Source organism: Benincasa hispida, chromosome 5 (assembly GCF_027475165.1).
Source record: "Benincasa hispida cultivar pf3 chromosome 5, pf3_genome.v1.1, whole genome shotgun sequence".
NCBI lineage: Eukaryota > Viridiplantae > Streptophyta > Magnoliopsida > Cucurbitales > Cucurbitaceae > Benincasa > Benincasa hispida.
In genome coordinates, this window is record NC_143482.1 from 33,671,238 (window position 1) to 33,733,601 (window position 62,364).

Consider the following 62,364-nt stretch of genomic DNA (forward strand, 5'->3'; position numbering starts at 1 on the left):
TGTGTTTTAACTAGATTGTACATTAATCGTTGAGTATGTGTTAATAGCTAAAGATGACCTTTTTGAATTTTACTATTTACCATTCTGGTAAGTTTTAAAGGAAAATTTTGATTTTAGAAATTTGTGATATTTTGTGAAATTTTATGCTTTAATTTGAATTCTGGTTTGTATTTTGTTGTGAGAAAATCGAGGTAAGAATTGGATAAATAGGAGAAAAATGAGAGTATTTATATGATAAAAAAATATGATACCTATATAATTTGTTTTAAAATCGATTCTTTTCGAACTTAAGAAAACTTTAAACAAATTGATCATTATACTAACAATAGAAGTATTTTTAAACTTTCTTTTATAAGGTCAAGAGTATCAATGCAAATTTTGAAAGTTCAAGGATAATTTTTAAATTAATATGAACTGTTTTTGTTCATCAACTAATAGTAAGTGTACTTTTGAAGTTTTTTTATGTTTAAAGGTATTTTTGAAACCTTTGAACATTTAAATATATTTTTTAAACAAAACGCTAATAATTTTCATTCAAAATAATGGTAAGGATATTGTTTAACTATTTTTGAAAGCTTAAAGGCTTTTTTGAAACTCTCGAAAGTTCAAAGATATTTTTGACACAAAATGCAAAGTTTAGAGGTATTTTGTATAATTTAGCCTTTATATTTAAATTAAATATTTCAATTCATATTCTCACATCCTACCTTATATTTCAACAATTTGATGTCCGGAAGACAATTGCCTTCCCTTTCTTTTCACCACTAGTACAAAATTTGGAGTAGACCATGATAATTATGACAATGAACATATTGTTTCGACCAGGATTTTAGGATCATAATTTATTCTAGTATAATCAAGGTTACCAATTTTAGGATCATAAATTATTCTAGGATCACAATTTTAGCGGGGGACATTTTATAAAACAATATGTGGGACAGGTAATGAATATCATGTGGGATAAGATGAAGAACAAGGTTACCAATAGCCAAGAACACACTTAAAAAATATAGCCAACATCAAAGCTCTAACAGGAAGTTTGGTTGTTATCTATTCTTCCATGGTATATATGGTTGATTGGAGATTTTGATCAATTCCTTAAGGCCACCTCTTCCCGAGCCTTGAACCAATATCCAAAACATGACAAAGAAAGACTTTGGGAATGACATAAAGAACTCGGTCAAGAGCTTGCAAGACCCTTGGGTGTTTGGCGCGCAGGTTTAGAATTTTAAGTTTGTGAATGTTAAGTATGTGGATTAGGCTGAGAGGTTTAAGTAGCCCGGGTTTAAGAAAATTGAAATGCAAGTTTTTGAAGTCTAGATTTAAGAAGCCTGTGTTTGGGTTGCAGACTTAAATCTAGGAATGAAGTGCAGACTTATAAATCTTTAGTTTATGAAATATTTTCTTGTATTTAATCATTGATTAGATTTTAGACTAGTTTAAATTTGTCATAATATTTTTTTAAAAAAAAATTGAAATAGAGATTTTGGCTAAAATTATAATTTTATTTAATCTATTATTTTAATAATTTGATATTTTAATTTTACTAGATTTTGAAATAAAATTTCATAGACTTTTGTCACTTTAACTAATTTAAAAAATGGTCTTTTTTAATATCATTTTCATTTTTTTTTTACCATAATACGCTAATTGAAATAAACTAGTATTTTAATATCAAATTTATTTTTTTTATCAAATTACATTTGAAGAATAAAAAATCATAAAGTTTTAGTTTTAGTTTTTATTTGATCACAAAGTTGTTTTAAATATTTTAAACCTTTATGTTTAGAAAATGATTCTAAGTCTTCAAGTTAGTTAAATTAACTGACAAGAAAATGAAAATGATATTAAATTAAATTAGGGTTTTCTACATATATAGCCTAAATAAATATATCTATTCAATTTTAGTCTAATAACGTGTTTGGAATGATTTAGAAAAAAATAATCTTTCAAAAATTTATTTTTATTTAAATGCTTTTGATTTAAAAAAATAAAAATAAAAAACAACTCCTTAGAAAAAACATGTATTGTAATTCTTCTTTTAAACAAATTTGTCTAGTTTGTTATATACTAAAAGTGTTTTTATTAATGTTTTTCAAGATTGGTCGATGGTGGTTGGAGTTGCCGATGGATGCCGAAGGTTGGTCGATAACGGTCACCGAGGTGATGGCTAGAGGTTGGCTGACGACGGTTACCGAGGTGGCGGTCGAAGTTGGTCGTTCGTCGGAGGTGGCGACCAGAGTTAGTCGGCAACATTCACTGGAGATGGTTACAAAAGTTGGTTGGCAATGTTCGTCGGAAGATGGTAGTCATAGTTAGTCAGTGGCGATCGCGAAAGGTGGTGTCTGTAGATTGGCCGACATACTTCCTAGATTAAATTAGAGGAGAAAAAAAAGAGGGGATAACTCGTGGGTTTGAATAGTAGTATTTACTATTCAAACCGTATTTACTATTCAAACCCATGGAAAAAAATTGTAAAAAGCCAAGGCTCCCTATATCCATGTCTCAAGCAAGAATTAGACTTAGAATACCTAACCATCCAATACCAATCCTCGAAACAAATACCCTAAAAGACTTGAATGTGAAATTGCATACAGATGACCCATTCAATTTCACATGCACACAAAGAAGCAAGTTCTTGAAAGTCTTTCATAGTATATGGTTGATTGGAGATTTATCAAGGGCTTTCTATACATGGTCTAATTACATAATTATCTAAACTTTCATAGGCTATTATTTTACACCAATATTATATAGCATTTATATTTCAGCCCTCAAACTATTTAAACATTTACAAAAGAAAACAAGAAAAATCATAAAGGAAAACTAAACTTTCATCTATTATAAATTTAACAAAAGAAAATTGAATTTTACTTGACCCTAAACCCTCTTACCCCAAATTTTTCTCTCCCTCACCCACCACCTATGGTACCTTCCCCATCTTCTCTCCCCTTCTCCATTTTTCTTTTCCCACTACCAGCGATGACCCCTTACCAGCAGTGCCCTCAAAACGATATGCTTCAAGCGCAACGAATCTAAGGTGAAGCACCAACGGACGGCGCCAGATCTAAGGTCAGAACCGCGGCCTGAGGTTGCAAAGCTCCACAAACGGGCGTTCACGATAGATATGGGTTGATTGACGCCTAAACTAGGCTGGGCCATGCTAGATCTAGTGGGCGGAAGGTTGCAGAGCTCTACTGATGGACGACAAATGTGGGCAGAGCACGATTCCACGGTGCTGGTGGTGTTGCTTCTAAGCTGGAGATCGTCATTGCTCCCAAGCGACATAAGACTACTGCAACTACGAGAGGGAATGTCTCCAAGTGCAAGTCTAGGGCAGAAAGAGGAATCACACGACGTTTATTATGACGAATTCGGCGAAGTTTCGGCAGAAGGTACATCAAGCCACTGTAGTTAGATTTGGTAACTTGCAAATCCAGATTACGCAGGTTCTTAAGCCGAAATCTCAAAGGCCTACTGCTAGCTTCGTCGGTTGGACGGTTTCACACACTATCGTCAGATTCAATTTGATAATCACCCGCGCACATGAAAGTCACGTGTGCTATACTAAAAATTTCCATCAACGAAAGATCTAAATCCATTAGAAAATAAAAAGATATGGATGCTTGATGAAATAGTTCCTTTTTTAATTTAACTTTTAGAATCTATTTCCTACTTCAGGATCCCTCCTACTAACTAGAATCAAAGAATTAGAAGATCTGTTTCACCCAAAATATGATTCCTTATGAATTATAATCAAATTTCTTTGGGTTGTTTACCAATATTAGTAGTTGATGATTATTCAATTAGAACCATTTTTGAATTCACCTCAAATTTAAGTCTAAAATAAGTAAGTTTGTTGATTAAAGAGTAATTGGCCTGTTACAGGGAATCTTTAGATACCAGTTCCAAGGAGCATCGAACGCGAAAGTAAAGTTGCATGCTTACTCCCATCCCCTTTTACTTATGTATTTCCAAGAAAATCATGATCACTATCTCGATCAATTTCACATTGATCAAGGTGGATATTCGAATCTCCAAACGACTTTCTTCAACTGCCCCCGATCCAATAGTCAAAGATAATCAAAGTTTAGGTTCTTCCTCTTTCTCAGCCAATTCTTGACCACTTTATCACCTTAATATCAAGGAAGGCCACCCCAGTATCATGAACACAGAGAGCCGATTGTAACAACTTTGATGCTGTCATGTACAAGTCCTCACATTTCTTTGGATTATTTGTCTCTCACATTCTTCATTCAGATAAGTAAGAGTAGAAGTAACCCCTAAAACGATATGAAATCTTTGCTTCCATGAACTGGAGTTTCTGTATAGAATATTGCCAAAGCTTCCATTGGGCGTCCTCCATTAGGGTTTCGAGCTCAAGGGAAGGAAGAGTTTTCAGGTGAAAAAAAAGTGATATATGGTCTCATATATATCTCTCCTTGGCTCCTTGGGCTTGGTTTGAGACATGAAGGCTTCAAGCTTTAGACTTTTCGACCAAATGTTTCACTGAAGCAAATCGATATATTTGATAGCCTTAGATACATTCGTTAAGCAATTATCGGGCTTTATGCAGAAAACGAGTAAGTACCTCGATTCAATGGAGTAGGTTCGTTGGGTATTCATTCTGGGTAGAAAGAAGAATAAAATTAAAATATGGAGTATATATTATATAACAACCTTAAATCTATACTTGTTCTAAATGCATTTGAAATAACCTCATATATAACTTAAATAAATTCCGTATATATACATTAAAAAAAACACAAATGAAAACAATGATTTGTAATCATAATTTTGCATTAAATGTAGTCAACCAAAATTGGGAACTCTAAATTTTAAATCAAAATCCGAAATTTATAAGTATATATATATATATATTAGCAAAATTGTATATATATGTCAAAGTATATGTAATATATATATATCAATAGAAACGTGGCTAAAATTAAAATATGGAGTATATATTATATAACAACCTTAAATTTTTACTTCTTCTAAAGGCATTTGAACTAACTCCATATTTGAACTTACATTTATGTATTTGAAATAAACAAAGTTAGAAGACAAATCTTGAATATCCATAAATAATACAAGGAAGAACCTACCATCGAACACAAAAAAAAATGGAATTCTAACCATAAATCGAAGGAAGCTCAAGCATAATTAGCATATCATATTAGGATATACCATATTAAGTAATAAATAAAATAAGAAATCATTAATGAGAACTCATAATTAATTATGACATATATACACTATAATGATTATTCAAACATAAAAGCTCTAAATAATTAATATTAAATACGGTTTGAATTTTTTAAATATTTTAACTATAAAATAATACAAATTTTTCATATGAGAGGGGATGTATCACAAGATTAAAATTATCCCAAAGAAAAAAATTACACAGAAATATACTTATAAAATATAATTAAAGTTGAGATATTCATAAATCTTTTATTTATCAATTCCTTGAATGCCTCTTAAGCCCTTTTGGTGAAGGTTTTAGCCCTTTTGGTAAAGGTTTTAGACCTTTTGGTGGAGGTTTTTCATACTATCGACTCATTTTAAAGGGTTCTAATCACCCTAACCCAATTTTAAAAGTACTATTTTTAAATATAGAAAAATGAAACAAAATATTTATAAAATATAGCAAAATTTTAAAACTATCAGTGATAGATGCTAATAGAATTAATAGTCACTCTGATACCATTTGAGGTGTGGATCAAATATGGAAGAAGCGGACATGTGGTGTGTGTGGCAAGAAGAATGTGGAGTAAATTGTTTTGGTGGAAGTATGCATGGATGACACGTGACAAATATGGAAATTGAAAATGATTATTATGGAATGGAATGAATGAGTATGTTGGTATGGAATGATGCAAAGTTTAATTTAATATGTGATTAAAATGATGATGAAGTTGGTGTAAATTGCAAGTTAATAAAACAAAACTAAATTAATTATTGGAATTGATAAACAAAGATTAATATAAGAAATAAAGAAAGATTGATGAACTTGAAATCGATGAACAAAATTGATGTAGGAAATATAAACTTACTTGAAATGTTTAGGAGAAACGAAGAACTTTTGGGAGGAGAAAATGAAGAACTTCTTTATTTTTCAACAAAAGGTACAAAGTTCTCTCCCTTTTCTCTCAAGGCAAAAACTTGTAAAAACATAACATAACCTGCCCCCCTCGATTCATACTAAACTTCCTTTATAGTGTTAGGAAGCTTACCATGAATTACATTCCGTGGACATGTTCTAAGACACATGTCACATAAAATCTAAAAACCGAACATTTGTACAAGACACATAACACGTACAAGCTAAAAACTAAACATTTGTACAATACATCGACACTTAAGTTTGACACGTGTTGTCTTCAATTGGAGTTTGTCGTCTACTTATTTGATTGAGCTGACATGTGGATGTGACTCATAAAGTTTGCAAATTCGTTGTCATCCTCTTCTTTTTGAATGTTTGATGTATTTTCTTCTTGGCTAGTAATGGATGAGGATGAAATTTGTTGAATTATAATCTTGAGGTCTTCTTCATTGGATACTTGTGCCATTGCGGCCATCAGTCTTGATTTTTGAGTAAAAAATTGTTGTTCTTTTGTACGTTTGGCTTCATATTGTCGGGATAGATGGAAAACCATCTGTCCATCACATTTTTTGCAGCGATGGCTGTGTTGAATTTGTCCCACCACTTGATTCGATATGAACGAGATAGGCGGGAGATGCAATTTGATTCTAAAACTGAATAATTCCAGCAAAAGATCCATGCTAGATGAAATTAATTTGAAAAACGTAAAGTTAAGTCAAAAGAATTTGAGAAAACATTATTTGAAAAGTATATAAAACCTTCAAGGATTGGATATGGGAAGATAGCCTCATTAAGGCCAAATATGTCCCACCAATCATTAAACCATAATGGAAAATTTTGAATACATGTTTTGTCAAACATTATGAACTAAGAATGATTAAAATTGTTTAGCCAAAACATATTGTACCAAGCATTTTGATAATCAATGTATGAATAGGTTTATGGAGAAAATTGATGAGAAAATCTTTTTTCAGTATAAACGCTTTGATTCCATTTTGTTGGAGTTAGAACACGAAGAATTCTAACTTTTGAAAAGACAATTTTATTTGGGTCATCTTGATTCTTATTATGGGTGATTTCAATTGAGTCGGTATCAACAAGAATAAATTCATAGAATAAACGAGTTTTTTAAGGACGAGTTGGAATATAATGGAAATTTGACAGAAATGTTTTTTGAATTGTTTCATTCATAGATTTACCTATGAATTCTGGTTCAAGAATTGTAATGTATGAGGTTTGGGTTTTATTATGGTAAGAAGTAGATGAAGTTGATTGGTAATTAAAAGTTTTATTTGAGGGTATAATTTTTAAATTTTGAGAGTTTGTAATGGCTTGGATATAGGTGGTTGGAGGAGTAGATGATTCCTCAATTTTGATAGGGGAAGAGTTGATGGTTAAGGCAGAAGGCCTTGAAGGGATGGAAGATCCCAAAATTTGAAATTTATTTGATAATGGTAATGCTTGAGGAGCTTTTTTCTTTTCGATCCTCCATTATCGGTGATGATTCGCCTTTGATAAATTGATACGCTTGAGAATATGATGCTTTGGTTTGAGGAAGTGTTGATCGTTGTTGTTGTTCTTGATCTTGATCATACTTTTCTTCTTTCTTGCAAGTGGACTTCATTTGCTTTTTCTTTCTCTCTTTCACTCTCTTCGCTCTTTTCTTTCTCTCTTTCACTCTCCTCTTTAGTTTTTCCTTGAAGGAATTCTCGAGTGAGGTAATCAGGAAGGGAATTTGCACTTCCTTTTATAGCTTAAATTTAATTTGAAATCAAAACAAGAAAGTATTGTTTGCCATTTGGCAAAAAAATTTCGAGAAACCAAGTTTTTAACATCCTCTTGTAAAACATCTGTATCTGCTTTGCAATACACACGTATTAAAATGTTTTGTTGATCAAATCACTTTGGAATTTTTTGGTACATAAAACAATTGATAAAATCTCTTTTTTTATGGTTGAATAATTTTTTTGAGATCCTAGCCAGATACCAAAATGATATCTAACTAGTTGCTCATGACCATTGATAGACTGTTTGAGAATGCCTCCATATCCTATATCTGTTGTATCTGTTTCTATAATGAGTGATGCATGTGGATTAATGATGGCTATGGAAGACTTTTGACTAGACCTTTGATGGTTTTAATGATGCATGTATGTTGATGATTCCATGCAGATGGATTTTTTCTGAGTCTTTGGTATAAAGGTTCACATGTTTGTCCTAAATTGGAATAAAGTCTGATATATAATTTAAGCAACCTAAGAATCTTTGTAATTGATTTTTATTGGTGATTAAATCTTAAAATTTGTTAGCAAATTCTATTGATCTTTGAATTGGTTTTATTTTTCCTTGGAAAATATCGTATCTTAAAATCTTATGTTTTGTTGAAATAATTTTATTTTGGGTAAAGAAACAACTAAACCATTTTGTTTAATTATTTTGTGAAATATTTTTAAATGTTTAAAGTGTTGTTCTATGGATTGTGAAAAGATTAAAACATCATCAATATAGACAATAGTGAATTCTTGATATGGATTAAAAATATCATTCATAATATTTTGAAATTCAAAAGGGCATTTTTTAGTCCGAATAGCAGTACATTCCATTCGTATTATCCAAATGGAACATTGAATATCGTTTTATATTTATCTTTCTCAGCAATTTGTATTTGCCAAAATCCAGACTTCATATCAAATTTTGAGAAGATTAAGGCATTTTGTATGTGGTTAATTAGATCTTTTTTGTTTGGTATGGGGGTAACGTATCCATTCTAGAACAGAGTTTAAGGTTTGTAATTGATGACCAAACGATGTACTCCTCGTTCAATTTCTGCTTGATTGTTTACATAAAAAGCAGCACAACTCCAGGGTGATTTGCTAGGTCGTATAAGTCCCTTTTCTAGAAGTTCTTGAATTTCTTTATGGCAATGTTTTAATAATTCAGCATTCATTTGTATGGGTCTTGCTTTTGTAGAAATTTTTTATTCATGAAAATTTTTTATATATGATAGGTTAACGATGTGTTGCTTTCTTTCCCAAAAGGCATTAGGAACTGTAGCACATATGTCTTTTTCAATTAATTCTTTAAAGTGGTTAATTTGATTTTGAATATAGGAGTCATGTAATTGTTTTTCGATTCTTTTATGACCTATTTATTCTTTTAAAAATTGGATTTGTTGTGTAACAACCCAGATTTGTACGCATACACTACAGGAAATTAAATATTGAAATTTATTGGATGATAAATATAAATACCTTAACCTTAATTTAGGAAACAGAGAAACAATTAAAAAATAATATTAATAATATTAATAATAATAAATAAAAATAAAAATAAAAGAAAATTGGAAAGAACGAAGATGGAGAGAGCGAGACTCTAATTTAATGATAAATAAATAAATAAAAGAAAATTGGAGAGAGAGAAAGATGGAGAGAGCGAGATTGGAGAGAAAATTGGAGAAAGCAAGAATGGAGAGAACGAGATTCCTGGAGAGAGCGAGATTAAAGAGAAAATTGGAGAAAGCGAGAGTAGAGAGAGCAAGATTCCTGGAGAGAGCGAGATTGAAGGAAAATTGGAGAGAGCGAGAATTATAGCGAGAAAGCTGGAGAGAGCGAGATTGAAGAGAAAATTGGAGAAAGCGAGATTTGCAGCGAGAAAGTAGGAGAGAGCGGGAGCCACTCGGCGAGAAAGCTGAAGAGAGCAAGATTGAAGAGAAAATTGGAGAAAGCAAGATTTCCAGCGAGAAAGTGGGAGAGAGCGAGAGCCACACCAGCGAGAAAGTTGGAGAGAGCAAGATTGAAGAGAAAATTGGAGAGAGCGAGATTCTGAGAAGAAAGCTGCGAGATCGAAGAGAGAATTGGAGAGCGAGAAACCCCAGCAAGCGATGCTAGCGAGATTGAGGCTGGCGAGAGTAGAGAAAGCGAGATTGAAGGAAAAATTGGAGAGAGCGAGAATTGTAACGAGAAAGTTGGAGAGAGCGAGATTCTGAAAACAGAGAGAGCAAGATTAAAAAGAATTGGAGAGCAAGATTCCTAGCGAGAAAGCTGGAGAGAGCGAGATTCAGAGGTCAGGGAGAGCGAGATTTGGACGGAGCAAGATTTGGACAGAGCGAGAGTGGAGAAAGCGAATTCCTAGCGAGAAAACTGGAGAGAGCGAGATTCTGAGAGTAGAGTGAGCGAGATTTGGACAGAAGCGCAAATTATGCGTTGAATTTGGCCACGATCTTATAGATTATACATGGAAAAACCCTAAAATTGAATACAAACAAAGAATGATGATATAAGGGCAAACGTTAGCCAAGATTAGGTATCTTATTGAGAGAAATCCCTAAACCCTAAGTAATTTTAAAGAAGCCACCTGTAGGATGATTTGTCACACTGAGAAGAGCTGAAAACTACTATAAATAGGACTCTTTGCCTGAAGATTTAACCCATTCTCAAACAAATCTCAGTAACAAAGAATCGTGTGAAAGAGTAAGTGTGAGGAGGAAGTTCTGTGAGGTTAAAAGAGAAAAGCTCGGGTAAGGTGCTGCCCAAATTTCCTTCTAGTTTAAAAAGGAAAAGCTCTACTGATCAAATCATAAAGAATAATAAGGAATAACTAGATCACAGTAAGTAGTTTATCTCACCCTCTCTTTAAGTGTTCTATGATAGTGTACCTTTATTATGTTGTATGATTATGTTATTGTTATGTTGCATTACATGTTTAGAACAAATTTCTCTACAAGGGACCCCATGCATTATGTTTGTTCACAATCATGTTAAAATCAAGTTTTAATTAGGTGTAGATTATGCTTCCAGGGCTGGTAGGGTATGTATGGTTGCACCCTCTAGTCCAATCTTACATTAATGTTAATGGTTGATGTTGGATGCGACATTGGCCCTACTGACTGCATGACCCACTAATCATCAGATGGGTTAGTTTCCGCTTAAGTCCTCATATTCCTATCAGGGCGGAGAAATTTATGCTTCCAGGGCTGGTAGGGCATGTATGGTTGCACCCCTCCAAGCCTAATCTTACGTTATGTTTATGCTAGGGACTAGCAGGGTATGTATAGTTGCACCCCTCTAGTCCAATATTACGTTTATGCTAATGGTTGATGTTGGATGCGACTCTGGCCCTACTGACTGCATGACCCGCTAATCATCAGATGGGTTAGTTTTCGCTTAGGTCCTTATCTTCCTATCAGGGTGGAGAGATTTATGTTGGAAGCATAACCGACCACCACATGTTATTATATGTTTTCGGTCCCAACCATATGTTTTCATGACATGTTACTTATGATTGTGCATTTGGTCACTACCCTACGTGAGAACTACTTACTGGGTATATTATATACTCATCCTATATTTTACAGACTTTGTAGGTAAGGACACAGCGTAGATGGCAGAATTGGACGTCGCTCAAATGGCCAACCATCAAACTCACTATTATAGGCGCATGCATTTTGTACCACCACGCTAATGTTTTATGGATCCTGGTGTTTTGATAAATAAACTTTTTATATAGTTTTTCTATTTAATTAATAAAATTTAGATATGTTCTTTTAAATTTTCACCAAAACTCATCTCATGATAGAAAAGTCTAAGTATGCATATCGTAACGGTCGGATCGTAATGTGTAAGGATCCGGTCTTTACATGTTGGTATCAGAGCGTTTGGGCCAAATAGACTCTATTGCATTAGAAGAGTCGTGTGTTTGATGGTTCAGCCTGTTAAGTAATGCCCATAGATATGCCAAATACGCTGGTAACTGAAATTTTCGAATAAGTAATTTAGTAAATAATTTAGTAAACATAGGTATGAGTTAAAAAAAATGATTTGAGAATACAGGACGTTCAATCCTTCAATATTTGACGAATCATTCGTGCATCCAACTATAACATTGAATTGGATAGAAATAGAATTATTTTCCACCACATGAACATCCCAGAAGAATAGAAAGTAAATTTTGCCACCTTCATGTTAAAAGACGATATAAAGTTCTGGTGGGAAAATTGTAAGTTGTTAGTATCAGGACATAAACTAGGAGTGACCCTTATCATCCTAGACATAAGTAATTTTGACATAATACTAGGTATGGACTGGTTAGCAGCAAACTATGCAAGCATAGATTGCCATAATAAAGAGGTCATATTCATCTTTCCAATAGGAACCAAGTTTAAGTTTAAGAGTTCTAATATACCATCAGCCCCAAGAATAATTTCAGCCTTAAAAACTAAACATTTTCCCAACCATGGGGCTTGGGCATATTTAGCAAGCGTAGTAGATTTATGAAACCAAAAGGATGAAATTAAGGTCATTCCTGTAATAAGAGAATTTGAAGATGTATTCCCAAAAGAGCTACCGGGTTTACCACCGAATCGAGAAATAAAATTTTGTATAGATCTAATTCCCGGAGCTGAACCAATATCTAAAGCACCATATAGAATGGCATCTGCGGAATTAAAAGAACTAAAAATACATGTACAAGAATTGCTGGATAAGGGATTTATATGCCCTAGCATGTCTCCATGGGGAGCACCTGTTTTATTTGTTAAGAAAAAGGATGGATCAATGCGTTTATGTATAGATTATCGGGAGTTGAATAAGTTTACAATAAAGAATAAGTATCCACTCCCACGCATTGATGACCTATTTGACCAATTACAAGGAGCCTCAGTATTTTCCAAAATAGACTTACGATCTGGATATCATCAACTACGAATCAAGGAGTCGAATATACCCAAGACTGCTTTCCGAACAAGATATAGGCATTATGAATTTACAATGATGCCCTTTGGATTAACGAATGCCCTCGCAGCCTTCATGGACTTGATGAATCGAATTTTTAAGGACCATCTTGATAACTTTGTGATCGTATTTATAGATGATATTTTGGTCTATTCCAAGTCAGAGGCAGAACATGAAAAAACATCTTAGGGACGTTCTTTTCATATAAAGAAATGAAAAGTTGTATGTCGAATTCTCCAAGTGTGAGTTTTGGGTGCGACAAGTTGCCTACCTAGGGCATATTGTAAAGCAAGAAGGAATCTCAGTGGATCCTGCTAAGATTGAAACGGTTATCAACTGGCCTCGCCCAACAACAAGTCAGCGAGGTGCAAAGCTTCCTTGGATTAGCAGGATATTATAGACGATTTGTGAAGAACTTCTCAAGTATAGCATTACCCTTAACTAACCTCACTAAGAAGAATAATCCTTTTGTCTGGAACCAAGCATGTGAGTAAAGCGTCTAGGAACTAAAAGAAAAGTTGACCACAGCCCCTATTCTCACTATACCTGATGGATCAGGGGGTTTAACTGTGTACAGTGACGCATCGAAGAAAGTGCTTGGTTGTGTATTAATGCAACACGGGAAGGTAATAGCGTATGCTTCAAGACAACTAAAACCTTATGAACAAAACTATCCGGTTCATGACTTGGAATTAGCTGCCGTAATCTTTGCATTAAAGATATGGAGACATTACTTATATGGGGAAAAGATCCAAATTTATACATATCATAAAAGTCTTAAGTACTTCTTTACCCAGAAAGAATTAAATATGAGACAACGAAGATGGTTAGAATTAGTCAAAGACTATGACTGTGAGATCCTTTACCATCCAGGAAAAGCTAACATTGTTGCTGATGCTTTTAGCAGAAATCAGCTCATACAGCAGCTCTAAGTACCATCTCCAAACACATAATGGATGACCTGGAAAGCGCTGAGATCTCACTAATACCAGATACCTTCACAACTCGAAAAGCACAGTTAATTGCAAGACCTGCATTAAGGCAAAGGATAATTGATGCATAACAAATAGATAAATACCTAAACAAACAACTACAGTCAGAGAATGGAGAAATCAATCAATTCTCTACAACCCCAGACTCTGCACTCCTCTATCGTGGGCATCTATGTGTACCAGATGATGAAGAAATCAAGAAAGAACTACCAGATTAATGGATTTTTAATCTTTGACCATTAGCACCATGTAATTTTTCGGAGGATTTTTCAAAGTATTTGGTAGGTATTAATCCTTTTCATATACAGTTTTAATCAGCTCCTAAGTCAATTAAAACCTTAGAGGTTAAATGGTATTCCTTATTTATGACAAGATGAATAATAGGGTACCATTTTTGTATTTGAACTTTATTAATAAGATTGACAAATGATTCAGGTGGAATTTTATCTGCTTCGTTATCATTTTCTATGTTTTCAGGATTTTGTGGAAGGTTGATCAATTATTTGTTGAGTTTGAAGTGATAAGAGTTCGAATTTTATTTGAGAATTTTCTTTTTTAATGTTAGAAATTTCTTCCTTTATTGTATTTATTTCTCTTTGAAGGTCGGGAATTGTTATTGGTTTTATTTTTGGTTCGAAGCAAGACATTATCTCTTTAAGATTGTAATGCTGGAAATTCTGTTGTTGAGGTTCTTCTATGATAAGATCTTTAAGTTTTTCAAAATATTCTCTTTTAATTTCGGGGACTTCAATTTGGCGAATTGCTTCAAAAAGAATTTCTTGGTCTCTTGAAATAACATTTATAGTTTACTTGCATGCACATGTCTCGATTTGATTATCACAAGAGGATATTGGTATTTCAGATTCAGAATTATCAATATTGTCTTGAATTTCAAATTTGTTCATAGGAGGATTCTTCATTGTCATCAGATGAGGAGGGGGAGTCTAAATGTGTTAATAAATTTAATAATTGAATTTTTAAATCTTCATCTATTTCTAAATTATTAATTTTTCCTTTCATAAGACAATTTGGAGCTATGTGTCCCTTTTGCCTACATTTATAACAAGTAATTTCTTTTCTTTTAGTAGTTTTGTAGTTTTTAAATCTTCTTTTTGGTTTATAGGTTTGTATGTTTTGGTTATTTTGTAAGTCAACAGAATTATCTTGTATGTTAGAATGATTTTGACAAGAAGTTTCATTTATAGTATTAATTTTTTATGTTGATGTATTAAATTCTTTTGTGGTATTTAAATTCATGTTTTGTAATTGAAGGTTAATTTTGTCTAAACTATTATTAGTTTCTTTACTTGAAAAATTAATTAATTTTAAATCTTTATCTGATATTTCAAAAGGTTTAAACAATGTTGAGATTCAAGTTTGGATTCTATTCTTTCAACTTTGTTGGATATTGTATGTAAAATTTTATTATAATAATCATTCTGTAATTGTATAATTTTTATATCTTTTAATGTTGGTACTTTTGTTCCAATTTTAGGTACATTTATCATCTTGAAAGGTGAAGCAATCACTTCTTGATCATTATTATTTTGAAATTTAATTTCTTCTAAAGGAGGATGTGGAGAAGTTACACATCTTTTAGGGTTTGTAGTCTCCCATGTGGGAGAAGAGATATTAGTATTAATAGTTTGATATGAAGGAGATGTAAGGTTTTGATAATAGGTTCTATATTTCATCCCATTGAAGAAATATATATTTAATTTAAGTTTTTCCATCATTTCATAATATTCATCATTAATCTTACTTTGTTCAGTTTTGGTAAAGGATTCAAAAAATTTATTTCTTAAAAGTTTATTTTTGTCAGACCAAAATTCTTTATCTAATTCTATTTTGTTGATTGTAAAGGGTTTGGAAATAACGTTTAACTAGTTAATATTTTATATATGAGGATGAGTTGGGGATAAGGTTGATTCCTTATCTTTTGTATAAAAAGGTTGTGGTATTGTATTATCAAACCGTACTCCTTGAAGATTTGTAGAAGTATTTGGTTGAGGAGGTTCATATATTGTAGAAAATCTAGGAGGTTCATATCTTGAAGATTGAAACTGTATTTCTACACTTCCATCTTCATTTTCAATAATACATTTTAATTTTGAATCTTCAATTGATGGTTTAAAGGCGTCTTCTAAATTCCATCTAGGATTATGAGTAATTTGATTCAAAGATAGCATTTTTGGAGTAAAAGTATTTGAGTGTTCCGTATTGGCTTCCATTAAAAGGGTTTGGTCTTTGGGAGAAGTCTTAAGAGCTTTGGGAGATAAATTTGTATGGATTAGTTTATAATGTATTCGAAATATTCCTACAATAGATTCAGTTTGTGAATCCCAATCCATGTTTTGAATTTTAATATCAAGCATTAAAGATTTAAGTATATTTGGATCATTTAATGATACTATAAAGTTTGGATAACAATTAAAATAGACTGGTCCTCGTTCTAAATTTGATTCGATTATAGAAAGTATGAGTTTGAAAAGTTTCTATGTCTTTTATCACGTAATAGTACAAGAATTGGAGTATTTAATCCTATTCTATAAAGTGGTTTTATGGCAATTTGAACTAATCCTATATGAAGAAATTTATATTTTTCTTCGTATTGAATAATTGATGGTCTTGAAAATAAACAAAGAGTTTCTGAGAGTTTATTGATTGGAACTAATTGTTCAGTGGTTTTGATTCTATAATCTTGAAGAAAATCAAATTTTTCTATTTGATAGATTGTTTTAATATCTACTTTTGGTATATTCCAATTATGGAGGTTTTTCTCTATTTTTGCTATTTGAAGTTCTTGACTATTTACTATGGAGGGTTAGAATGATTTGAATAATCTTCAATTAAATTTGAGTTTTTTGTAATATGGGCTTTAGAGAGCATTTTTTCAATTATCTTAGACATTAAAAAAATTTTAAGGCTTAAAGTCATACTAAAATTCGAATTATCTATTATGACAAATAATCAGGATACTGAAAATTCTACAACACTAGGACACCGAGCTTACCAACAGTCTTACGCTATGCTCTGTCGGGAACACAAGGCTTACCAAAGCGCTATTCAGCAGAATTAACTAGAAAACTTGATTATTACCACAAAAAATAACTTGAATATTATTAAGACAAAGTCTTAATGACAATTCAATGTTAATGCAATTGGACTAGCACACTCTACCGCTAAAAAACTAGGCTCTGATACCATTTGGGTTATAGATCAAATATGGAAGAAGTGGACATGTGGTGTGTGTGTGGCATGAAGAATGTGGAGTAAATTGTTTTAGTGGAAATGTGCATGGATGATACGTGGCAAAGATGGAAATGGAAAATGGAAAATTATGGAATGGAAAAGAAATGCAAAATGAAAATTAATTATGATATTCTAATGAAATGGAAATTATGATGTTCATTAACTGTCCACTTCTTCCATATTTTCCATGCATCCTTCCACGATCCTAGCCACAACCCAAATATGGTATTAATGAACATCAAATTGCCATAAAACCACTTTATAGAATAGGATTAGATACTCCAATTCTTTTACTATTACGTGATAAAAGACATAGAAACTTTTCAAACTCAATACTATCTATAGTCGAATCAAATTTAGAACGAGGACCAGTCTATTTTAATTGTTATCCAAACTTTTCAGTTTCATTAACTGATCCAAATATACTTAAATCTTTAATGCTTGATATTAAAATTCAAAACATGGATTGGGAACCACAAATTGAATCTTTTGTAGGAATATTTCGAATACATTATAAACTAATGCATACAAATTTATCCCCCAAAGCTCTTAAGACTTCTCCCAAAGACCAAACCCTCCTAATGGAAGCCAATACGGAACATTCAAATACTTTTACTCCAAAAATGCTATCTCGAAATCAAATTATTCATAATCTTAGGTGGAATTTAGAAGACGCTTTTAAACCTTCAATTGAAGATCTAAAATTAAAATGCATTATTGAAAATTAAGATGGAAGTATAGAAATACAGTTTCAATCTTCGAGATATGAACCTCCTAGATTTTCTACTACGGATGAACCTCCTCAACCAAATACTTCTACAAATCTTCAAGGAGTACGGTTTGATAATACAATGCCACAACCTTTTTATACAAAAGATAAGGAATCAACCTTATCCCCAAATCATTCTGATATGCAAAACATTAACCAGTTAAATGTTATTTTCAAACCATTTACAATTAACAAAATAGAATTAGATAAAGAATTTTGGTCTGACAAAAATAAACTTTTAAGAAATAAGTTTTTTGAATCCTTTACCAAAACTGAACAAAGTGAGATTCGTGATGAATATTACAAAACAATAGAAAAACTTAAATTAAATTATATTTCTTCCATTGGATGAAATATAGAACTTATTATCAAAACCTTACATCTCTTTCATATCAAACAATTAATACTAATACCTCTTCTCCCACATGGGAAACTATAAATCCTAAAAGATATGTAACTTCTCCACATCCTCCCTGAGAAGAAATTAAATTTCAAAATAATAATGTTCAAGAAGTGATAGCTTCACTTTTCAAGATGATAAATGTACCTGAAATTGAAACAAAAATACCAACATTAAAAGATATCAAAAATATACAATTACAGAATAATTATTCTAATAAAATTTTACATACAATATCCAACCAAGTTGAAAGAATAGAATCCAAACTTGAATCTCAACATCACCCTATAAAATCACAACCTCAACCAATCGATAAAACAAAATCATTGTTTAAACCTTTTGAAATATCAGATAAAGATTTAAAATTAATTAATTTTTCAAGTAAAGAATCTAATAATATTTTAGACAAAATTAACCTTCAATTACAAAACATGAATTTAAATTCCACAAAAGAATTTAATACATCAACATCAAAAATTAATACTATAAATGAAACTTTTGGTTAAAATCATTCTGACATACAAGATAATCCTGTTAACTTATAAAATAACCTGGAAGAACAATTTCATAACCTCACTATTCCAAAGATACAAATTCTAGGTATCTAAAATTTAGAAACTATTATTCCAAACCATCTCTCCCTAACATGCAATACGAAGAGAGATATCAATTAACCCAAGCTCAATATATAGGAAATGGCATCTATGAATGGAATATAGATGACATGACTTAACATTAAATTCTCAATTTAATGCATGAAATATCCTTAGCAGCCACTGCTTACAAAATACACTAAAATACAGACCACCAAATTGCACAAATGCTAATTTCTAGTTTCACCGGCACTTTAAAAGGATGGTGGGATAATTGTGTCAAATGACAAAACAAAAATACTAACTGCCATTAAAGTTGAACCAAGTGGTTCAGGAATAAGTCAAACACAAGACACCGTTGCAACTTTGATTTACACTATTACCAAAAACTTTTTAGGAGAACTCGTTCAATTCCAAGAACGAAGTTCTAAAATTCTTTCCAACCTTACCTATCCAAAACTTCAAGATTTCAGATGGTATAAAGATGTTTTCTTAAGCAAAGTCTACACCCGCATAGATTGCAATAATTTTGGAAAGAAAGATTCCTCTCAAGATTGCCAAAATTATTTGCTGAAAAAGTATGCCAAACAATAAGACAAACTTATCACGGTACAATTCCTTTTGATAATTTAACCTATGGTGAATTAATTAACTTTATCAACAATGAAGATTTAGCTTGATGCACAGACCTTAAATTAAGAGCAAAAATGAAAAATGAATTTCATAAGCAAAAACAAGAATTTGGATCTTTTTGTGCTCAATATGGTTATGAGAAACTACAAGTTCCCTCACCAAGAAAACAACCCAAGCAATTAAAAAAGAAATTTTACAGAAAACCTTATAGAACCCAAGAATATTTTCAAAATAACCAAAACAAACAAACTTATAAACCAAAAAGAAAATTACAAAATTACAAAATTACTAAAAGAGAAATTACTTGTTATAAATGCGGGCAAAAGGGACACATAGCTCCAAATTGTCTTATGAAAGGAAAAAATAGTAATTTAGAAATAGATGAAGATTTAAAAATTCAATTATTAAATTTATTAACACATTCAGACTCCTCCTCCTCATCTGATGACAATGAAGAATCCTCCTATGAACAAATTTTTGAAATTCAAGACAATATTGATAATTCTGAATCTGAAATATCAATATCCTCTAGTGATAATCAAATCGAGACATGTGCATGCAAGCAAACTATAAATGTTATTTCAAGAGACCAAGAAATTCTTTTTGAAGCACTTTGCCAAATTGAAGACCCCGAAATTAAAAGAGAATATTTTGAAAAACTTAAAGATCTTATCATAGAAGAACCTCAACAACAATATTTCCAGCATTACAATCTTAAAGAGATAATGTCTTGCTTCGAACCAAAAACAAAACCAATAACAATTCCCGACCTTCAAAGAGAAATAAATACAATAAAGGAAGAAATTTCTAACATTAAAAAAGAAAATTCTCAAATAAAATTCGAACTCTTATCACTTCAAACTCAACAAATAATTGATCGACCTTCCACAAAATCCTGAAAACATAGAAAATGATAACGAAGCAGATAAAATTCCACCTGAATCGTTTATCAATCTTATTAATAAAGTTCAAATACAAAAATGGTACTCTATTATTGATTTTGTCATAAATAAGGAATACCATTTAACCTCTAAGGTTTTAATTGACTCAGGAGCCGATCAAAACTGTATACGAGAAGGATTAATACCTACCAAATACTTTGAAAAATCCTCCGAAAAATTACATGGTGCTAATGTTCAAAGATTAAAAATTCATTACAAACTTTCAAATGCCCATATATGCAATCAAAGATATTGTTTAAAAAATACATTCATATTAGTTAAAGACTTAGATGAAGAAATAATATTAGGAACCTCATTTCTATCTCAATTTTATCCATTCTCAGTAAATGAGAAAGGAATAAATTCAAAAATCTTAAATCAAAATATTATTTTCAAATTTATAAATCCAACATCTACTAAATTAATAAATTCAATTCAAAATTCCTCAATATTTCAAACCATTAATTCCATTAAAAGAAAGACCCAACAAATCCAATTTTTAAAAGAATAAATAGGTCATAAAAGAATCGAAAAACAATTACATGACCCCTATATTCAAAATCAAATTAACCACTTTAAAGAATTAATTGAAAAAGACATATGTGCTACAGTTCCTAATGCCTTTTGGGAAAAAAAAGCAACACATCGTTAGCCTATCATATATAAAAACTTTTCATGAATAAAAAATTCCTACAAAAGCAAGACCCATACAAATGAATGCTGAATTATTAAAACATTGTCATAGAGAAATTCATGAACTTCTAGAAAAAGGACTCATACGACCTAGCAAATCACCCTAGAGTTGTGCTGCTTTTTATGTAAACAATCAAGCAGAAATTGAACGAGGAGTATATCGTCTGGTCATCAATTACAAACCTTAAACTCTGTTCTAGAATGGATACGTTACCCATACCAAACAAAAAAGATCTAATTAAACGCATACAAAATGCCTTAATCTTCTCAAAATTTGATATGAAATCTGGATTTTGGCAAATATAAATTGCTGAGAAAGATAAATATGAAACGGCATTCAATGTTCCATTTGGATAATACGAATGGAATGTACTGCCATTCGGACTAAAAAATGCCCTTTTGAATTTCAAAATATTATGAATGATATTTTTAATCCATATCAAGAATTCACAATTGTCTATATTGATGATGTTTTAATCTTTTCACAATCCATAGAACAACACTTTAAACATTTAAAAATATTTCACAAAATAATTAAACAAAATGGTTTAGTTGTTTCTTTACCCTAAATAAAATTATTTCAACAAAACATAAGATTTTAGGATACAATATTTTTCAAGGAAAAATAAAAACAATTCAAAGATCAATAGAATTTGCTAACAAATTTTCAGATGAAATCACCAATAAAAATCAATTACAAAGATTTTTAGGTTGCTTAAATTATATATCAAACTTTATTCCAATTTAAGACAAACATGTGAACCTTTATATCAAAGACACAGAAAGAATCCACCTCCATGGAATCATCAACATACATGCATCATTAAAACCATCAAAAGTCTAGTCAAAAGTCTTCCATGTCTATCCATGATTAATCCACATGCATCACTCATATTTGCATTAGATATAGGATATGGAGGCATTCTCGAATAGTCCATCAATGGTCATGAGCAACTAGTTAGATATCATTCTGGTATCTGGCTAGAATCTCAAAAAAATTATTCAACCATAAAAAAAAGAGATTTTATCAATTGTTTTATGTACCAACAAATTCCAAAGTGATTTGATCAACAAAACTTTTTTAATACGCGTGGATTGCAAAGCAGCTACAGATGTTTTACAAAAGGATGTTAAAAACCTGATTTCTTTACAAATTTTTGCTAGATGGCAAACAATACTTTCTTGTTTTAATTTCAAATTAAATTGAAGCTATAAAAGGAAGTGCAAACTCCCTTTCTGATTACCTCACTCGAGAATTCCTTCAAGGAAAAACTAAAGAGGAGAGTGAAAGAGAGAAAGAAAAGAGCAAAGAGAGTGAAAGAGAGAAAGAAAAAGCAAATGAAGTCCAGTTGCAAGAAAGAAGAAAAGTATGATCAAGATCAAGAACAAGAACAAAGATCAACACTTCCTCAAACCAAAGCATCATATTTTCAAGCGTATCAATTTATCAAAGGCGAATCATCACTGATAATGGAGGATCGAAAAGGAAAAGCTCCTCAAGCATTGTCATTATCAAATAAATTTCAAATTTTGGAATCTTCCATCTCTTCAAGGCCTTCTGCCTTAACCATCAACTCTTCCCCTATCAAAATTGAGGAGTCATCTACTCCTCCAACCACCTATATCCAAGCCCTTACAAACTCTCAAAATTCAAAAATTATATCCTCAAATAAAACTTTTAATTACCGATCAACTTTATCTACTTCTTACCATAGTAAAACCCAAACCTCATACATTACAACTCTTAAACTAGAATTCATAGGTAAATCTATGAATGAAACAATTCAAAAAATAGTTCCGTCAAATTTCCATTATATTCCAACCCATCCTCAAAAAACTCGTTTATTCTACGAATTTATTCTTATTGATACCGACTCAATTGAAATCACCCATAACAAGAATCAAGATGACCCAAATAAAATTGCCTTTTCAAAAGTTAGAATTCTTCGTGTTCTAACTCCAACAAAATGGAATCAAAGCGTTTATACTGAAAAAAGATTTTCTCATCAATTTTCTCCAAAAACTTATTCATACATTGATTATCAAAATGCTTGGTACAATATGTTTTGGTTAAACAATTTTAATCATTCTTGGTTCATAATGTTTGACAAAACATGTATTCAAAATTTTCCATTATGGTTTAATGATTGGTGGGACATATTTGGCCTTAATGAGGCTATCCTACCATATACAATCCTTGAAAGTTTCAAATACTTTTCAAATAATGTTTTCTCAAATTCTTTTGACTTAATTTTACGTTTTTCAAATTACTTCCATCTAGCATGGATCTTTTGCTGGAATTATTCTGTTTCAGAATCAAATTGCATCTCCCGCCTATCTCGTTCATATCGAATCAAGTGGTGGGACAAATTCAACACAGCTGTTGCTGCAAAAAATGTGGTGGAAAAATGGTTTTCCATCTATCCCCATAATATGAAGCCAAACCTACAAAAGAATCAACAATTTTTTACTCAAAAATCAAGACTGATGGCTGCAATGGCACAAGTATCCAATGAAGAAGACCTCAAGATTATAATTCAACAAATTTTGTCCTCATCCACTACTAAAGAAGAAAATACATCAAACATTCAAGAAGAAGAGGATGACAACGAATTTACAAACTTTATGCATCATATCCACATGCCAGCTCAATCAAATAAGTAGACGACAAACTCCAATTGAAGACAAAACGTGTCAAACTTAAGTTCGATGTATTGTACAAATGTTTAGTTTTTAGCTTTTACGTGTCATGTGTCTTGTACTAGTCATGTGTCTTGTACAAATGTTCAGTTTTTAGATTTTATGTGACATGTGTCTTAGAACGTGTCCACCGAATGTAATTCATGGTAAGTTTTCTAACACTATAAAGGAAGTTTAGTATGAATCGAGGAGGGCATGTTATGTTTTTACAAGTTTTTGCCTTGAGAGAAAAGGGAGAGAACTTTGTACCTTTTGTTGAAAAATAAAGTTCTTCATTTTCTCCTCCCAAAAGTTCTTCATTTCTCCTAAACATTTCAAGTAAGTTTATACTTCCTACATCAATCTTTCTTTATCAATTTTAAGTTTATATTTCCTTTATCAATTTTGTTCATCGATTTCAAGTTCATCAATCTTTCTTTATTTCTTACATTAATCTTTGTTTATCAATTCCAACAATTAATTTATTTTTGTTTTATTAACTTGCAATTTACACCAACTTCATCATCATTTTAATCACATATTAAATTAAACTTTGCATCATTCCATACCAACATACTCATTCATTCCATTTCATAATAATCATTTTCCATTTCCATATTTGCCACGTGTCATCCATGCACACTTCCACCAAAACAATTTACTCCACATTCTTCATGCCACACACACGTCATATGTCCACTTCTTCTTCCCTACGTCTATCGTTGAAAGTTCTAAAATTTTGCTATATCTTGTAAATATTTTCAAGAGTTTTACCATTTGAAATAAAAGTATATTTTTTTTTACATTTTGTTTGAGTATGCAAATTGAGATCTCGCTTTTGCTCTTCACTCTTTAGATCGTTCCATTCCTCTCCATCTCGGATCTTTCCATTCCTCTTGATGTCTTGGTCTCTATTTTCTCTTATAACTTGAGTCCCGCTCTCTGTTCTTGACTCGACTCTCTTCTTTTTATGAAAAGAAAACAAATAATGAGTTGCAAGATTTAAAGCAAGAGAGCAAAAGAGTTCTGCCGATGATAGCGAGAGGGGAAAAAAACAACTTGATTTTTAAAATTATTTTGGGTCAGCGGCACAATTATCTCTTTTCGTGGTTCACTCATCTTCTTCTCGAAAGGAATGGGAAAATGTCTTTTAGTTTTGAACCTTTGGCATAATGTACCAATTTCACATGGCCACGAAGAACCAATATCCAAAGCACGACAAAAGAAAGACTTTGGAAATAACATAAAGACCTCAGTCGAGAGCTTGCAAGACCGGAAAACTTATCCAGACAACCTTTATGGATAAGGACCTAAAATTCCACTACTACGAATAAAATAGCTAATAATACCAATTACTGCTTTATTTAAACCATAAGGTTCGCTGAGTTCATGATTAACAGTGGAGGATCTCAATTTTCAGCCATTCATCTAACTACATGCGGATTTTGGATCTTATTTCCTCAAGAAAACAAAAAAATATAGCAGCTCTAAGCATCAATCTTTATGAACAAAACTACTAAAATGTGTTTGGATCAGATGTTGAGCACCTTCAACCAGCCTCCTTACCACTTCTCCTGCAGGTAGAATCTCCTTGATTAGTCCAACTCCTTGCCCTGCATACATTGCCATGCTCTCGATGTCGCCTTTTGTTGTTTCATTTGGCACGGTACCCGCAAAGCGTCGTATATCTACGTCCTGTTCCAAGCATGAATGTATTGAATGAAGGATGCTTGAAAGTAGCGCAAAACAACATTATATCCTCAACTTCTTCATTGTCAACCTAAATATTTAATTTTTTGATGATCCAACATATAAACTAATTGCAGAATTTCATCAGGCATAACAATAAAAGACAGCAACATTTTTTTTATGCATGTTATGGAAGATAAATATCCCTTCTATGCACCTGGTTAAGTAGAAAAGAGATAAGGGAAAGCTCACCAAGCCATTAATTGTTGAGCGGCCAATGACAGGCTGGTTGCTTTCATTTTCATTGGCAGGAAGTGACTTCCAATCATCGTAAAAGGGTGTCTGTAGAACGCGCTGTGGTGCACCGGGCCATCTTGCACGGCCAAAAATATTTGTATAATCAGTTGCTTCCAGTTCTACCAACTTCCTCTTGTATGTAGGGTGAGCACGGCTTTCTTCAGTAGCGACAAACCTGCAATGTTCCTTTGAGTTCTTGTGCACACAAATTTGAAATAACTATCGTAACAAACTTTGATGCAAAAGATCAATCATGATACTGCCTAAAATTTATGAGATATGTTTTGTTATTAGATTATATAATCGTTCAAATACAATAATATAGCAAGGATAAAGGCAACTTTTGAATTACACCAAAGAAAAATAGGTTTTCTGCCTCTGAACTATTTATGACGTGGATTATGATGTGACCAATCAACCTCGATAGAACTTCCTCGCACACCATTCTCATGGCTATATTTTCATGCCTCGGATAAATGAAAATTAGACATATGTATAAGAATATATGTTAGGGACCATTAATGAAATTTCTACACTGACATTAATACTATCGTACTTAGTGTCACAGGGCTAATCGAGGTCCTAACACTTATATGTTCTCTCTGAACAGAACCTGACTGAACTGGATGTGAGGCAATATTCTATTCTTAATACTGGAAATTGTTTCTAATTGAGCGCCATTTTGTACCATGGATCTACCAGCTTTTTAAAATAAGTTTTCTAAGTTGTGATCTATCACAGTTGAGGTTTTCTAACCTAGTTCCAAGGCAGACACCACGAGCACCAAGGGCCAGGGCAGCAACATAACCACGGGAATCTGAAATACCGCCAGCCGCAATTACTGGTATATCTTCATTCCCAACAATATCAACTACCCTTGGTAAGATGGAAATCAAACCTTCCTGTCAAGAACCAAGTCAAACTTCTATAGACTATTTTCATTTTTCTGATAATGAAACTTCTATAGACTATGTATTTGAGAAAAGTTATGAGATAGATGTACAATGTGAAGAGAAGTGAAGAATGGGAATAATAAAAACATGAACCAAAGTATTATCACTGACTGAAACCAACAAATAAAAATACTAGCAGTTCTTACTTCAAGTGAAATTTGAAGAAGAAAAGTAGGCAATTACCTAAAATGTATGTGCATGATTGATGTCAAAAAGGAAAAATGTTCAAATACTTTAATGATAAGTTCAATATTAAAAAATCCGGTTCCCTCCAAAGCTGATTTCGAACTGAATACAGTCTTCTAACATAACCATTGACTCAACAAAACCAACGTTGTATATTCTTCAAAACATGAACTTGGAGCAGGGTAAGTAGGTTGGTGTCTGAACTAAGACAACAGTCTCTTAATGAATTGAGACACAGATGTTTGATGAATCAACTTTCTTATCTAAGTCAAATTACTTTTCTTGTTAATTCCTTTCTTTTTCTTGTAATTTACAGACACTTTATAAAGGAGAAGAACCGTTAAAAAACATATAGCCCCCAAGTGATTTAGAGGATGGAAAAAAAACTATAATGGAAGAAGTCGAAACAAATACAATAGCATCACGTGTTAATTAAATTTTATGGGAAGAAGAAAATCTATACTTGACCAATAACATGCCCTCCCGCTTCCCGACCTTGCACAATTATTGCATCAACACCAGCATCAACTGCTTTACTCGCTTCCTCAACACTCCCAACCTGCAGAAAGTAGTTTTAAAAATTGTAACATGCCACAATATGAGTAGATGACCGATAATGTCCTAGAACAGAATAATGAAGCCTGAAGTGATGGACCAGAACACAAGAGAAGCATGTGATTTAATAAGATGACTGATTTTTCAAGAAAATTAGGCCTCCACAACCGTGCATAAAAAGTTTAATGATAAGATAAAGCAATCAACTTGATTTGGATCTTGTGGACATGCATTGTTAATGTGATTTGCAAGAGAACACTCACTTGTGGAATAATTTTCACCCCAGCAGAATGAACTTGATCCACAAGATCCTTTGAACATTCTCCCCAGTACACTTGCACAACTGCTACTTTCTCGTCTAATATGGCCTTTAGATTTTGCTCGTGAGGAAATGCTAAAATGACACCTACTCCAAATGTTTTATCCGTTAACGCTCGGGTCTTCCTTATCAAACCTCGTACAAAATCAGGTGACTCCTGGTACACAAAAAATTTAAGCGTTCAAGCTCCTTGCTACTCAATTAGAGTGAACAGGAGAACAGGAAATGGTACGAATAAATAGTTGGGATAAATGGGAAGATATACACCTTTTGACTTTATAATTAAAAGACTGTCTGATAATCATTTTACCATATGTTGTCAATTTAAGAATATAACCTTGCTCAATCCTTAATACAAGCCTATATTTTTAAAATATTTTTGAGATCATAGTAAGATTCACAAACCTACATGTAGCTCTCAAAAAATAATTGATCGGCCAAAATCACAAGACAATTGCAGAAAATATAAACTAAAGCTAATTATATCGAGCTCTTAGACAACAAAAGACAGAATAGTTATGAAACCGATAATCCTCCAACTAATTTCCTAACTAATAGAAGAACAAATGAAGAAATAGCTGTAAGAAGTTTGCATTAAATTTGTTAAATCATCCATCAATCTTAAATTATAATTTTAATCATATCAACAAATGGAGATCAACATTAACGGGAGAGAAGATGTGTCTGTTAAATCACCGATCTACCGAAAAGCTTAAGTTGATAGGTAAGGTACGTTTAATTATATCAATACTTAAAAATAAAAAAAAATAAAAAATAAAAAAAACTTTACATTCATGCCATATACAAACTGCTCAAACTGCTCACAACAGATTGACAAAATCAATAATTCTTCTGTTCATTCACATTATCAATTCCCCCGACTAAGACCCCAGTTAAGCTAACACTCCATAATTTCATAACTAATCATTACCCAATCGTCCGAATTCCTATAAAACCATGCAACAAACAGTTGCAAAAATCGGAAAACGGCAATTATTCAAATTGATCAACAATTAAAAGTTTCAAAATCCGAACACGTATGATCAAACAATCGATCACTGAAATCCGTTACGAAAGGAGAAACTCCGGTTCCACTCACGTATCGCACATCAGAGATGCTTTTCCACAACACATGACATTCATTTCCGACATAGGTAAAGGAAAAACAAGGAAGCATAGAGAGTAAAATACCCAATCCGGGGCTCTGAGAAGACCAAGTCCGCCGGCATTGGCGACGGCAGCAACAAGCTCAGGACCGGAGATATCAGGTCCAAGCGGAGCCTGAACTATGCCGTACTGGAAACCAAGTATTCCTCGAAAATCCATCTGATTCTGTGTCGTCGGTGGGAAATAATGGATTGATCGGAAGAAAAGTGACTTTGAATATATTGGAAGGAAGTAGCAGTGGCAGCCATGGGAGGCGGCTTTGAAGGTTATGTGAGAGCTGCCGGATTCAACACGTAAGCAAATACGCCGCGCACTCAGTATAATCTGTCGAATAATGTGAAACGACGACGTAATTGAAGACGTGTACAATTTTTCCTTTTTCCCTTTTTATTTTGTTTATTAGTTTGAATAATGCTTTTGTTATTATAATGTCCTCCACTATTTGAGTGGGAAATAAAATATAAATAAATAAATAAATAATAAAATAAAGATCAATATTTGTGAATCACTGAATTTGAATCAATGTTTATGAGTTAGGTGAATATTTGTATTAAATAAAGAGATTGTTTTCAAGTTTGTTTTTGGATTTTTTTATTAAATATAAATATGGGTTGATTTTATTTTAGTTTAACTAAGTTTAGTTGGTGCTTTTTTGTAATTGAATGTTGGAAATATATTAAATTGGGGAAGTTTCAAAGTAAACTTTTGAAAAGTTTTATTTTTTATTTTTTATTTTCAAATTTTGAAATTTGTTCTAACAAATAATCTTATCAACCTATCTATAAAGATTAAAAAGTGTATGAATAACATAAAGATTATAGAGATTGTTGTTATCATTTATTTTGTCTCAAAAAGATATCCTTAGATTATTTTATATTTTTGTATTTTTTTTTCTCATTATTTCAATTTGTAAACTTTATGTCATCGACTTTGTTAGTTGACCCTTGCAATTGCTCGAGATCAATAATGATCGATGGTTTAAATCCTAGAGTTGAAGCTTTTCCTAATCCTCGTGGCGGTATGAGAAGGCGTAAATGCCTCAAATCTAATTAAAAATGTAATCCTAAAATGGAGCATTTTGGATTATGTATGGCTAAATAAAATAGTTATATAATAATATTAAAAAAATTGTCAATTACCAAATTAACAAATATTCTAAAAAGATGTCACTGTTATTAAGAATAGAATTGACTTAGACGATATACTCTTAAAGTCACAAAAGTAGTGATAGTTCAAATGGTTACATCTCAAAAAGCTTTTATTATTACCATTATAGAAACTCAACAGTAAACATTACATATTATTTTTACCACATTTCTACTGCATTTTATGTTTCACTCAACGCCATTTTAAGCATTTTATGTTTCACTCAACACCATTTTAGGCCTTTCGGCTCAACATAGCAATGCTAGGTGTTACACAACTCAAAGTATATAAATAAACTCCAAACTCGTTTTAGCTTTATACATCATCAACCTGAAATGACAAATCGAAGCCCATTGTCGGTACAGAAGATGAATTGCCTGAGGTTTTTATAGTTAGACCGATCCCAAAGCCTGTCCTGCTACGAGTCGTCTTCTTCTCAACCGCTCGGCAATGATGAAGGCAAGCTCTAGAGACTGAGAAGCATTGAGCCTAGGGTCGCAGTGAGTATGGTACCGTGAGCTCAAATCATTATACGTTATAGTTCGTGAGCCTCCAACGCATTCGGTAACATTCTGCCCTGTCATCTCCAAATGAACTCCTCCAGGGTAGCTTCCCTCTTGATCATGTACATCGAAAAATGCTCTCACCTCAGCCTGCAATCGACAAATTGACAAATACACCAATGATTAATGAGTTAAGTGAAAAAGAAGTACAACTCCAATGATATCCGACTAAGCATTAATTCACGTCTGAAGTTGAGTAAAACTCAACTAAATGCATAAAAAGATTGTTCTAAATGGAAGATCTATAGAGTAATTAACGAGATTAAGGCTTAAAACCATAATCCAAGAAGGTCAAAAGCATCCAATCAAATTAAGGAAGGATGATCAATGCATTTATGTATAGGTATTGATGTAACAAGTTAATAGTACTTGCAATAGAAAACACTAAACCTGGAAAAGAAGGCAAGGAACAAACCAGTGTAATGAGTCATGACCAAACCAAACATATTTAAATTGGAAAGAGAGATGTACCCTAATAGCATCGAACGAACGTGTTTTTAGTCCACAGGGAGCTTTGATTGTATTCCCGTGCATGGGATCGCTGACCCAAGTGACGATTTGACCAGCTCGGCGTACTTCCCTGATTAAATGTGGAAGTTTCACTCTCATGTTCTCAGCTCCCATTCTTACTATCACTACAATTCTTCCAGGCTTGTTTGTGGGATTTAGAATGTCAATAAGCTTGACCAATTCTTTTGGATCCATCTTATCACTTGCCTGTATCAAAATGCTACAATTTATCAGTTGTCAAATTTCTACTACATTCATCAGAGGAACAATTCAAGAACCATTATATATCACCCAGAGAAAAATAAGATGTAGAAGTGTTTAGCAGGTCAAAGAATGAGACATTTCACAAGTAAATGGCAAAGATCATCGAGCAAAAATTGAGAAATGAAAAACAATATACAAAATCATCCATAAATTTCATCTCCAAACTATTAAGTCAATTTTATTGTAATCTTAAGCCATTATATTTTTTTCAATTTTATTTGTAAATTGCAAATTGGTTCTAATATGTGGTAGTTTCAAACGGAATATTAATTTGATCATCCTCCATGGCATGCAGCAAAAGTGCAATGACAAGTTGATTGCATACATTATGACATGGTTTAAACAAAAATGATCAAAATAAAACGAAAGTGCAGTTCCGGGACAAAATGGGAAAGGGTGGGATGATGGTCAAAAGATAATCATAATTTAATGAAACATCACCATCTAAAAATTGGACAGAGGTACCTTAATGCCAAGAGGATTAGCAACACCTCTCAAAAACTCAACATGTGCACCATCGAGTTGTCGAGTCCGTTCTCCCACCCAAAGCATGTGAGCCGAGCAGTCATAGTAAATCCCAGAAGTGGAATCCTCCCTCGTAAGTGCTTGCTCATAAGGGAGGAGCAAACACTCATGAGATGTCCAGAACTCGGTCGAGGTCATGATAGGGTGTTCCACAGTGAGTCCAGAAGCAGCCATGAATCCAAGGGCCTCATCAACTCTATGGGCTAGTTCTCGGTATCTGTTGGCACAGGTGCAACAAAAATATATAACCAAACTATGCCACTACAACCAAAAGTTATCAAAACAAATGGCTCATGGGTCACTTTATCAACATGGTTGACTGGTATTCATTGTAAATTCTACAAGGTTCATGGTTCATGGTTGAGTAGAATGAAACCAAATGCCAATACAAAAGGTACATAAAAGAATAAAGTACTTGAGAGTCAAACCTGTCACCCTGCTCGCTATGCTCGGTGAAATCAAGATTCCATTGCGTAACTCTCTGCATTGCGGCATAACCTCCCGTAGCAAAGGCCCTCAGGAGGTTTAATGTTGCTACTGACTGGCAGTAAGCTCTATTCATTCGATCTGGGTCTGGAATTCTAGATTTCTCATCAAATGAATCGCCATTTATATTGTCTCCTCTATAGCTTGGGAGTTTCACTCCATCCTTCTCCTCATATGGGTCTGATCTTGGCTTTGCAAACTGACCTGCCATTCTTCCTACCTACACCATACATAAGTCCTATTACAAACCCATCAAATGTAATTCCAGATAACAACTCTGGAATCATTCAGCAGTCTTTCAGGAGAGAATAATGCATTGTTAGAAAACTTTAGCTCCAATCTCTAGTGTAGGGAAATTCGCCCTATTTAATAAATAAGTAAAGAGTAAGGAAAACTGCAGTGATACACATGTTAAGAAAATGTTCAGAAGAATAAGAACCACTTGTGTGACTAAATTTCTGGGGATAGGGGCCCTCTAACTAGAGTTTTCATGTTCAAACCCCATATGGTGTGTTCAGAAGTGTTTTTAAACTACGTCATTTTAACAAAAATTATAAGTACAAATACTTTATCGTAAAACATCATAAATGCTCTTGCACTTTTCCAAAACAAATTATCGATCACTTCTAATTTGGAATGGACAGTATTTTTGGTACAACAATAGCGTCTTTGGAGGCCAAAGTCACTCCCAAACATACCTGTAATAGCATTTTCTCAACCGTCAATATAGATGATCAGTTGTGAGGTCTAGTACTAATTTCTAAGGCCTATTTATTCAAACTTTTGGGTTTAGTTGTAACATATCAAATCAATTACAAACATGCTATCAAACGATAATATCACAGAAGTAAAAGTCAAAACATGGAGAATTATTCGAGGAGGCCACCAAAATGTGGCTAACAGTATCACTCTAAACTTATATCAGTGGTCATGAAGGGCATGTAGATTTTCGAATACACATCCAACTGTTATTAATTTGGCTAGCTTGAATAAGTTTTCCAACCCATGTCACTTACTAGGAAAGACAAAATACAATCAAGCATTCAACAAAACTTATCAAAATCAATCAAAACCATCCCACAATGCAAACATAATAATAATAAAACAAAAACCAAACATATGCAATAGTAATCAACCTTGATAACAGGCATTTGACCTCCAAACATAAGAACAACGCTCATCTGCAGCAGAACACGGAAGGTATCACGAATGTTATTGGCATTAAACTCCTTAAAGCTCTCAGCACAATCCCCACCCTGGAGAAGAAAAGCCTTCCCCACAGCCGCCTGCGCCAGCCGGTCCTCAAGCGACCTAGCCTCTCCGGCAAAGACGATCGGAGGGAACGATTCAAGGGTCCTGAGGACGGATTCAAGCGCCGCCTGATCGGGATATTCGGGGAGTTGCAAAGCCCTCTTCGACTTCCAGCTATCGAGGGTCCATTTCGTCGGGACCTGGATAGATGATTTCGAAGACCTTGATGGGTCGGCGGCGTGAATGGCGGAGATGGGTTTGGGTGATCGGACGGAAGGGGGAAGACGGCGGTGGTGGGAGGTTTTGGAGGTGATCGGAAAGAAGGGATGGGGGAGAGATTTTGGGAGAGAAGTAGTGGTTGGGAGAGCCATTTTTGGGGTTAGCTCAGAGAGGGAAACAGAGTGAAAGGAAGATGATGGTGGTGATGGAGATCGGAAAAATCTCAACTCAAAAAAGCGAAGATGTAGACTGAATTCGGTTGTGTGTTTATTCCGTTATTCGAAATCAAAGATTCGAAGGCAGCCACCAGAGGGTCAAATCCGTAAAAAGTGGTAACTTTTTGCCACCTTTTCTTCTTTTCTGTTTTTGTCCAAAATAAGAATAAAATTGTTTTGCAAAAAAAAAAAAAAAACATGTTTTAATCCATTTTTACCCTCAAATTTCACCATATTTTGCAAATAAATATAAATAGATATGTTTGATATGTCATGTCATTTGATGTTTTTTTAATATTAAAAAAACTTAAACCAAGCAAGTTTGAATCGTCTAAAAAGATGTTTTTCAAAAAATTATTTTCAATAGAATTTTTATAAAGTGTTAAAAATTAAATTTAAAAAACACTCGTGTTTATTACCATAAGTGTGCTATGGTAAAATAAGTCATTTTGAAAAAATATTAAAATACTTATCAACCACTTAAAATAGGCAACACTTTCAAAATATATTTTAAACAATTTTTATCAAAAATGTTTAAATAAAAATGATTTTTTTGAAAAATATTTTTTTTAATAGTCAATCTAAATAAGTCCTTAGTGTTTCTGTTAATGTCAAATTGCTACAAAAACAACTATTATACATTATAAACTAATCATTTCAATTTTATATTTAAAAATACTTTTATTGGCTGAATTGTTTTGTTTTTTGTTTTCTTCTAGTATATGACTAGTTGAGGTGGTGGTCAGAGTTAATCGTTGGACATGATCGTGAAATAGGTGGTAGGAGTTATTCACCATAAGTGATCATTGAAGTTGGTCGGCCATTATAGGTAGTTGTTGAAGTTTTGGCATCAAATGTAGTCGCCATAATCGATTGCCACAAGTGGTCTTTTGTCAGATGCATAGACCATCAAACGTAGTTGTCAAAGCATGTCGTCAGAGACTTTTGTTGTAGTACGGCAACTATAGTTGTCAAAGTCGGTTCTCAATAGCGGTCAATGGGTGGAGTCATTGAAAACGTAAAAGAGACAGTGAGAGAGAGAAATGAAGTTCCTCAATAAATATGTAAACTTCAACAATAAACACTGTTTCAATCTTATTGATAGTATCAACAATGTCATCTCCATGATCAAGGGGTCAAGAGTAGAACAAGGTAGTTGTGACAAAGATTCTGACATAGCATGTGATAGTCACACCATCACCATGCATCAAGCTGCAAATTTGGAGAACTCCCTTCAAATTGAAAAGCTTTGTACTATGAAATCTCAGTTTTAATAGAGAAGAAGGGTTAATTGATTTTGCTTATTTGCTTAGATTTACTTTTATTTTATGTCAAGATAACCATTCTTGCATTTCCTGCATACATTTTGATGAGAAAAATTATAAGATAATTAGTATATTTGAGTAAATATTTACTTTAGTTGTTAATTAGATTGATTAGTGTTTAATTCGTATTTTATAATTAATTCGTTAATTGTTTGATTTTATTGTAAGGCTATAAATAGCCACTTTAAGGTTGTAATTGGAAGATTTTGATTATCTTTTAAATATAGAATCTTTGTTCTTAGAGATAATTCTCTCAACCTTAGGGATGAATTTTCCTTTTTCGTCTATCAATTTGCTCTAATATCTAAATCTTTGCATCACATACTATAAATACCACTTTAGGGTTTTATTGGAAGATTTTGATTATCTTTTAAATATAGAATCTTTGTTCTTAGAGATAATTCTCTCAACCTTAGGGATGAATTTTCCTTTTTCATCTATCAATTTGGTCTAATATCTAAATCTTTGCATCACATGCTATAATAGCCACTTCATGATTATAATTGGAAGATTTTGATTATCTTTTAAATATGAAGTCTTTGTTCTTAGAGATAATTCTCTCAACCTTAGGGATGAATTTTCCTTTTTCATCTATCAATTTGGTCTAATATCTAAATATTTGCATCACATTTTATATATGCCCTAATTATGATATATATATGTGTATATATATATATATGGGTTAGACAAGGGGTTGTTTTCAAATATAAGAAAATGAACCAAAATATTTACAAGTATAGCAAAATTTTACTGTCTATCTACGACAGATTGCGATAAACTACTATCTATATCTATCTATGTCATGATTGTTGGGTTTTATGTCCTAAAACTCGTGGTTTGTAAACAATAAACTCGTTTTGTAAATCGATAAAGTTGTCGTTAAATATATGAATTGCTTATTTCGTTTTATAAATAAATCCAATAACTAAAAAGATTCATGAATATTACATGAGTACTTGAACTTTATGTGGAGACAGAAGAGTTGATCAAGTTCGAGTAAATAGTCAAAATGATCTATAATATACGAATAAGATTTGGTGTCTTATTTTGGTAATACTATCAGATGCGGTCCACTGTATAATTGTTACAATGAGTTGTAAAGTGCTACAAACGAAGTGATCCTGATTCGTTCATGTGGTGACATGAGGAGTGAGGGCGTCCTGTGCAATGAGTTTGCATAAGATCGGACCAAGAAATAAGTCACTCTTACTTTATAACGTTGTTTACTGTTTAAGACTAACTATTTCATAGCAATGACCTAGGTAATTTAATCTTAATCCTGAACTAACTATGAACTCCTGTTTATTCGGGATTTCCTTAGATTTGCATAGGTGAGGGTTGGCTTAACAGCGCGGGCTCAATAAGTCTCCCATTTCAAGAGTAAGACCAGATAGATAGATGGAGACATAGGGTGCAAGATGAAATTCATTCCTACTCGCTTTCAAGGATAGTAGAGAGGTTATTCTCTTAAACACTGATTTCGGGTCTTGAACAAGGGGTTTCATCCTCTCATTGGCATGAGAGGGATTTTGTTTGTTGATTGGATCACAAACAAATTGTTCATTAAAGGATCAATGGAACTTAAGGAACAAGAGATAATCTGAGGATAAAATAGTCATTTGATCCAGTCATTATTACGAACAACCTACAAAAGATTAACTTACTAATTATGATTATATCGAGTGGACACAATATATTTACAATGAGGGGAGTACAACTACTCTCGGATCGTTGGAGCCCATGATTTGTAGGTCCATTAGGTCTCATATAGCTCACAAATAGATTAGCATTAGAATAGCGTGATAAGTTGATTTGAAACGTTCAAATTCGAATTAAGAAAATTAATAATTATATGTGATATAATTACATGTTTAATTTTGGAATTAAACGTAATTGGAGAATCGATTAATATATAAGTATGATTTAAATATTAATTTCATGAATAGGAATTCAATTAATGGAATTGGTGACAAATTAATTTAATATTTGATATTAAATTAATAGAATTAATTAAATTGTTTAATTAGTTATTAATATGTTATTAATTTTATTAGAAAAATTAATTATTAAATTAATTTTTTAAAATTAATAAATTTTCAGTTTTAATTAAAGAATTAAAATTGAAAAAAGTTTTGATTTTGAAAATCATTTCAAAATCAAGAAAAATTGAGAAAAATCCCAATGTGGGATTTTCCCGCTTTCAAGCAAGAAAGTTAGTCACCTTCTTGAAGAAATTCATTTTACAGAGATCATTGAGCAGAAGCGGATCGTCCAAATTCCATTTTGATTGAAAAAACTAAATTTATAGTAAACATACAAGATATGCATTCATAAACAAATTACAACATGTTTTTTTTTATAAAGAAATAGAGTTCAAAAGATACTATCTTTGAAGAACTATTCTTCTTGTAAATCCCTCGAACTGTCACGAACTCGAACACAACAACCCTTGAAAACTTTCTTCAAAAACTTCACGAACCAAACACAGACACTACCATGGGAGCCTTTGGAATTCTCAAGGTGAGAGTCCGAGAGTAGTGGACTCTGATTATTTTGGTTTGGAGGGTTTGTTTGAGTTTGGAAGAGGAAGAAGATTGAAGAAGACACAGAACGATTCTGTGAATTTTCTATCGTTTACTAAAAACTTCAATCGTGTAGGTTCTCACGTAAGTATGTAAGGAAAAAAAGAAAGTAAATTCTTTCATTCCATTTTCCATAAAACCAATTAACCATCCACTAAGGTAGTTGGAAAGAAATTAGGAATTATTATCCAAAACAATAAAATAAATATGATAACTAACTAATCATATCTTATTTATATTAAACTATATGTTATATCAAATATAACACATAATCTATAGTTTTAATATTGTATCATATACAATATAAACTATAGTTCTTTTTCTCTATTTTATGGCATTTAATATAAATCATATTTATATTAAATATAAATCATATTTATATTAAATTTAACAACTATAAATCACATTCATAGTAAACATATTTGAATCCCATTCACATATTTATTTCCTCCAAATAAATTATAATGCATCAAATACATTATAACAATTATATTGTATATAATTGAATTAATTGAATTATATCATATATAATTAAATTTCCTCTTATTAATTTGAACAATTCAAATTAACCCAAAAATTGATTCTCAACTAAATCCTTTTAAGCTACCAAGGGGACCTTATGGGCTTGTAGCTTGAAGCTCCAACGTTATGTGAATAATTAATTAAACTCTTTAATTACATTATCTACCATCCATTAACTGTCGAGCACTCCACTAAAGACCGACAACTGCACTCTTTGCACTACAGATATATTTCTGTGTCCATTGGATATAACCAATCAACAGTACGATAACCCTTCATAAATTGCTCATAAGTACAGCTAGGCCAAATTACCATTTTGCCCCTGTAGTTACCTCTAACTCCTTAATTACCACTTATCCCTCTAATGAACAATAGATCATAGTCCTACTATGACTAAACCCCTCTCGGGCTAGGAGAGGATGTGGTGCCACATTGTTCAAGATCCGGAATTAGCTTTTAAGGGAGCAATTTATCTACTTACCCCTGCTTCGGGGAAGGAGTGAATTCCATTTGTGTAGCTGAGTTCCCAACTCCCCAATCAGACGAATCCCCAAAATGGTAGGCTTGTTGAGTCAGCAATCTAGACACTCTCACCCATACAAATCAAAGGACCGTCTTCATAGACAGAAGTTCACAACTTACTCAAGATTAAGGTCATGTTACCTAGTGAAATGAAAGTCTCTATTATGAACGATGTTATATAATGAGACTAAGCATTTCGTGGTCTAGTCTTATACAAACTCCTTTATATAGACCCACTCGCATCTCTAATACATGAATGATCAGGATCATATCATTTGTAGCACTTTACAACACTTGTAACACCTACAAAGCGGGCCATACTCGTAGTGTCACCAAAATAAGGTACCCAGCCTTATCCATTTACTACAAACTATTTAGGTTATCACTTAAGCATCATCCACCTGTATGTCTCCACATACATATTTAAGTTACAACGATAACCTTGGATGTTAGTTTATTGATTTGTGGTTATGCAACTAAAATATCACATATTTTATAAACAAAGTGAATAAAAATATCATATATTATTAATCACATAAAAGTTTGTTCATACAAGCTTTACAAACTATAAGACCCTATGAGATTTAAGGCATCAATGCCAACACTTTTTACACATAATTTCACCACCAAATTCAAGGAGTAGCTGGAATCACTTCAAGTGATTAGTTTGCATGAGAGTCATGTAATAAAATCACTCTTGATTGAGTGGAAAAAGGACATGCAATTACTGAATTGCTGAGTTTTTTAAAGTTGAAGAAGTTGTTCTTCAACAAGCTAAAAAACCAGAAAACATCTCCTTCAATTCCCTAAGTTCAAGCTTGTTTTGAGCCCCACAACTCAATCTAAGGCTCATAGAAAATAGTAGGGAAGCTCTAGTGGTGGTTCATGACTTGAATTGAAGAAGATTGCAGTTGTATTTCGTTGAAGAAGAGGATCTTCAAAGGTATGTAATGAAACCCTCTTGATACCCTATGAACATGCTTATTTTGATGTCAAAATTGAAGAATTAGAATGTTTAATGATCCTGTTTTCTTCCACTGCATGTTTCTGTAAACCAACAATGATAGACATAGATAGTAGTCTATCGCGGTCTATCGCAGATAGACTGTGATATTTTGCTATCATTTGTAAATATTTTGAACATTTTTATCATTTAAAATATTTTTCTTTTAGAACAAGTGATACTACATTAATACTCTTATCTCCATAAGGCAATATGTGGTTTAAACCTTTAGGAAGTGGATTTTCGAATTGGAAACTATGGATTTCGATCTAGGTAAGTACTTTTCACATCACTACCAAAATATAGATTTGACTATTGTTGTTTAAGATATGTTTTATACCATTTGAAACTTATCCAAATTGCTTTGGATGCTTCAAATGTTAGACATCTTTTAGTTTATTTTGAGAGTAAAAGTGTCACTACTTTAAGCAATTTTTAGTTCATTTTGAGAGTGAAAGTGTCACCTGGATACTATTTAGGAACTTTATGTAGTTTCATGGTTAAACTCTCACTTAGATACTTTTTATGAATACTTAAGTGATTTTGTGACACTTAATCTCGTCTTAGTTTATTTCTAGATTGAAAGTATCATTAAGACATTTTTTTAAGATTTTTTTATGTCATTTTCATTGTCAAAGTGTGACTTAGTAATTTTTTGGAACTATTTACGTGGTTTTTAGAGTCAAAATGGAACATAGACACTTTTATGGAACTTGTTAGTTTCTAAAGGGTCACTTAGGCATTTTTGAGTTTGTTTGGAGAGTGAAAGCATCACTTAGACACTTTTTAGGAACATTTTACATGGTTTTCACTAACAAAGTTTGACTTAGTTACCTTTTAGGAATATTTTAGATGATTTTGAAGGTCAAAGTGAGGCTTAGGTACTTTTTAGTTTGTTTCGAGATTGAAAGTGTCATTTTGACACTTTTAAGGAACCTTTTACATAGTTTTCGTATACAAATGATGACTTAACTACCTTTTAAGAGTATTTTAGGTGGTTTTCATAGTCAAAGTTGGTTTTGTGACATATAGGAACCTTTTAGGAACTTAAAAGTGGTTTTCATACTCGTTTGTTGATGCTAAGTAATTGAATCTTAAAATGTTGTAAATTTGATTTTCTTGTAAGGAATTTGGAGAATCTTGCTAGTGCTAGTGTTTTCCTCTAGAATATATTACAAGTTGAATTATATGTTTCAACAGTGACCTCTCCATTTTCAAATTCAAATTTTATTTATTGCATTGATAGATAAATTATCTCAAGTATTATTGCAATAGTTAGTGGTGAGTATATGATCTAACAAGATTGAATATTGTTATTATTGTTGACATGAATGTACGGGTTAAATTATATCATGAATGTGTGTTATTCTTTGCACAAACTAAATAGAATTACATGTTTCATTTATTTATTCTCATCCTCTTTTAAAGAGAACTATAAAAAAAGTTGTTATTTGTTGTTCCTTCTTAATATTGTTATCATTGTTAATATTCATGTGTAAGGTTGAACTCTAAATTGAATATTTGTTTGTGAGGAATTTTTTAGTTTATTGTTTTTGTTCCTTATTTAAGGATGCTATTTGTTGTTTAATATGATGTGTTTACTACCATTTTGAAGAATCTTGTAAGTATTATTGTGTTTGCCTCTAGAGTATATTATGAGTTGAAATGGATTTTTTTGTATATTTTTGATTGAGTAGACAAACTTTTCTAAGTATTATTGCAATATATGAAATTAGAAGATTGAATATTATTATAATCGTTGACATGGATGTATTGTGAGTATAAATTATTACATCAATGTTCTGTAAGTAAAACATTTACCCAATTTGATTATGGGTGTTCATACTTGTGGAGGTAAGTTATGACATCAATGTCTTAAGCAAGATCAATGAGTTGGAAAATTTGTTGATATTAGAAAGGTAAAACCTTCTTATGTTGTTGTCGTTGTCAATATTGATGTGTAGAATTGAATTCTAAAATGATTTTTTATTTTCTTACTAGGTTTTGCAAGAATCTGTTGGAAAAAAGGGCAAAACCATAGAGCAGTTGATATGTTTATAAGTTTTTTATACGGTTAGTGGCAAAACTTTGGTTGCAATGTACTCATTTCTGGCTTCTTCTAAAATCATTATCAATGATTATTAGTCTATCTATTTGTAAAATATTATCAACTTTATGATCATATTATATATATATATATATAAGTATTTTATGTTTGTGTTGTTTTTGTGTTTAAATAGGATTAGTTGATTATGGAAATCACGTGTAATGGTAAGATTCAAAGAAATAACAACTTATCAAAAAAATGTATTTTATTGACAATACAAATGTGTTATAATATGAAATTATGTGACATAAAAACGTGTCATGATAAAATATTTGTTGACATAAAACATTGGTCATGGTTCATATAATCTTGACAATAAAAAATGTCATTATTCAAATATTTTTTACAATAAAATGTCACTCTATATCCTTTTTTGACATTTTATTATTATCGTCAATACCCATAACGCTACAATAATAAACCAATTTGAGTCAATTGATGACAGTTTATCATTGTCAATAATTATTCATTGTTGACAATTATTTATTGTCATTAAAAGTTCAATTATAACAATTTTCAAAAACTATCATTGATGCTCATACTTTTACAAGGGATACCATGACATAAAATAACTGTCACGAATTTTAATTATGACAGATTTTATATGTCATAGAATCATAGTTTTATTATAGCGGAGGCGCTAGAGGATGAAAGATGTTTTGTTCTTATTTTTTGAGTTTGATACGAATCAGTAAATTTAATCCCAGTTGGGTTTTGAAATTTTGATGACCAACATAGTTCAACGCTAATGAATTTGAAATTGAACAGTAGAGAAATCGACTCTAAGCGTCGAGTTTGAGTGAAAAATAAGCTCTCGTTCAATAGCATTTATGTTTCCAATTTCTTGTTTTTTTTTTAATTGGGAAAATTCTTATAAATAGAAAAATCTAAAAAATATTTACACTTTATAGCAAAAATATTTATTGTTTCTTGTTTGTTTTTATAATACATATAAAATACAACTATAACAAAATGTGTGTGTGTGTGTGTGTTGCTAAAAATTCAAAAACAAAATCAATTTTTTAAAATGTCCTTTTTTTTTTTTTACAAATTTTCAAATTTTGGTTTCGTTTTTTAAAATGTGTTTAAGAATTAGATAATGAAGTAAGAAAAAAGTTTGATTATTTGGTTGGCTATCAAGATTATGTTTTGTGTTTTTCAGATTTATTGAGTTTAACAAATATTTGTTTGGTAGAGAATCTAAATTCTGTTTTTAAAATCTGTATTCGGATTTTGTGGTCTAAACAGTCAAATTCTAAAAACAACATTTTTATGCTTTTATTGTATTGAGCTTTGAATTTTAAAATTTAAAATGCAGAATTATATAAAATAAATATAGATACATTTAGAAGTATAGTATGCTATATTATAACCTCAATTCAATTTTTAAAAGGAAAATTTTCAAAAATAGAAAAAAATGTCAAACTATTTAAAAAAATAACAAAAAAAAAAAGTGTTGATAGATTTCTATTTGCCTCTATCAAAGAAGATGAAACTTTTTCTATTTTGTGTAAATGGCTTCCCCTATACAAAAAAAATAAAAATAAAAATAAAAATAAATAACATAATACATGTTTATATATAAATTAGTAATGGTTTATTGTCAATTAATATTTAGTGGGTAACTACAACTAGTTTTGGATAATTATAATGGATAGCATTTTTTGGGATAATAACCAAGTGTATAACTACATTTTTAAAAGATTGCAAATATAGGTCTATATGTAATAAATTTTTATCGTTGATAGACTTTTACCAGCGATATAGTCTATTACTGATAGAAACCAATGATAGGGTTTACTACTGATAGACTCCTACCAATAATATGAAGACTAACTAAATTTTGTCATATTTGTAATTTTTTTTTACATTATGTTATATCTGCTAATACTTTGAACCCAATTGTTATATTTGCAATTGTCCCTTTTTAATTTATAAATATAATATCAAACACATTTTAAACAATTGTTTACATTTAAATCCAGTTTTTGAATCTGCTACCAAACACATATTTGACAACAAGAAAGACTAACTCTTTTTTTCACTGAATCCAATATTTTCAAATTTTTGTTTTCAGATTTTTTTACCAAAAAGACTCTTAGTTTTCAAGCTAAACTTTAAAAAATAGTAGAAAATGGTCAATATCAATTTATATCCCTAAACTTTGAAGTTGTATTAATTAAAATCCTGAATTAATAATTATATAAATTTAAACCCTAAACTTTTGTAAATATATCAATTAAATTCCTAGAATTTTTATATTTTAATCAATTTAGACAATTTCATTATAATTACCTTATAAAATCATCCATCATTAATTTTTAAATGAGCATACACTTTTCAAATGAAATTGCATATAAGAATTTAAATCGATTTATTTATAAACGTTTAAAATTTGGTTTAACTACTACTTTGGTCCTCTATACTTTTCGTTTTAGTTCATTTTGGCCCTATATTTTTAAGATATTCATTTTGGTCCTTATACTTTTAACTTTAGTTCATTTTGATCCTTATACTTTCAAAATGTTCATTTCGGTTATTGTACTTTTAAAAAGTAAATATTTATATCCCTTCATTTTCAATTTTCCTTCATTTTTAAGGGATCAAAATTGTCACTCTTTGAAAGTTCAAGGACCAAAATGAATATTTTGAAAGTACATGGACTAAAATGAACATTTTAAAAATATAGGGACCAAATGGGCCTTTAATATTAATATTGTTGTTTTCAAAACTTATTAGAGAAATATTGTTGTTTTGAAACTTATTAGAGAAATACTGTTGTTTGGGGATTTCGAGGCTAGAAGTCGAGGGTTGAGAATTTGATTAATGTAGAGGTTGAACGTTGAGAACTCGACAAATAAAGAAAAACTTGGAAACAATACGTAAATTAGGGTTGTCGAGGGTTGAAGTTTCAACATACATAAGTCGAAACTTCAACCCTCGGCAAGAAAAAGGAAATCTTGCTAATTTTATGATGAGGATCTCGCTCTCGAAGGGAATCTCGCTAATTTTGTATATTAGGTTGTCGAAGGTTGAAGTTCTGGCATACATAAGTCGAAACTTCAACCCTTGACAAGGAAGATAAGTGGGTGAAGCAGATTGTAAGAGAGAGCGAAATTGTAGGAGAGAGCGAGATTGAAAGCGAGATTGTAGGAGAGAGCGAGATTGAAAGCGAGATTGTAGAAGAGAACGAGATTGAGAGAGCGAGATTGTAGGAGAGAGCAAGATTGAAGCGAGATTGTAGAAGAGAGTGAGATTGAGAGAGCGAGATTGTAGGAGAGAGCGAGATTGAGAGAGCGATATTGTGAGCGAGAGTGAGATTGTGAGCGAGAGCGAGGTTGAGTCTGCCACATGGATTAAACAGTCAACCAGTCAGCTGACGTGGTCTACCATATGGAAATCGTCTTCACTTTATTTACTTTCCATAAGTCTGAAAAAATGCATATATATCACCAAGCTGCCTCTGCTCCGATTCCCCTACATGATTCCCTGCATGCATTGACGTTATCCGATTCCCCTGCTCCGATTCCATGCATTCATTGACGCATTCATGCTCCTCTGCTATAACCTTAATGCCTTTTCAACTACCCTAAACCCGTGGGTCGAGTGTTCAACGCTCGACCTACATTCTTTTAAACCACCACTCTCTTCATTTTTCCTTAATCACTCCCTCGATAATTTTTGAAGACGTGCCCTTGATTTTGCTCACTCCTCTCCCCTTGATTTGCTCACTGCCCTTTCATAGCTCACTGCCCCCTCACTGCCTTCGAAAATAAGCCTTCGAAATCATCTTCCTCTGCTCCCATTTCCATTTCCATTTCTCTTCTTGTATTTCGTTTAATACAAATGATTCTCACACAACTATACTGGTTCGTTACTCTACTAAATTTTTATTTTTTAAGAATAATTATAAATTTTATTTTTGTTCTTATATTATTGTTTTTTTTTTATAGATTCTAGTTTTTTTTTTTTAATTTTTTGTAATTGTTGTCAGATAACAAATAACAGGAAAAAAGGGTGAACGTTGTCACTTGAAGGAAAAAAGAGAACTACCGTCGAATCTGTGAGTTGAACTTATGATATTTGAAAAGTTTAGTTTATTCTTATGATATTTTGTTTATTTATATCAACTTTGATGTTTATAGTGTTAAAATGTTTAGTTTATTGTTATGTTTAAGAAGTTGATATTTATAGTTTAATACAAAATTATTGTGATAGTTAACAAGTTTAGTATAGTTTCAAAAGTTTAATATAGTGTGAAAATTTTAGTTTATTCATATGATATTTGATTTCTTTAGTATTAATTTTGATGTTTATAGTGTTAAAATGTTTAGTTTATTGTTATGTTTAAGAAGTTGATATTTATAGTTTAATACAAAATTATTGTAATAGTTAACAAGTTTAGTATAGTTTCAAAAGTTTAATATAGTTTGAAAATTTTAGTTTATTCATATGAAAATTATTGTTGTTATGTTTATTGTGATAAGTTGATATTTTCTAGTATTAACTTTGAAAATATAGTTTAAACTCGTTTGAAAAAGTTTAATTTAATTCAATTTTTTATTTTGTATTAAATTTGAAAAAATAGTTTAAAAAAATTTACCTCATTTTAATTTGAAAAGTTTAATTTGTTGTTATTTTTAAAAATAGTTATTAAAAGTTTAATTTATTGCTATGTTTAAAAATAGTTATAAAAAATTTAATTTATTGTTATGTTTAAAAAGTTTATGTTCATAAAACTTAAACAGTTTATTTTTATAAACTAAAAAAATTAATATTTTTTAATATACTTCTTATAAAAAGTATAATACAAAATTGATGTTTGTCTTTTTTTTTTTTTTTTTTTAAAGAAAATGGCAGGTAAATGCTTGGGATTTTTGTTGTTTACAAATGGTAATATGATTGATGGTATTGATGGAGTTGAGTATGACCAATCATCAAGTGGGAGTTTTACCATAAATGTGAACAGTGGAATTGTATTTAAACAATTTATTCAAATGGTTGGGATGTTACTTAGTGTAGATATGGGAGAAAATCAGATAGAAATAATATATAGACATCCCAATCTAGAACCATCAGGATCAATAAGATATATGACATTCCCTATTTCGAATGCACAAACTATGAACTTGATGTTCTCAATAGCAATGTCAGTGCCAAATGTAGTGCATTTCTATGTAAATGTAAATATGATAGGGGTGGATCCTGATACATCATTTAACCAGTTTGAAGATCCAACTCAATGTATTGATCCTGATCCGGAGTTAGTTGCATCACCATGTGATAATGAAGATATGGCGGCTAACAACCTGTACAGAGACTTTAGAACAGAAACGGATGACGAATTTGAAGAGTTGGATTTCGATGGTCGTGAACATGAGATGCTTTCAGATACATTCAATGATTTGGATATGAATGTATTGGATAGCAATCGAGAACATGACCTAATTGTAGCTCCTGTGGATGTTGACAATATGCAATTGTATAAAGAAATGATTTGTCAAGACAAGGAAATGCTACAACACGCGGTCAAATGTTTTGCAATAAAGTGTCACGCATCATACGAGGTTGTTGAATCTACACCGATGATTTGGACAATTCGGTGTAAGAAGTGGGAGGAAGGTTGCAAGTGGAGACTTCATGCAATAAAGAAAAAATCGCATGGCTTGTTCGAGATCACTAAGTATGATGAGCAACATATATGTTTTTATTCATAACTAATTCAAAGTCATGTGCAATTGGATTCATCAATGATTACACTGGAGTTCTATGACACCGTAAGAGAAAAACCATCTATCAGTGTGGCACAACTACAGTCCGACATCAAATCAAAGTTTGGATATCATGTTCCTTACCATAGAGTATGGGAAGGAAAAAGTAAAGCGTTGGCTAAAGTGTTCGGTGATTGGGATGAGTCTTACAAATTGTTGCCCAGGTGGTTATATATGGTTAAGTAAACCAATCCTGAAACACGAGTAGAGTGGAAAGTTAAAGAAACGCTTACTGAAGGCCATGTTATCCTAACTTCTGTATTTTGGGCATTTAGTCCTTGTATAGAAGCTTTTAATAAATGTTGGCCGTTCATTTAGATAAATGGTATACACTTGTACGGCAAATATAGAGGAAAACTGTTGATTGCTACATCAGTTGACTCGAACGGCCATCTACTTCCATTTGTGTTTGCCGTTGTTGATGAAGAGTCCACAGACTCATGGGGATGGTTCCTGAAACACCTAAGAGAAATTGCAACACACGAAGAGGTGTGTTTAATTTCAGATCGACATGCTGGTATAATTGCAGCAGTGAACAACCCAGCAAATGGTTAGCAGGACCGAAATGTTACTATCGTTTCTACTTACGATATATCGTCAACAACTTCAATAAAAAGTATAAATTTAATTCATTGAAAAATTATGTTTATCGTACCGGGTGTCAGTTTCAAATTCAAAAGTTCAACAAAGCAATTGAAGAGATCAAAGGAATAAATCGGAGCTGTCTGAGTTTTTTTGGCAACATTAGTTTAGAGCAATGGACTCAAGCACATGATGGAGGATTCAGATATGGGTGGATGATGACAAATCTATCAGAGTGCATAAATGGAGTCCTTAAAGGAGCTCAAATATACGTATAAATGCTCTTTCTCAGATAACATTCTTCAAATGCGTGAACTATTTCGAGAAAAGAAAAGAAGAAATAAGGGATGCATTGGAGCGTCAAGATAAATACACCCGGTAATATTATTTTATATATATATATATATATATATATATATATATTATTAATAATTTATTTCAAACATATTTTATAATACTAAGTGGAGTAAAAATCCAAGTATGCACACGACAAAATAAATAAATGGGTTGCACAATCTAGTAAACATGAAGTACAATCATACGATCGGTATGAAGGTATGTTTCATGTGAAGACCGGACGTCATAGTCTCAATACCAAAGGAGGAAACGTTCAAATATTGAGGCTAAACAAGTCCGAGTGGTACTGTTCATGTAACAAGTGGCAAGTATTCGGCATTCCATGCTCGCATTTTATGGCCGTTTGCTCACATTTTAACATGAACTACGAAGATTTTATTGAGGACTACTACAAATTTTCAACGTATGTTGAATGTTACTCTCCTCAATTTTAACCTGTACTGCATGAAGATTACTGGATCACGCACCCTAATATGCCCGTCTTACATCCTGATCCATTGTTCTTGAGAAAATCTGGTAGACCGAAAAGCTCACGTTATCACAACGAGATGGATTGGATAGAACCAGCCACTCGATAACGATGTGGATTTTGTAACTAGTTAGGACATAATTGAAGGAAGTGTCCTTCGTTACTAAGATGAGCTCCAGATAGTTAGGGATAGAAAAATAAATAATTTTATTATTATATATTCATTTTAGTGTATATTCAATTTTTTTATTATAATTTATTGTATATTCAATTTTTTTTATAATAATCTATTGTATATTCAATTTTTTTTTTATTGTAATCAATAAAGTTTTACATTATTCTTTACCCTCACACTTTTCTCTACTATTCAATTATAGTCAATTTTAATATATATATATTTTTTTCAGATCATGGCTTTAAACCCAGGACCTGTTGATCCCGATGTTTTATATGACCAGTCCATTCATCAATCATATGTTGTATGGCGAGATCGTACTATTAGAGAAATATCTTGCAGACGTCAAGAGGCAGTTCTCCAGCGCACTATCTCACTCCACCCTCGAATACTACCGCTACTGCGCACATCTGGATTCTATGGGGTTGTTAGATTAGGATTTATTCAGTTGGACTAGCATTTGATCACAACCTTGGTCGAGGATGGAGGCCCGAGACGCATACATTCCATATGTCTGTTGGAGAGTGCACTATCACTCTACAAGACATAGAAGTGTTGTTGGGGTTACCTGTTGACGGTGAGCCGGTCACGGAGTGATGTACGATGACTGGTTAGAAGTTTGTCAATTGTACCTTGGTGCGACCCCACTTGCCGACAAGATTAAAAGATTGAGGTTAAGTTTAATATGGTTAGGAACACAATTTCATGAGCTCACAGATGATGTAGACGAGGAAACCGTTATAAGATATGCGTGAGCTATATACTACAAATGATGGGTGGAAGTCTGTTTTCAGATAAATCAAGTCATTTTGTTCACTTGATGTTCCTGCCACTGTTAGCTAACCTCCATGATGCGGGACGGTATTCGTGGGGTGGAGCATACTTGGCATGGCTGTATAGACAACTATGCAAAGCAACAAGACCTGAGATTCGAGAGATAGCTAGGCATCTCATACTTTTGCAACTATGGGCTTGGGAGCGATTTCCAACAATGGCTCCACAGCTACATCATGTTAATGACGCTCAATTAGTTGGACGACCCTACGGTTCTCGGTATGTTGTTTTAATTCAATTTAATTTTCATATCACTGATCTAGTTAATTTAAGTTCTAAATTATCAATTTAAAAATTTAGGTGGAGAGACAAATTTTGTGTGACCAGGACAGCCAACCAGTATAGATACATGTTTAATCTGCTTCAACCTGAACAGGTACATTACACTAAACCTAATTGATTATTTTATTCACATTTTTATTGTATTTGTCTTTAATATTCTCTAATATAATATTTTGTGTTTTAGGTTATTTGGGAGCCGTACAAAATTATTATGCATACTTTGTTTAATTTTTGTACAAATGATCAAAACATATGGTGGATGATGAGTCTTCTCTTATGTTTTCACATTGGTGAGTGGCATCTTCCTGACAGGGTGATGAGATAATTCGGTTTTCAGCAGGATGTCTCATCGCCTTGTAATACTGAACCTGTACTGCATGATATTGACTTAAGGACTGGAGATTGGTCCGAAAAAATTGCACATTTTGTAGTGCGATGGCACTATCGTGCAAGGTTTATTGCAGTGGGGATTTCTCTTGAACAGTTTGACACAGATGTCACTCCAGAATATATTCATTGGTATATAATATCACAAGGCGCTACGTCACTCGTTCAGGAGCAGCTGTGGGTCGTCTGGTAAATGAATGAATATTATCTAATTATTTTTAATTTAAATTTATTTTAAATATTGTCTAATTGTTTTATAATTCACAGAGATCGAACAACAGTAGACTCCATGAGGTTGTGAATGATTCGAACCAGGTTCCTGTTCGGGAAGAGGATGAGTTTGATGAGGTTGCACATAATGTGGAAGAGTTTCCCCCTATGATGCAGACGCAGAATCAAACTGATTATGTTAGTCCGATGATGATGATATCAGCATTTGGTTCAGGACATTATGACTCAGAGGCTGGTACACGTGCATGGACATGGTCGGGGTCGTGGAGAGCATAATGAATATTTATATTATGAAGCGCCTGCAGAGGTACCAGAGCAACATCAAGAAGAACCCGAGCAACCTCAAGTTCGAAGTCGACGATGACAACCAGCTCGAAATTGACGACGTCCACCTTGTGGGACACATTGATTTTTGTAATTATTTTTATATAAATGAGATATTTAATTTACATTTTTTTTTTTTTATGAGTTATTATTTTTTTTTAATTTATTCTTTTTAGAGTTTAAATAAAATAATAAAATATTTTTAGAAATTGTTTTTATAAAATGGAAAATTAAAAAAAAAAAAAAAGAAAGGAAGAAAGAAAGAAAAAGTTGGAATGCGTAATAATTAAAAAAGAAAAAAAAGGAAAATTTGTACGGTATTCTCGCTCTCGCTCTCGCTCTCTCAAACTCTCGCTCTCTCAAAATTTCGCCCTCTCTCATAATCTCGCTCTCGAATTTGATTGGGAAGTTCAGCGGCAAAAAGAAGGAGATTCATTAGCTCGTTATATAGTCAGACTTGCTGAGATGACAGAATCTGTAAAAATTATTCAACAAGCTTTGGAAGGAATTCCAGGGGGACCTATGAAAATTTAGAAATATGATCTTTTGATAGAGGAAGGTCTCCGGAATGATAATTAAACAGACTCAATAATAATGTTAGGAAGGGCAAGATCAAGGGTTCAAAGTTCGATGTACAAATGAAAGGAAGGTTGAGGGTTCAAAATTCGACCTATCTAGGTCGAATTTTCAACCCTCGACTTATTTTTTTTTAAAAAAAAACAACAATATTTTTACAAATAGTTTGAAAACAACAATATTTTTCTAAATAGTTTCTAAAATGACAATATTCTTTTAATTTTTCCAGGACCAAATTAGTATTTAAACCTTAAAAATTTAATTAATTCAATTATAAGTAAAACAAAAAATTACCAAAAAAATGTTGGAGATAATGTAAATGGATACTCTTAAATATTAGGTTTAAATCTTATTTTGGTCTCTGAATTTTGAATAATATTCTATTTTGGTTCCTAAACTTTAAAAAATGTTTATTTTAGTCTTCAATATTGTTTTATTTTAGTCATGGACTTTTAAAATGTTTGTTTTAGTCTCTTAAACTTTAAAAAAGTGCTTATTTTGGTCCATTATATTAAGATTTTTGTTAACTTTTTACAAAATGGTGAGGATTACTTGTATTTTTGAATGACTAGGCCACCAATAAGTTAGTTACGCTAAAAATCTAAGGTTTCAATTTTGAAGATGGCAAAATGGGAGAATGTAAAAGACATTTTTAGTTCAAATTTTTTTATCCATCTTACTCAAATACATATTTTTTATGAAGAGTTGATATAATTTTTATAATATAGATTAAAGTAAGTACTTTTTAAAGATTTAAAAATTATAATCGAACGTTTTCTTTTAAATTTAAAACAAAAACAAAACAAGATTTAAAGTATATGAACTAAAATACAATTTAAACCAAACTATTCTTGCGAACAGCTCACTCACAAGTATAACTTCTACACCGCTACTAAAAGTAGTTGAAGAAGATAAGACAACTAGAATCTTTCCCACTTTAGTTAATCCTATCCTCCTCTCCGATGAATCTCATCTCTACCAACGCACCTGCCGCGACGAAAGGAGCTGCTCCCGCAAGCAGATTTACTCTGCTGTTTCAACTTCCGTAATGAGATGCCAATGGCCTCCATACTCTGCCTACCCACCCATCACGGCGGTCTAAAGAATAAGCTAGACGACTATCTCTGCCGCACCCCCATCACTCCAAGGCAAGTACACTACAAATGGCAACTATATCTTCTTCCTCACTCTTCAAAACCTTATCATTTAACACCCATTTCTCTTCTTGACTCTTCTACTATCACAGCTCTCATCTGGGTCGTTTAAGTTCATCGAGTTTGTCAACTGATGCTCGCAAATTTGCCTGCAGGAGTCGTAGAAGGCAATTGGGATTGTGCAGAAAAGTTCATTTTAGAGGTTTGTTATCGAAATGTAAAGCGACAGAGTTTGATTCGAGGCCCCAAGAGACTGGAGAAGAGGATGTTGCCATGGGGACTCTGATTTGGAGGGCAATTAAGTTACCAATTTACTCTGTTGCTTTGGTTCCTTTAATGGTAAGTATCCATTACATTGTAAGGCAACTAGCTGTGTGATCGTTTTATTGGTTCCTTTTGAGAAATATAGTGTTTCACTTCACATAAGTTATTAGAAACTTGATTGCTCTTGAGCTTGCTTTTTGTGCCTTATGGTGAAAAAGGAGTGTAGAGCCTTTGTTAAATTATCATTTTTTCAGTCCCTATGGTTTGTGGTCATTTATTGTTACGTTACCGTTACCGCTTAGGGTCAAATGGTAACAGTAATAATAAATGTGATAAATTCATAATTTTAAGTAAACGTGATCAAAAGCAATCCAATTACATTTGTGATTCAGGGACATTACGTTTGATTTATCATTGAAGTCTCATTACAGTTAATACCAAATTTCATTACGGATTGGTAAACATGGCCTTAGTTTCCATGGTTTTGAAAGTTCCTATTCAGTACCTTGATTTGGTTAAATTTATTGATTGGTTACCAGCTCTGTTTTGTAGTGGTAAATAGACGATAAGTTGGCGTGATAAAGAGATATGGCATGTTATGTAAGAAAATTGTTATGATCTAGTAACAACAAGAAGATTTTGGAAGGTGTAACTAAACCATAAGCACTAAATTGAATCTTTAAAACCATGGGGAGGGAGGGACTAAAATGGTAATTTAATAAAAAAGAATCTGGTTTTTGTTTGAACAATGTTTTTTTGTATTTCCTTTTTGTGGTTCTGTTTGTTTACAAGATAATTCTTATATTAGTGCACTGTTATTTTACTTTCTCTTACCAATTAGTTGAGCTTTGATCATGTGTTGTTCAATTTCTGAGGTATTAAATCAGCCATCTCTTAGAAATGTAAACTAACTGCACAAAGATGCTTATTCTGGTTGAATGTGGATCCTATATACTCATACTTTATCTTTCATTACAAACAGGTAGGCAGTGCAGCTGCTTATTTTCAGTCTGGGAACTTTTCCACTCGGCTTTTTGTTGTAATCCTGGCTTCCTCTGTTCTTATCATCAGTTGGCTTAATTTAAGGTGAAGCAGTATTTCTCATACAGATGATATCTGTCGTGTTCACACTCAACCTAGAACTTTGACAGCTTAATGGTTGCATGTACAATAGTTCCTTGGTTAACTCTACTGGGAAACAATATAAATTGTGTTCCTGGAAGTGTTAACTTTGATAACCTTTCCTATAGCCTTATTGCTTGGTATAGAAATTCAAATTTTGGAGGGGAAAAAAAACTTCTTTCGAGTTTCCATTTATGTATCTGTTGTGCAGCCTTATTGTAGTGGATCTAAGAACATTTAGGTTGTTTGATGTCAATCCTTAGATCTCAAGATGCTAAAACTCTGCTAGCAAGTCGGGACGACCCAAGGAAATAAGTTAAATGTATTTACTTTGTGGTTGATTATCATGAGATTAGCTGACAAGGAAACCAGTTTCTTTTATGAGATATAAATTGCTCCACAAGAAAGTTCGCTAGGACTTCTTTGAATCTTCACAATATGTAAGCCTAAAACAAGGTTGCGAAGGAAAATAATAGCACTTGGCTAGCAATGCTTAAAGAAGCAAACCTTTATATATCACTTGATGTGTTTACAAGAAGGAATTTCAAGGCTATATGTAGCCATCCTATCAAGGCATATGACAAGTCTCAACCAAATGAAAATACTCATAAATTACAAAAAGGAAAAGACGTGGAAATGAAAAGACATAACTTACATGAAATGAAAAGACTAGGAAAATGGAAAGCAATAATTGTCCATGATACACAATTTAGGGTGTGTTTGGTATGTGATAAAAGTAGAGAGTTGAGTTAAGTTGAGTTGGTAATTATTATCTGGAGAATTAAATTATTTGGGAAGTTAAATTGTTTGTGTTTGTTTGTAAAGTTGAGTTGAGTTGGTAATTATTGTCTGTGTTTGTTGGGCAGAGTTTAGTTGAGTTGGAGGATCTGATGCAGTTTTTTTGTGAATGAGATTAGTTCTATTTTTTCTGTTTGTTTTTTTATTTCATTATTTTATTTTTTAGTTTTATGCTTTGCTATTGTTGATTAATTTTCAAATATACACGTATTTTCTCAAATCATTTATGACATAAACTGGACAATTTCAATTTTTTTCTCAATTTGTAGAATATAATATATTCTTTTTCATATATTCTTTTCAAAAACTATAATAATTCTAATTCTCTTCAATCGGTAAAACATATCAACAAAATATATTTCATATTGCTGCTCAATTAATTGGTATATTGTATATTGTATGTATATATATTGAATGTATGTATATATATTGAAGGTAATTATCCCAATTACTAATTGGTATATTGTATGTATATATATTGAATCTTGCTAACTTAACTTTATTATTTCACATATCATACAGTTTATTTTTATATAATATGGATGGTATATTTGGGGATCCAAATGGCAGAGATGAGAGAAGAGAGAAAGAAATGAAAATAGAATCCAAAGGTTTGACGATAAAAAAAAAAAAAAAAAATCTGGATCTAAACGGCAAAGATGAGGGAAGAGAGAAAGAAATGAAAATATATTGATTTTTAGGGTTAGTTTTGAGGAGGTAAAAAAGAGGAGTTTTGATTGGGTAAAAAAGGGAGTTTTAATAACCCATAGGTTTTCTTTATGACTTAACAAACATGGGTAATAAATACCCACCCAACCCAATAACTCATACCCATTTATCAAACACCTCCTTAAAGGTTTGGACCCATTTTGACTCTTTTTCTTAATAAGACTTAATGTGTTTGCTTGAATTTGAAAGAGGAGACTTGACTCCACTTTATGTTGGTCTTTCTTGAATTGAGTTGAATGAATCTTTGAGAGCAGTGATTGTAAATTTATCTTGAGATTTACTAGCATAAAACTTGTAGTGAAAAGATCCAACATCTCCCTTTTAAGTTCGAGCTCAATGTCTCACCCATGCTTGAACTGAACATGAAGCAACAGAACTTGCTGAATTTTCTTTGATCTTGTGATTGGACCTTGAGGCATGACAATGAAAGTTCCTCGATTTATGTCAGTATTCATCATGCTCAAAAGTCACAATATAACATGTCTGATTGGAAGTTTTAGTAACTTTCAGTAAAGGTCGTGAGTGCATGTTTGAACTGCAAACCATCTGCAGAGGCAGAGCCAAGAACAAAGGGAGGGACAAATCCTCTAATTTGCCCTATCAAAAAAAATAATTACTAGAAAAAAAAGGTTAGGATTTTAAAACTCACACTCTAATTTGCCCTCTTTATTATTTAGAATTGAAAGATTGCATATAAAAACTGTTGGATTGTAAAGTTTTGCTCCCTAATTTCCCAGCTTTGCCCTGCTTCCAGAGCTCTATACCATTTTGAGGAAAGTATTTTTAGTCGTAGAACATGCCTATCGTCACATGAATGATTTGTTCTCAACATCACGATTCATGGAAGGCTTTGCTTTCTCATTTCTTTGTATCATAAAGTTTTGGACAAAGCAAGGAACTATGAAGCTCTTTCCCCATTTCAAACTAATAAATTAAATGATCCATTTGCAGCAATGATGCTTATGACTTCAGTACAGGAGCTGATAAGAACAAAAAGGAGTCAGTTGTAAAACTTGTTGGCAGGTAAAGTTCACACCACTCTCTCTTCTAAGGCCCCTTCGAATTTCATAATCTTGTTTCATTTTCTTCTATTGTACAGAATTTGTTGACTTCTTGTTTGTGTTAAATTTATGGTGCAATAAGCCCCACAGGAACACTTGTTGCTGCCTACACTTTTCTTGCTCTTGGCTTCCTGGGGTTGACATGGGCATCTTTGGAGGCCGGGAACCTGCGTTCAATATTATTTCTAGCCTTTTCAATTGTTTGTGGCTACATATATCAGGTAACATCTGAATTTAACCCTCTGCACAAGACTTTATTACAATGGCATCATATTTGTATTGTATAAGGTCCTCTAGCTCCCATTGCCTTGTAAACCAAAATTTTGTTTCCTTTTCACCTGCTGTTTTACGATACGCTACCTGTTGAAACTGAAACCTAAGTTGTACACTCTACTACCTAAAGGCAATAAATAGATTGTTTTGAATTTTGAGTTATTTTTATGTGCAAATTTCAGGTACAAATGGAAACTAGATCCAAACTAAGACATGATAAAAGACAAGTAAATTGTCGACTAAACCTAAATGTAGGAGCACCTATATCTTCCAAAATACTGAAAGTGAGGAGATTTTATAAGAAACTAAACTTCTATTAAGAAGAACGAAGAGCAAAGGCTGAGAAGGGTGAAGGAAAACAAAGTTACAAACAAGCACCCTGGTGCGGGTGATCAATAGTAGTGAAATGTTTACAACAAAGAAAAGGGTTTATTTGAAATATACAAAATATGAAAACCATTTTAGCTGAAAAGGTTTAACTAAAAGTTTGGTTTTGTTAGATAGTAAAAATGGGGAGCTCAATATTTCTGGACGGCTTCCACAATCCAAAAAATGCTATATTTTTATGTGTGTACTTGATGGCATAGAGAACTTGGAACTATTTTAAGATAGAGAATAGTCTAAATCTTGTCAAGGCTTAGCATTCAAAGCCCAGTTTTGATATCAACCACTATGTGGTTTTTAAAGTCAGAGGAAGAATTGAGGAGAGAATCAAAAGGTCTTTTTCATATTCGATCATGAAGGAAAAATCTAGTACAGTTAACTAGAATTAAATGAGCATAACGTCTATGTTACAATAATGTGAGACCAGATTTAGGAGAATAACAACCAATTCATATTTTCAATCTACTGAGAATTGTCTCTGTTGCAGTGTCCACCGTTCCGGTTAAGCTACCAAGGATTGGGGGAGCCCTTGTGCTTTGCCGCCTTTGGCCCATTTGCTACAACAGCGTTTTACTTATTACAGAGTAACGCCAGGTTATTTCAATTGTTTGGTTAGGATTTGTAGTTGTTTTGTCTAGTTTTGCATATTGACTGTCTGGTCCACAGGGAGATGAGATATCTTCCCATATCCAATACAATTCTTTCTGCTTCTATCCTCGTGGGAATGACAACAACTCTAATTCTCTTCTGCAGCCATTTTCATCAGGTACTTGTCCCCTCAAGAGAAAGAAAAAAGAAAAGAAAAAAAATGAAAAAAAACCAAATATGCATATTCTTAATTCTTCTGTTGGTTTATTTTAGAGGTCATTTAACCGACACCGACATTATTGTGCATAGGTTGAGGGAGACGGAGCTGTAGGAAAAATGTCTCCTTTGGTAATGTATTCACGCAGCTTCAGTTTTTCAAAAATATTAGGTGGTTACACTTTAGTTTTACATGTGCCTGTGTTAATATCATGCAGGTAAGGCTTGGCACAGAAAGAGGTTCCAAGGTGGTGAAGGTTGCAGTAATTATGCTCTATGTGCTTCTGTTTGCTTTAGGTTTAAGCAAGAGTCTTCCATTTACTTGCATTGTAAGTCCATTCTTAAAACAAAAGGCTTCTTTTCTAAACTGTAAAGTTTACTAATCTTTCATTTTTTTTTGTTTTTTTGCTGTTGTTTCATTGTAGTTCTTTTGTGGTCTTACTATTCCAGTGGGCAAGCTGGTAGTTAGCTTTGTTGAAGAAAACCACAAGGTGATTCGCTAACAATTTAGGCCCTGTTTGATAACGATTTTGTTTTTAGTGTTTTGTTTTTGAAATGTATGCTTGTTTCCTCCCAATTTCTCTTTCACCTATCTTAAAAAAACACTTGATTACTAGTCAAATTCTACAAAATCAAGCTTTTTGTTTTCGAAACTTGGTTTTTGAAAACACAAGTAGTTAAGTTTTGAAAACACAAGTAGAAGGTGAGTAACAAAACATAGAAACTTATAAGTTAGTTTTTAGAAACAAAAAACCAAATAATTATCAAACATGATGTTACTTTTCAGATCTTACAGTCAACAACTAAATGGTTAAGTCAATAGGTATTCTTGCTACTAAACCAAAGAAAACTTCTCTTTTTTTCTTAATAGTGTAGTGGTACAGTGTGTTACCAAATGGAAGTGCTAACAACATCATGAAGATGGTTATATAAAAATGTGAAATTAGTAGAAATACACTGTCATTTTTTATTGTTATATTGAACTAAATTACTGATTTTTCCCCCCTTCAAATTTACAGGATAAACAGAAAATTTTCATGGCCAAGTATTTCTGCGTGAGGTTACATGCCATATTTGGAGTTGCATTGGCTGCTGGATTGGTTGTAGCTAGATTGATCTCTATTACTTCGTTTTAAGCTTGCGTTCAGTCGTAACTAACAATGTCTTGAGCTACTTTCGAGATCGTCACAGTGTCTTCTTATTTGCACGGCATATCACATTCCGAGGGACGCCCCAGAACAGCTCGTGTTAGTGATCTTATTGCTGCTTGTCGAATCTGATCCATTGAAGGTTGAGCTTTTGATGAAAGAATGATGCGAATATACGATCAAGAACTGCTCGTGCTAGAGCACAGGGGCACATTTCTTGGCTTGCAAAGCTCTTCAGAAGGGGGTCTATTTAGAGTAAGCTGAGAGCTTTTCTGATTTTATATATATAACATGTAGTTTTTACTTGTAAGCAACAATAATTAAAAGAAAAGTTAGCTTTATTCAATATTGTGAAATCACCGGTTAAAATAATGTTGGGAAACATCTCACACGCTACTCTACCATAGAAATAATAGAAAATACTTTGAGAAATTAACGTGAAAAATTCCAAAATTGGAGAAAATTACGACCCCACCAGAAAAGAAGTACACTATGTGAAAATTTGACAATATTCTAATTTCAAGAGAACTCTTTGCCAACTGTCAGGTCTTCCCTTCGAGGCTTTGTGAAGCCTAGATTGTATCATATTGGTCGTTCTATCAAATTCACTACCTCAAACTTTACTAGGTTTGTAAATTTGACACATTTGCTTCACTTTATGGCATAAGTCTTCGTAATTTTGTTTTTTATTTCACTCAAAAGGTCTTGTATCAAGGAAGATAATTGTCCTCACTTATACATTCTTGATCTTCTCTTTATTTAGTCAACACAAGACTTTAGTCGCATTTCCAACAAATATAATGTTCACCACCCTATAAGGATGAGGTCTTGGATCATTCGATTACTTATTATCGATTTTTTTTCATTTTTAGCTTCATTCAACTCGTATATTTCTTTCAATCCAAATAATCGAATTTTATTTCTTTGTGAAAGTTGTGTTATTATTTGTTTTATAAATAAAAGTCTTATAATTTGAAAACACTTCTTTTCCATTTTTTTCCATTTTTCCCATTTTTTTTCGAGTTCTTTTTATTAAAATGGGTTCAAAAAATGAAAGTTAAAGTTATTTAACTCAATGTTTTTGTATTCTTTGTTATTTATATTTCACTCTTGACATGTTGTATTCATGGTTGATCTTTTAATGTAGAATTCTCATATTTCATCTATTTCGAGCAATTTTTATAGGATTCGAGTATGTGGATGCACTTAGCATGTTGTAATGTGATAGTGTATTAACAATTTGTTTCTTATTTTTACTAGTGTCATTTTTCTTGTTGAATTGCATGATTAATCTGGTTGATTTGAATTAACCACTTCAAGTAGCCTGCTAGTTGAACTCTAGTATGGTAAGACTTACCAATATATGGTTCTCACAATAAAATATAAGACTTTAGACCCTAGAAATAGAGTGTCTTGAGGGTTACATGAAAAATATGCTAATTAAAATTTGTAACAATTTAGTCTCTATTATAAAAAATCTTTTCAAAATTAAGTGTTAATTTTTATTATATAATAGACTTAATTATTATCGTTTATAAAAAAAAAATTGATTCTCAATTAGTTTATCGATATGTAAGAAGTTTCATTAAATCTTAATAATATTTTTCAAAATAAGGATTAAATCTTTACAAAATTGTAAAGTACAAGGATTGTTACTTATTGAAGTTCAAGGACAAATGTTACAAATTTGAAAGTATAGGAACTAGATTATTATTAAAAGTTTGAAGACTAAATTGTTACTTTCACACCTAAAATGTTTTTAACCATAAAAATACTTTCACCGGCTATTTATATATATATATATATATATATTTTTATAAGTATATGATCAACTGAGTTCGGTCTTTAGAATTAGTCGTTAGAGGCAATCGACAAAATTGATGGTCAAAAATGGTGGCAACCAGAGTTGGCTTCCGAGGTGGTTGTTGAAGTTGATTGTGGTAGTTGGTCCTTGAAGGTTGTCATTGGAGTTGGATGTTGAAGGGTGAAGTCATTGGAAACATTGAAGGGAGTGAAAGTTCAGCTGAGTTGGTAATTTTTACCAACTCAACAACTACGTTGGTAGGCAAAACAAATTATCAACTCAAGTTGGTTAGCCAAACACCCCTAATAATCTATTTGACAATTTTAAAGTTGATGGGTCCATTAGGCACAAAATTGAAAGTTTTTTTTAGGGATTTAACAAACACAAGCCTAGTATATTAACATGTTTTCTCCCGAGGGGTGCGGTTGACTTAGGAGGGCCGCCACTTTCAGCCTATGCACACCGTTTGTCTTCGTCGTGGGTAGGCGTCATTCGTTCAGGTTTCACCAGTTCACCGTTTTTAGCTGAGGCATTTTCTGTTCGTGCTAGGAGGCTCATCCAATCAATGTCATCTCAGTGCTAGGGGTTTTGCCGCTGATCCTTCGTCGTACAGTTTCGCTTGTTACGTTTGGCCGCC

General features: G+C 32.3%; 3 protein-coding genes across 5 annotated transcripts; 1 reads left to right on the forward strand and 2 right to left on the reverse strand.

Annotated features, from left to right (window-relative positions):
• Window positions 1-25,128: 25,128 nt before the first annotated feature.
• LOC120078655 (Aldolase-type TIM barrel family protein) lies at window positions 25,129-29,356 on the reverse strand. Of its 2 annotated transcripts, none has more exons than XM_039032946.2 (6): window positions 28,983-29,356; window positions 27,736-27,948; window positions 27,381-27,476; window positions 26,535-26,680; window positions 25,734-25,953; window positions 25,129-25,487 (listed from the first exon to the last, which is right to left on the reverse strand). In XM_039032946.2, the coding sequence occupies exons 1-6, from the start codon at window positions 29,115-29,117 to the stop codon at window positions 25,287-25,289; spliced, it is 1,011 nt and encodes a 336-aa protein (XP_038888874.1). In that variant the 5' UTR covers window positions 29,118-29,356; the 3' UTR covers window positions 25,129-25,286. The 2 variants fall into 2 exon arrangements, with proteins under 2 accessions (XP_038888874.1, XP_038888875.2); XM_039032947.2 differs by having other exon boundaries at window positions 25,129-25,572.
• Window positions 29,357-30,198: 842 nt separating this feature from the next.
• LOC120078425 (phospho-2-dehydro-3-deoxyheptonate aldolase 2, chloroplastic-like) lies at window positions 30,199-34,311 on the reverse strand. Its single transcript, XM_039032699.2, has 5 exons — window positions 33,589-34,311; window positions 32,395-32,672; window positions 31,907-32,183; window positions 31,139-31,384; window positions 30,199-30,757 (listed from the first exon to the last, which is right to left on the reverse strand). Exons 1-5 carry the CDS (start codon window positions 34,072-34,074, stop codon window positions 30,497-30,499), a joined length of 1,548 nt encoding a protein of 515 aa, XP_038888627.1. The 5' UTR covers window positions 34,075-34,311; the 3' UTR covers window positions 30,199-30,496.
• An 18,712-nt stretch (window positions 34,312-53,023) lies between these two features.
• On the forward strand, window positions 53,024-60,295 carry ABC4 (UbiA prenyltransferase family protein). Of its 2 annotated transcripts, none has more exons than XM_039032842.2 (11): window positions 53,024-53,334; window positions 53,496-53,679; window positions 54,587-54,690; window positions 57,205-57,276; window positions 57,397-57,535; window positions 58,459-58,565; window positions 58,638-58,737; window positions 58,869-58,907; window positions 58,994-59,104; window positions 59,201-59,266; window positions 59,795-60,295. In XM_039032842.2, the coding sequence occupies exons 1-11, from the start codon at window positions 53,240-53,242 to the stop codon at window positions 59,909-59,911; spliced, it is 1,134 nt and encodes a 377-aa protein (XP_038888770.1). In that variant the 5' UTR covers window positions 53,024-53,239; the 3' UTR covers window positions 59,912-60,295. The 2 variants fall into 2 exon arrangements, with proteins under 2 accessions (XP_038888770.1, XP_038888769.1); XM_039032841.2 differs by having other exon boundaries at window positions 53,034-53,334; window positions 53,433-53,679.
• The last annotated feature ends 2,069 nt before the right edge of the window (window positions 60,296-62,364 follow it).

What these genes read in the sequence shown, in the direction of transcription:
- LOC120078655 (XM_039032946.2), bottom strand. Translation starts at nt 29,117, where the DNA reads ATGGATTTTCGAGGAATACTTGGTTTCCAGTACGGCATAGTTCAGGCT. An exon ending in GGTGTCTGCCTTGGAACTAG is followed by an intron (nt 25,954 to 26,534) that starts GTTAGAAAACCT and finishes GGAACATTGCAG; the next exon opens with GTTTGTCGCTACTGAAGAAA. An exon ending in GCTCAACAATTAATGGCTTG is followed by an intron (nt 25,488 to 25,733) that starts GTGAGCTTTCCC and finishes TGCTTGGAACAG; the next exon opens with GACGTAGATATACGACGCTT.
- LOC120078425 (XM_039032699.2), bottom strand. Translation starts at nt 34,074, where the DNA reads ATGGCTCTCCCAACCACTACTTCTCTCCCAAAATCTCTCCCCCATCCC. An exon ending in CTAATCCTCTTGGCATTAAG is followed by an intron (nt 31,385 to 31,906) that starts GTACCTCTGTCC and finishes ATTTTGATACAG; the next exon opens with GCAAGTGATAAGATGGATCC. An exon ending in GTTCGTTCGATGCTATTAGG is followed by an intron (nt 30,758 to 31,138) that starts GTACATCTCTCT and finishes TGTCGATTGCAG; the next exon opens with GCTGAGGTGAGAGCATTTTT.
- ABC4 (XM_039032841.2), top strand. Translation starts at nt 53,240, where the DNA reads ATGCCAATGGCCTCCATACTCTGCCTACCCACCCATCACGGCGGTCTA. An exon ending in TTATTACAGAGTAACGCCAG is followed by an intron (nt 58,566 to 58,637) that starts GTTATTTCAATT and finishes TCTGGTCCACAG; the next exon opens with GGAGATGAGATATCTTCCCA. An exon ending in TTGTTGAAGAAAACCACAAG is followed by an intron (nt 59,267 to 59,794) that starts GTGATTCGCTAA and finishes TCAAATTTACAG; the next exon opens with GATAAACAGAAAATTTTCAT.